A 72,089-nucleotide genomic window follows, 5' to 3' on the forward strand; every position below is an offset into this window, starting at 1 on the left:
TGGATGTCCAGAAATAAAACTCCTATGTCACCCCTTTTTTCTCCTCGGAAGGATCTACTATAAGACTTTGATTTATATAACTCATTTGTACAAACCCAATTTGATTTAGGACTTACCCACTACCTAAACAAGAACTCCTAGCCACTCGATTGTAGACCTCAACCTCACAATACACATAATGCTTAACGTCTCTTATGTCAAGACTACAAATACAATCTTTAATGTTTTTGTGCTAAGACTCACTCAACTAATCTTTGCAGCGCATCTCTCTTGTATATGTGAGTGAATGTGTGTGAGAGAAAATAAATCTTTACAATGTATTTATCTCTCAAATGTATCCTCACACATTGGACTTGCTCTCATTCTAGCTAATTTCTTCAAATAGGCTGCCCATGCTTTGAAGCCCCTTCAAAATCTTGTATTTAATCTTCAAAATGTTGTATTTATAGCCTCCAAGAATGATATGAACGTTATATTCAAGAATATGGCCATTTGTGAAGTTTCTAGACACTTTTTGATGTTGAAACTGTCATATTTGAGTTGGTGGCAATTTTCTGAAGTTGAGCTGATTTTACTGTTCATCGAACTGGTTTGATTGATCTGGTCTGGTTGAACTTTGATCTGGTATAGTCCAACTTTGATTTGGTCTGGTCCAATTGATCTGGTTTGGTCCAACTGATCTAGTCTTGGTCAATTGATCTGGTATAGTCCAATTGATCTGATCTGTTCACTTGATTATAGATATATCCTTATTCACTGATTTTTGGGAAAAGTTTTGAGCATAAAATTTGTAATCCTTTGCCTTGGATTTCCATGAAATCAAGAATCACTCGATTTCGAGTTCGTACAAGAGATATATGCTCGAAATACTTAGCTGTGCCAAAAATTCTGCTCTGCAGAATTGCAGTGCAGAACTAGAGACTTCAATGTAGTTTATCAGCTTCTTAATAACCTATTCATACTTCTACTTGTGAAGATCATTTATAGATATTCTCTTAGCTTTGTAACGCATACTTAATCGTTCTATTTGAATAATTGAGCTGGAAGATATGACCAAAATACCAGAGTTGGTCATGTTTGATCTGGTTATTGTATCAATTGCATCCAGCTTGTTATTGTGACCACCATTTTGTCTAGATAACATTCGAACTAACTGATCTTGTCTGAAATATGACTGTAGATATTTGAGTAGGCTTTCCAACTGTTTTGGCCTCTAGTCATTTGGATCCCCGAGCTATGAGATATGTTTTAATCAATCAACTGCGCCAGAATTCTAACTTAAGTAAATTTGAATTCCAACTTCACAAAACTTCCGACTTTGATCTACCAACTACACACTTGATTAATGTAGTATTTGAGAAAGCTTCTAGGAAGCACTTTTCAGTTTTTTCTTAACAAAATTTTGAAATTTTGTTGACGAAAAGCTGAGAAGCGCTTCCTAAAAGCTCTCTCAAACACTACCTAAATATGTTAAAAACACAATAACAAGTTTTGTTGCCATCAAAATCAAAATTGATAGTGTTTCACAACCCAACACAGGACTAAAACTATTGTTCTCCCAAAAAGTAAGATCATGTCTCATTCATCTATGTAGATTGAAAGACACTTAAGAAATCATGAGTAAAATTTAAAAATCACAAAGAGATGTAAGTAAAATAAATTTTAGATTTTTTTATTCCATTTAAAATTTAATAACTTAAATTAATTTAACAATCAATCTCATCTATTTAACTACTATTAGTTAAATTTTATCAAGCTGATCATTTAACAACGATAACTTCCAAGTTTTATTAGTACATACAATTACTTGTACCATGATGCTATATATAGTTTAGAATTATATTTTTATCTTCAAAAGTTTAAATTTTTATTATATCTAATTGATGTCTATGTGCATCATACATACTTTATGCTAGTATATATATATATTTAAAATTTTTACCCGAGCCGGTATTTTGTTTATCTGATTTTTTTATATTTTTATAGATAAAAGGATAAATTAGTTTAAACTAGAATTGTATGTTTTTGGATATATTTTAGTTGATGATGTTGGTATATTATATATATATATATATATATATATATAATATACCAACATCATCAACTAAAATATATCCAAAAACATACAATTCTAGTTTAAACTAATTTATCCTTTTATCTATAAAAATATAAAAAAATCAGATAAACAAAATACCGGCTCGGGTAAAAATTTTAAACAAAGCTTGATCACACTCACTAGTTTTTTTTTTCAAATCTTGATCATATAGGTGTACTCAAGATTTAAAATACTAGTATTTCGTTGCACGCGTTGCGTGCTCGTACATTTCGTTTTTTTAACGAAAAAATAAATAATAAATAGTAAAATTAAAAAATAATAAAAATATAACATTTTTCTAAACAAATATTCACAAAAATATATATATCTTATAAAGTGAGTGTCATTTTTGTAAATAAAATAATATCAAAGGGCACAAAGTGAGTTTTTAATTGTTAGAAAAGAGAAAACCGCATAAAATGACTATTTTGCACAAAAATTTTGGTTTTATTGAAAATTATGTTAGGAGATAATGATAATTTCAAATTAAATTTTACCAATTAATTGAAAGTTTGTTAATTAGAGGGTCTGTACTTTAATAATATAGTAAGTATAGTAAGCTAAAGTTAATGATCACAAAAAAAAAAAAAAATTCAACAAATTTTAATACATTTGCATGCATGACATGGCAAAGATTATTATTAGGAGTTGGTGGGTAAATATTAAATATCATATTTATATTTTAAATTATTTTAATAATTAAAAATGAGAAATTTAATTTGACCCCTGAAATATTAGTCACACTAGTCAACGTAAAATTCGTTCGCTTACCTTTAAAAAAACCTAACTGCTACGCAACTCCGATCCTTTATGCTATCGTACGTAGTAAACGTTGGAAATTTTACAGAAACATTTACTCTTTTTTATTTTCCCAATATACTTGAAAGATTCTTGTCTTTATTCAATGAAACAAAATAATTATTTTATACCAAAGTAAATTGCTTTTTTTTTTTTTGAGGGAGTAAATTGCTTCTTTTAAAATCATTAATTTGGTTTTCTCTTCTAAAAGAATTTTGTATATATCTATTTGTTCACGGTTTCAAGAAATACTCGTAAAAACCTATTTAGATATATATTTTTTAATACTTGTTTCGTCGCAGGTACTTAGATTATTTTTTTTTCGTTTGTCCAAAAAATATAGTCAAATCTGTTTATTTAGTAGCATTTTTTTTTTTCCGTTTGTCCAAAAAATATAGTCAAATTTATTTATTTAGTAGCATTTTTCTAGTTATTTTTTTATTAATATATTTCTATAAATTAAGTATTGGAAAAGAGCTACAATCTTTTGAATGAAAAAGTAAGAGTAAAAAATAAGAAGTTTGTTTGTAAGTTTTTACCTTTCTAGTGATTTTTTCCTACACCGTAAAAAAATCAAACAAGTCTATATATTTGATAATAGGGGTGTAAACGAGTTAAGCCGAGTATCATACTATTCGAGCTCGAGCTCAACTTATATTTATCTACTCGAGCTCGAACTCGAGCTCGATTGAATGACTAATTTAATACTCGAACTCGATTCGTGTATATTTCGAGTTATTCGAGCTCGAGCTCGAAAAAATAAATATATATTTAAATAAATAAATATGAATAAATAAATAAATAAATAAATAATATATATAATATTATATGCATTATATTATATATATTTATATTATATTATATATATTATCGAGTAGCTCGCGAGCTACTAAAACACACATATTTGATGCTTGAGCTCGAGTCGAGTTTTGACCGAGCTGCTCACGAGTAACTTGACTTATTTGCATCCCTGTTTGAAAATGAAACGAGCCGATATATTTGGACATGTGGGAATATAAAATCCCAAAAATAGCTAGCCTCCAATTGAAAAGCTACAAGGACATGTACATTATACATGCATGCTACTTATTTTGCTGAAATAATGTCTTTTAGCACCACATATTACATGTTGAAGTTTGTTTATCATGGCTAATTTATTGTGAAATAAGGACTCACTTTTTCCGCAAACGGGGCCGATAAGTTTAACTAAATAATGAAATTTTAATTAATCTATACTAATAAGTATATATGGTGAATATCCATCCTTTCATTAATTTCATTCTCTATTATTAAACTAGATTATATATATTTCTTTAACTTTACAAAACAAGGAGAGTTAATGAAAACTTTAAACACTTAACTTGATATTATTTTGAGAGGAAAAACAAATTACATGGGAAACCTATGCCCTCTCTTCCACTTAAACCAATCACCTAAATGGGGAATACAACAACACATACTTGTTTTGTATGAATGCTTATATAACCTACTCACATGCTTGGATTGCAACACTAGGCAAGTGAACAAACACAATGGAGTAAGGAGCAACAGTTACCATCTCTGATGAATTGAAGAATGCAGGTTGCATGGCAGGTATAGCACCCGATGAATCAACGGTTAACGCCTTCCCATTCAGCAAAACGGTCTGGCTTTGTATATTTCCGTCCATTGGGGTTAGATGGTATTCTTCTCTAGTTGCTACAGATACTTGTTTATCATGAGGCAATAGTATAACCTTGGATCTGTGCTTGTGATGCCCGTGTCTTCTGTGCACTTGCATTGACGTTCCACTGAAGTCGAGTGCTGCCTGGACGGTTGTGTTCCCGTCTAGATTTATCAGTAGTAAAGTGATACCTCTCTGAACAGAAGATACATGACACCGTTAGGTCGATTTCATGCAAGATATGTGGAAAAGGGTCGTTTTCGGGTAGAGGAGGCTGTACTTGGATAAGTGATCAAACTTACCGATTGTTTTGAACAATGAGCATATGTGCGAATCATGTTGGTCCCCGTAAAGTTTGTTGACAAAACGTATCTTCCCATGAGACGGTGCCAAAGAAGTGCGCTGAGAGTAGGCCGACAGGTTGTTAGCAATCAAGAAAGCATGAACAATTGATTAAGTTCAGAAGTTTGACAGGAAATTTAAAACTAAGAGTACAGTGAATGCAGGAATACTTTCATTTCACCTGTAATAATCTGGATTTGGATTAAAGGTGGTGGTGTTAAGTAAACCATAGTTACCACCAATCAATGACTGCCTACAATACGTCTTTGTATCGTGAACAGATGCCATTCCCAGTTGATTCAGGTACCTATTATGTAACCGCGAGACCAAAAAAATACATTTATCAGCTATAAGCAGCTAAATGGTGAGAATTTTTCGGTTGCAAACAACTATGGGATTACCAGAAACTGAACACGAATGCATTGGTTACTTTATCACGTCCACTATTATACGCTCCTCCAGACTCACCGACCCAAGCAACGGCTGATGTCCCAGAGCTGTTCACGATTCTCTGGAGTCTTGGGAAATCGTCTCCACCAGAATCAAGAATAGATGGATTGAGAATCCTATCTATAAGGTGCTCGTCGCTACCTACAAATACAGTGAGTGATTAAATCTTTTTTTTTTTTAATCATCACTTTTTTATGTTCTTAAGCAAGATTTAGTACCTGGGCCTAGATTGTATATGTGATGCGTGATTGCATTCAGCGATCCATTTGTTTTAGCTAGGTATTGTTGGAACCATCCGGCATCAAAGAATCCTCCAGGACCAATGGTTAGTGGCTTGAGACTAGTCTCCTTGTAAATATCTTGGATTAAATCGTGTAGAATGACTGTATCAGCAGCGTATTGATCCACAGAAATTCCAACCCCAATCCCACTCCCACTTAGCTCGTTCCCTGACAAGAAACGAGACGTATTAACAAATTCTTCAGATTATTAAATGCTTCTGATAAAATATCTCATTAATTTAACCATAGATTGCGAGGATTCTTACCGAGTTCCCAACCGTAAATGTCATAACCTTTCTTGACGGTGTAACGAATGAGAGAGGCAGCATTAGTAGGATCCCAAGGACCAAATGCAGTATTATCTCGCTGTATGGATTTCCCATTAAGTGCATTTAATCCAAAAATTATAAGAGCCCTGAATTGAACTCATAAAAAGTAGCAGCAACTTTTAATACTAGCATGATTTTCTGAATTATTTAAAACTCAAACCAAAGTTATGTTCTTACCCAGATTGATTAAAGAAGGAATTTAGCTCATCCCATCTAGCCAATGGAAGGCACCCCTGGGTGAAACCGAACAAAACAGATGGATTCTTGGTGAATGAATTGCAGGGCTTCGGATTATCTTCCGTTTGATATATTACTTTGTCTTGCAATGTGCCACCCAACCTGATCTTTAATGGTGAAAAAGCTACATGGTCATGTAAAAGAATAGAGTTAGTATCCCATCATTTTTATTGAAAATTGCAGGAAAACGTGTGATTACTTATTTCATGTAATCGAATCTATACCTCTTACAGCATTTAAGAGAACAATATTCTTGAGATCCTGCACTCAGAAACATGAAACCAGTTGCATAAGGCATGTTTGTTAATAATCTTCACATCAAAATGCTCTAGGTATATAAACATTAAGCTTGGCAATGGAGAGATTTCGGATGGCGAAGTTTATTTCTTTCACAGAATTGTTAGAACTCTATGTCCTTATTCTTTATGAAACAAATTAAATTAACTTGCGACAACAGAGTAATTTACTGGTTCAATATCATCTCACATCCCTTAATCACCAGACAAACTCAATGTGGAGAGGGGTAATTTCCCTAGAATAAAAAACAAGTTGCATATTTCATGATGAGGTCCTGGTCAAAATACATTTGTCACATGCCATAGCTATCTTGTATCCTTGTTTGCCCCGCCGTTGCGTAGTTTTGAATAATTAGACGTTATCTGTCACCAAACTGAACCAAATTTTCACCAAACAAAGATCTTATTCAAACGAATATTGACTAACCAAGATCTATATAACTACTTTTTGATTCAAGAAATGGTGGAGCCACATTTGAAGCAAGGTTGGAAATTATGAATTACACCTAATTTTTATTCTTTTTGCCCCCTTGAAAGCACCTCTGAATCTTAGCTTGATATTGTATATTTGTACCCCAAAGGGTCAAGTAAAATCTTTAATGTCTGGTCCGGCTCCACCCTTGGCCACCAGAGCATGACAGAAACAGAGAAGAGCACTGGAATAATGAACTTGAAAGCCTCAAGAACATATGATAGTGATTTCTTCCAATCATAAATAAAGCAGTGATAGCCATCACATTACTCCCCATCAAATTCAATCATGTCAAATGACATACACACACACACAGACAAAAATATAACAAGTCTGCAGATGCATGCGGACCAAGGATTCGGATACAGGAGGGAAAATCTAAACTTTGGGATTGAAACTTGAATTCCAAAACTTAGCTTGCCAAAATCGAGATTTTTCTCGATCGGCCCTCAGTTAACTTGGGACAATGATGAAGAAAACGTACGAGAAAACATACCAAATTCAGCAAAGAATCGTGACCCCAACTGCAAGTCCCATAATCACATTTCTCAGGAGGCCACCAGTCCAAAGTAGCACATATAAAATCCTTATCCGTCTTAGCTATGGGGTTCCTCCCATCCACGAAAACTGTTCCCTCCACAGTTACATCACCATTCACATCACAAATCAAGCTAAAACACAACAAACCCACTACAATACACCAACCCTTTTGCAGAAAAGAGTAGCCCATGTCTGAGGCATCAACAGAAACCATCAAGAACTCTGCTTAAACACCCAGTCACATGGGCCTCGTTAAAAACAAGAAAGATTGCAAATTTAAGTGTTTAAAATGTGCAAAAGATGATTTTTGGCCATTAAAGGCTGCTCAAAAACTTCCATATATATATATATATATATATATAGCAAGAAGTCAAGAATCTGGATGAAATGTCTCACTCCTACATCCTATATATGTACACAAATTATTAAAACCAAATGAAACATTGAATGAGATGATACAGCACACTCCTATCCAAGAAAACGTTTCCACAAAACTTCCAGGTGGATGTGGTGGTGAAATGAATCTCAAGATTTAGGTGAAGCTCTTGGGTGTATCTGATACATTTCAAAAAAGGTGATGTTAATATCTATATATCTATATCTGTATCTATATCTATATACACGATAATTGTGGTTGGTTCGTTGAAGTGGGACCATTTCATATGTTCTTTGCCTCTGGTAAGCAATAAAGCATTTGCTGAAGAGTAGGGAGAGGGGAAAGATAATGATAAAAAGGATATCGAAATTCGAGAGTCGTTAAGTTTTTTTGTCTGTTTAATTAATTGTTTTTTTAAGGAAAGTGTTACCTAATTTGACCGATGAGACTGGCCTAGCTTCAGCTAATATTATCATAGAGCCATAAATTATTTTTCGTAGGATCAAATCAAAAAAATTATGGTAAATAAATGATACTGACTGATGATTCAAATAATATCATCACACGCCATTATTACTTAATTTTTAAGACAAATGTGTACCCCATCGTCCAAATATTATTTATTTTTCGTTCTGTTTCAAATACATACACATGTATCTACACTGGGAGAGTTTCTACGGTTCAATGACTTCAATCCCGGATTGGTAATTTTGATGGCATCACATCTTGGTTCCCCACAAGTATTTTCTTGATGCATGCCAAATAAATTGTGAATATTATGTCGGGTATGATTTCTCTTCTATATTTAGAGGTATTTCACTTTTTCTTTTATTAATTTAATAATATGCCTCTGCTTTATTTGTATTTTGTAATTAATTAATTTACAGTTAATTAATTATTTTCATATTATTTTAGTCAAAGAAAAATTCAATGTAATATAATATGTACAATATTTATTATAAAATAAGTGAAAACAATCTTTGTTCAAAAAATTTATGTATTACAAATCTATTTGAATCTATAGTTGTTGAAAACCATAATTTTAATAAATATCATAATTTTGTATGAATTAGACATTGAAAAAAAATATAGAATTTGATGTTATGACATATTTAATAAAATAAAATTTGATAAAAAAAATATAATAATACATAGTGTTGAAAACTTATTTTATCACTATTGATTCGTGAAAAAACATAATGTAGATAATGCATTATAAACCTTAAATTAAATTATTGTTTTAAAAATTTTCTTCCTTTATATTTTGGAATTTACTTCATTTCCTCATTTTTTTCGTTTCCCACCCGTTTTTTTTAATTCTTTGTAAAAAAACAATTTTCTCATTGTCTTTAATAACAATTTTTGTGATGACGTCTTCATCAATTATTTGCATTTTTATATTTTTTATTTTATGGTTATTTTGTTGATACAATGTTTGATGTAGTTTTACACATGCACAATTTTCTCCATTGTTTTTTTATTCATCTTGAGCAATTATTACATGTTTTTGTATCATGAATTCGTCTTATTTTCTATATGTATTTCTTAAAACAATATAATTTGTTTAGTATTTGTTAAGTGATATATTTATGAAAAAAAATTATAATATAAATAATGCATTCTAAACCTTAATTTAAATTATTGTGTCAAATATTTTTTTTATATTTTGAAATTTTATCTTTTTCATGATTTTTTTTATTCACCATCCGTTTTTCTTCTCTATGAAATAATCAATATTCTCGTAATCTTTAATAATAATTTTTGTGGTACTATCTCAATCAATTATTTGCATTTGTCAATATTTATTATTATTATTTTTGTTGGAAGACCTCTTTTTATGCTAAAAATATTTTCTTGCAAGAATATCAATAATTTCATCATTCTCAATCTATATTTTGGTATGTTATCGTCAACGTCGTTAACAATCAATGCCTTTGTTGGACTTCTTCTTCTTTTGTATTTCCTGTTTTTTTAAATATACTGATCTCTTTTTGCTTGTAATGTTTGCGTTACTGAAATTTTTGATTGTATTTTGAACGTATTTAATTACAAATTCTAACATTCTATCTTTTATTTTGTAATATATATATATATATATATATATTTATAAACTCATGATTTAATTATTTAGCTCAATAGGTCCTTACTCAAATTAAAATATTTTTTGTGGAAAAAATCTGTTCATTTATCTACAAACAAATAAAAGCCAAAGTATATGATATTTTAATCTTTTAGAAAACTTGATTCTTATCTAATATGCATATAGTTTGTCGTCATAATAATTGTTTTATAAAAACATCCTGTAGATGTAGAAAGATTTAGTGTAAGAGATTCGATTTTGTTGGAAGATCACATCGAGCTCGAATGCGAGTTTTGCGCGCTCGAGCGGAGTCACAATTTTGGAACAGAAGACATCACGCTTGAGCGTATGTTTGCGCGCTCGACCATGAGTCGTGATCTTGGAAAGGGCTGGACATAATACAGGGCGCTCGAGCGCGATACACGCTGTTTGAAATTATTTGGAACGTTTATTTTATAAGTGTTGCACTCTTTCACATCCTCCTACGAGTGAAAGGAAATATGTGTATCCATTTGATCGAATAACTTCCTCTAAACAAACCAGTCTCTTATATAATGGTTGTATTGTTTCGGATGCAACTTTCCAGATATATGTTCCGCTGATTTATAAATATAAGTAATGCAACTCAATATTATAGCTTGATATTGTGTTGAAGGTTTGTTGTATCTTAGGGGTAATTTTTCGCTAAAACTCATAAGCAAACTTTGAGAAGTGAGGGCAAATAAAACCTTAAAGAAAAGTATTTTATATACGCCTCAAAGCAGATCAATTTTCAGATTTTTCTTCGTTCGCACAATTTTTATTTCTATCAATCTTTAAGGTTTTCAGCTTCTATTTCAATGGAGACAACCGAAAATAATATGGCATCTTTTCTCAATCCAAATGTTCAACTCGATCGATTTGACGACACCAATTTTACCCGCTGGAAAGGAAAATTATTCTTCTTATTTACCGTTCTTAAGGTTGCATATAGAGTCGTCAATTAGGGTTAGGTCCGTCGGGTCGGCCCGCCCCGCCACACAAATTAAATGGGTTGGGTTGAAATTTTTTCCAATCCAACTAAAGGTGGTCCTAGGTGGGCCAACCCGCCTAGGCCCTCGACCCGCGCGGGTTGGCCTGCCGCGGGCCTGAATTATTTTATTTTTATTGTGATATATGTATTTTTTAATGAAAGTTGTGAATTTTTTTTGTATTAATTACTTTATATGAAATTTACATGTATGAAATCAATAAATAAAATTTTTATTAATTTATTTTCTATTAATATTTATTTATGAAATGAAATTTATAATTAATTATAATAATTTTTATTTATTTTTATTTTTAGTGCGCCAACCCACGGGCCGGCCCTCCTAACCCGCAACCCACCTTGGGTTGGTTTGGGTTGAGGATTTTCAACCCGCTGGGATGGTGGGTCGGCCCGCCCTCAACCCACCAAAAGATGGGTTTTTGGTGGGCCGGCCCGCCCCTCCATGGTTTGGCCCGTCTGACAGCTCTAGTTGCATATGTACTTGATCCAAAGTTGGAACCACTTCCTGAACCAAAGAGAGAAGACTCTGAAACAGTCAAAACTGCGTGAAAGAAGCGTGAAAAATACATGGTGATATGTCGTGGTCACATTCTCAATACACTCTCCGACAGACTCTATGATCTTTACAACTCAATTGAATCTCCGGTAGAGATATGGAATGCTCTTGAATACAAATACAAAACCGAAAAAGAAGGTACGGACAAATTCTTTATCTTGAAGTATCTCGAATTCGTCATGACTGATACCAAGTTCGTTCTTGATCAAATACATGAATTACAACTCATTATTACCAAGCTTCGTGAATTAAAAGTTGAAATTTCTGAATCATTTCAAATGGGGACTATTATTGCTAAATTACCCCAAAGTTGGAATGGTTATAGAAAGAAACTTTTACACAGCCGAGATGATATAACCTTGGAAGAGTTGTAAAAATATTTGAGGATTGAAGAGGAGACTATGTCTCGTAATCCCAAGGGCAATGTCAATGACTCATCTAAGGTTAATATTGTCGTAGCAAGCAAGTTTAAAAAGAACTTCAAGGTAAATAATGACAGGAAGTTCAAGAAGCCTGAAAATGGCCGAAAAAAGTTCTTTGGAAAATGTTTCAATTGTGGCAAGAAAGGTCATCGTAAAAATGATTGCAGGTACAAGAAAGAAGTCAATGTCAATAATGCCAATGTTGTTGAAAATCAACATGAAGAAATCTGTGCAATGGTTTCAAAAATGGAGATTGGTATGATTATCGAAACCAACATGACTGAAACAAAGACTAATGATTGGTGGCTTGATTCCGGTGCTCCTATTCATATCTGCAACAACAAGAATTTATTCTCCTCATACCATGTTGAGAAACAAGAACAAACTGTTCTCATGGGGAATTATATTCATATCTGCAACAACAAGAATTTATTCTCCTCATACCATGTTGAGAAACAAGAACAAACTGTTCTCATGGGGAATTATAATGCAGCGGTAGTTGTCGGAAAAGGAATAGTCCATATTGAATTTTCCTCCGGGAAAAAGATGGCTTTAAGCAATGTCTACCATGTTCCTGACATTAGAAAAAATCTTGTATTTGCAAGTCTTATGTGTAAGAATGGGCTCAAAGTTGTACTTGAGGGTAATACATGTATTGTATCGAAAAATGGGTCCTTTGTAGGAAAAAGTTATTTAAGTGAAGGCATGTATAAGCTAAGTATTAATGATAATAATAAGAATGCTACGAATTTTGTTCATCTTTTTTACTCTTTTAATATTTGGCATGCTCGTTTAGCACATTTAAATTTTAGATCTTTAAAATATATGTCTAAACATGGCTTAATTAATTTCAAAGATACAAAACATGACAAATGTGAAATTTGCATACAAGCAAAAATGACTAAGAAGCCATTTCCAAAGGCCGAACGAAACACACAAATATTAGATATCATACATACTCATATTTGTGAGTATAATGGTGTTTTAACTAGAGGAGAAAAAAGATATTTTATCACTTTTATTGATGATTGTTCTAGATATACCTGTGTGTATTTGATTAGAACAAAAGATGAAGCTTTTGATAAGTTTAAACTTTTCAAGGCTGAAGTTGAGAATCAAAAGGATAAAAAAATCAAACTTATTCGAAGTGATAGAGGTGGTGAATATTTTTCAAATGAGTTTGATGCCTTCTGTGAAGAGCATGGTATTATTCACCAAAAGTCAGCACCATTTACCCCTTAACAAAATGGTTTGGCTGAAAGAAAAAATAGAATTTATACAGATATGATTAATTCAGCACTTCTTAATTCTAAATTGCCAAATAATTTGTGGGGAAAAGCATTACTTACTGCATGTCATGTTCATAATAGAATTACTTCTATAAAAACACATGTTTTTCCTTATGAAATATGGAAAGGAAGAAAACCAAACTTAATGTACTTAAGGGTATGGGGTTGTTTAGCTTTTTATAGAGTTCATGATCCTAAATTGTCAAAGTTAGATGCAAGGGAAATTAAAAGTGTATTTGTTGGTTATGCTGAACATTTCAAAGCATATAGACTGTTGAATATAGATTCTAATATAATTGTGGAATCAAGAGATGTTGAATTTATTGAAAATGAATTAAGTATTGATTCAACTGACAATTTGAAATCTAGCAATGATCAACAATGTGAACCAACTCTTGGTGCTTATGCTCAAAACAAAAGAAAAGAGTCTGTGACATCCTTTGAACCAAGGAGAAGTCAACGTGAAAGGAAAAAAAAGAAATTGGCACCAGAATTTATTTCATCACAAGTTTTAACCTTTTTGGTTGAAGGAGATAGAAATGGTGTACTTAATAAATTATCTTTATTGCTTAATATAGAGAATGATCCAAAAACATTTAATGAAGCAATGTTATCAAGGGATGCCTCCTTTTGGAGAGAGGCCGTGAATGATGAAATGAATTCAATCATTTCTAACCAAACTTGGATTTTGGTTGACCTCCCTTTGGGATCTAAACCTATAAGCAATAAATGGGTGTTTAGAAAAAAGTACAATTGTGATAGGTCCATACAAACTTTCAAAGCTAAATTGGTAACAAAAGGTTTTAAACAAGTACATGGTATATACTATTTCGATACATATTCTTTGGTAGCTAGATTAACATCCATAAGGGTGTTGTTTGATATTGCTTCAATGCATAACTTGCATGTACATCAAATGGATGTAAAAACAGCCTTCTTAAATGGTGATTTAAATGAAGAAATTTATATGGAACAACCTGAAAGGTTTTGTATTACCTGGAAATGAAAAAAAGGTTTTCAAGTTGATCAAGTCCCTTTATGGATTAAAGCAAGCTCCAAAACAGTGGCATGAGAAATTTGATTATGTTATATTATCTCATGGTTTAAACATAATAATGCTGACAAATGCATATATTCAAAATTCACAAATGATTTTGGAGTTATTTTATGTTTATATGTTGATGGCTTGCTTATATTTGGAATAAATATGCAAGGTATAAATGACACTAAAAAGTATTTAACTTCACAGTTTAAGATGAAAAATATTGGTAAAGTAAATACTATTTTAGGTATAAAAGTCATAAAAAATAGTGAGGGTTACTTGTTGTGCCAATCTCATTATATTGAGAAGATGCTTCTTAAATATAATCACTTGAAATTTAAAGAAGCTAATACGCCATATGACACTAGTATTAAATTACTAGCAAATTCTGGTAGAGCAGTAGCACAACTTGAATACACTGGTGTGATTGGTAGCCTCATGTATGCCACACATTGCACAAGACCGGACATAGCATTCGCAGTATGCAAGATTCTAGATTCACAAGTAACCCAAGTGTCGAGCATTGGAATGTAATTGGGAGAATACTTGGTTATCTTAAAAGAACCATAAATCTGGGTTTACAATATAATAATTTTCCCGCAGTATTAGAAGGATACTCAGATGCTAGTTGGATAACCAATATTCATGAAAATAAATCTACAACTGGTTGGATTTTCACAATAGCTGGAGGCGCTGTTTCTTGGGATTCTAATAAACAAACATTCATAACTCATTCGACAATGGAAAGTGAGTTTTTAGCATTAGCTGCTACGGGCAAAGAAGCAAAATGGCTAAGAAATTTATTATATGATATTAAGTTGTGGCCACAACCAATGCCATCTATTTTTTTATATTGCGATAGCGAAGCTACGTTGTCTAGAGCTTATAACAAAGTATATAATGGAAAATCTAGACATATTAGTTTGAGACGTGAATATGTGAAACAATTGATAACAGATGGTGTTGTCAATGTGGTTTATGTTAGAACCAATAAGAATCTAGCTGCAGATCCATTGACAAAAGGTCTTTCGAGAGACTTAGTCGATCAAGGAAACATCTAGTGGAATGTAATTGTAACCTTACTCAAAAAGAATCACCAGTGATGGTAACCCAACTATGCAAGAGTTATACCACTATTCCATAGTTAAATGGGTAAAAACAAGTCATTGTCATGTGATTGGTTTGACATCGAATTAATTATTAATCCCTTCTAGGATGTTCGATGTAAATAGCTATATGTTGAAGGTTTAGTATTTACTCTTAATGAAGTTCAAGTCTCAAATAGCTAGAGATATATTTGAATCTCCACCTATTTAACATAAGAATGGTGCCGTTTCTAACAAGATCATGGTTTAATCTTGTAAATGTTCATGAATCCAAGATTGAGAACAATGCCGTAATAGTGCTGAATATTTTGAACATATATTTTGAAATCTGGGATAAGTTCATATGTGTTGTATTTCCGGTGTTTGCTTAAGAGATGAATTTCAATGCCAATGCACACTATCATCTTCCAAGTACTTTGAAATATATCACTAATAGAAGATTAAAATCGAAAGATACAACTCAAAAAAAAAATCGAAAGATATATATCTTCTTGTATGTATGAGTGACTGAGTCTATCATAACAAATCTGGAAGGGATGTTATAATCTAGTGGGGGATTGTAAGAGATTGTACGATTTTGTTGGAAGATCACATCGCGCTCGAACGCGAGTTTTGCGCGCTCGAGCGGAGTCACAATTTTGGAACAGAAGACATCACGGTCGAGCACATGTTTGCGCGCTCGAGCGCGAGTCGTGATCTTGGAAAGGGCTGGACATAATACAGGGCGCTCGAGCGCGATACACGCTGCTTGAAATTATTTGGAACATTTATTTTCTAAGTGTTGCACTATTTCACATCCTCTTACGAGTGAAAGAAAATATGTGTATCCATTTAATCGAATAACTTTCTCTAAACAAACCAGTCTCTTATTTAATGGTTGTATTGTTTCGGATGCAACCTTTTAGATATATGTTCTGCAGATTTATAATTATAAGTAATGCAACTCAATATTATTGCTTGATATATATTGTGTTGAATTGAAGGTTTGTTGTATTTTGGGAGTACTTTGCCGCTAAAACTCATAAGCAAGTTTTGAGAAGTGAAGAAAATAAAATCTTAAAGAAAAGTATTTTATAGACGCCTCAAACCAAATCAATTTTCATATTCTTCTTCGTTCGCACAATTTTTATTTCTATCATTTAGTTATCACGAACCTTGCTAAATAAGAATAGAATAAAATATTATTTATATATATAGTTGTTTTTCTACATTCTTAAATCTGCACCAAAAACAAACTAACGAATACATTTGGGACATTTTGCAGCAGCGAACTTGAATTATGTTTAATATATTGTGTTTACTCTCAAAACCATAAAATACAAGAAGATGTATAATCATGACATCATGTGATTATTATAACGTGTTTCAAATTAAATATATTTAGTTGACAAAAACTCGAATTAGACGGTTTTAATTAAATGTCAATTTTTTGAGACGGGTCTCTTATATGGGTTATCCATTAAAAAGTATTATATTTTATGCCAAAATTATTACTTATTATTATAAATATGGGTAGGGTTGTGTTATGATATCCCACATTAAAATATTAAACTAATAAAGAGTTAGTTATAAACTCATGAGGCAACCCTACCCAATAGGCAAGCCTTTTGGGATGGACACCTCATGAGTTTATAACTTAACATTTGGTGCTCTCGTTGAGAGCCGACGTAGCGGAAGGAGCGACCTAAAAAAGGGCTACCATCGGATCGATGTCGATAATTGAAAAAATTATAGGCCGGATTAAGGTGCATGGATGCATGCACTGGATACTGAAAGGTGAGTGAAAGCCGCCTAGAGTAGGTCGCCGTGGACGTCGGCTTCTCATGGGGTCGGCAATGTTATGATATCCCACATTGAAATATTAAACTAATAAAGAGTTTGTTATAAACTCATGAGACAACCCCACCCAATAGGCAAGCCTTTTGGGATGAACACCTCATGGGTTTATAACCTAACAGGTTGACCAGTCTCATGGATGATACCGTCTCACAAGAGTGTTACTCTATTTAGTTATACCTTCAAAGAATAATTATTTTTCTTCAATTTTTAAGTGATCAATCATTGCATGATATTACTTCATTATGAATAAATGGATTTCATAGTTACCAAAAGTGGAAAAAAATTGCAAGTATAGTATAGAGAAAAAATATAAGTTACACAACTAAAAGTGTAAATTCATTGTTAACAGTATCAAAAGTGAAAAACTTAAAAATCATAAAACTAACTAACTAAGAACGTAACTTTCTCGTATGGTAATATTATGAATTTCAAAATTAATATTTCAAATAATGATGATTTAGCACTCTAAAGGCAAGCTAATATTATAAATTGTCAACTTATACTCTTTTAAAAAAAAAATTATTGAATCTATGGTAAAACCAAGTTGGAGTGTCAACGTGAACAGACTTTATTTTTATGACGTGGAAACCTACAGCTGTTATTTTTCGGTGCGCATTGGGTAAACCCCTGGACTAACGCAATAGTCTGCAAACTACGTTAGTTAGGTAAACCATACTAGAAAAACAAAAACTTTATTTGGAAACATAAAACAACAATAAAAGCAAGATCGCCTTATTTGTCCATTTATTGAGAAATGTGTATTTGATCATATAGGAATAAGAATTCCATTCTTGGCCAGATACCCTTTTAAAAAATATATATATTTTTTAGCCATAGCTCAAAAGTGAGGAAAGGCATTTATATTTTGCATGTTTTGTGTTTGGTATCCGATCCGACCAGATCGGATGGTCTTAATATTATTATATTAAAGTACTATTTTTACAAAAATAAAATATAGTTTTCATTACTCGAAGAAACATTGGGGCATCTAGACAGTATATATAAACGAGAGTGGTTCACACCGAGTAAAAGAGCCAGTTGTTATTGCTTCGAGTGGATGTTTAAGTTAGTGAAGTATATAATTATTTGATCAATAATCAGATATTTGGTTCTTCCTAGCAATATTTTTTTGGACTAGCATGTTTCATAGAATTTATCCAATGTAGTTTATCTGACTAATTAATTTGCAACTATTGACTTAATTAGTTCGAGAATTAACACAGTGTGTATCGAAAGATAGTGATTGTCGATTTTCACATAAGAAAAAGAAAAAGAAAAAGAAAAGGAAAAAGAAAAAGAGCTAGTTGTTATCATTCAAATAAATTTGTTTCAATTGCGCAATGGACCTTCATTAGTAGTCAGGTAAGAATGCACAAGTTACAGAATTTCATTCATTTTGTCAAAGTGGAATGAAGTTTTTTAATAGATGGTTAGATACGTAAAGGGTGTTTGGCTGAGCTTATAAATTGTTTTGAAGCTTATAAGCTCTAAAATTTTGTTTGGTAAAAAAATTTCCAAACAACTTATAATTGTTTTTAAAAAAGTAAAGCAGACCTTATTTTTTTGAAAAAGATTTTATTTTAACATTATATCTCTTCAAAATATCCTTGAGTATTTTTATAAATTCACATCATATCCTCCACCCATTAAATATTATTTTAAAAAAATTCCAAAGCACATAAAATTTTCTAAATTAAAATATTAAAATAGTTTTATTTTTTAATATAGGTTTATTCTAAAACTATTTTCGTATATATATAACTCGAAACATTATTTTCATAGCATTATGTCATTTTTGATAATTTTGACAATAAAAAGATCTTGTAATAAAAAGATCTTATAATACCAAACATATAAATATCTTTTAAGTTGTTTAAAATAAGTTTACCCAAACACTTTAATAAATTATTATTAAAATAAGACCTAACAGCTTATCAGCTCTTATTCGGAGTTTAATATTTAATTATTTGAATTTTTATTCTTATACGTGTATACGTTCTTGAACATTCTCATTCAATCAAATAATAAAAATATCAGAATAAGTCAACCTCATCGAATTGATCCAACTCGCCCACAATAAAAATGGAGTGGGTTTACGTTTTTGCAACGAGACAACATGAAGGTTTATTGGTTGCTGTGGATTAAATCAGGTTGGTCCGTCATTTAATAATTTTTTTTTAAAAAAAATCTCTCTTTTATGCCAATTATTTTGGATGAAATTGGACCAAATTTATTAAAAATCCTTCTCAAAGTAAATTTTTTTTTTTGGGGTTTTGTTCTTCGTTAACTTGTTATACAAATACACCCTGGAGCTTAATCAAACCGCTACCATTTCTGTAGAATCACCACCTGCTACAGTTCAGGAAAAGGAAAAGAATAAAAGGAGAATAGATGAATGAAAACAGATCATTCTATTCAAACCTATTTCTGCTTTTCAAAAATTTCAAAATGACAAATGTGTATGATGTTCCAATAGAGATGTGCACCTAACAAGAACAATTAGCACGGGCTTGCTGAAAAATATTCACCCACCAAATGTTGGTCTAGGTTCAGGTGAGGTCCTCTTCATACAGAAGAAGAGTCCTTTCGCTCGGTCGCTCGATAGTAAAGCATTTTTTGCACGTAAAACATCATGTAACCTTGAGCAGATCTTACAATGTTGTCATTGACTTGAGTTATCCAAGAATCATCACACTTGTACCACTGATTACTTAATCTAAGATACGTCACGTAGTGACCGGCATCAAGTTTACCCGAGTGAGTGATGACAGCAAACAACTCAAACTCCGATGAAAATTCGCTAGAAGGATCCTGCTCGTCTCCGTCGAATGGGAAGATTCGGTTCCCATACCTACTTCTTAGGATGGATGATGATAGGTAAGGAGCCATGTCCATGGAGAAAGGGAATTGTAGATAGCGGTCAATTTTTTTTGACATTTTACGGATTGATGAATGCTCAAACCTTTTGATGTGAAAGCAGGAGACCAAGGGAAGCTTTCTTATAGACATCTGCTTAAGAGATTCCTGCCTCACTTGACATTGCTGGCAGAAAAATTTTTGGTCGGACCCCAACCGCTCTGGTCTTGTGAAACGATCTAGACACCCCATTAACGTAGAAATGCTGAAGTTTTGGCTGGTGTTCATGGAATCTGTTTCAACATTGACAGAATTATTGGATTTTGTGGGTGTCGTTTTTGCGGAGCCCGCCAAATTTGATTCCAAGTCCAAGGAGAGATCCACGCATGGATCGTATGTCGTAGATGTGAAGCCACAGGATGTGCACATGACATCAGATCTCAGGATCCCAGAAAACACACGGTGAGCAATACAGCAATCTCCACTTCCTGCACAACAGAAACGAGTGGTTACATAAAAAGTGAAACTGGACATGGACTGCATGAAGCTCGTGATTCAGGAAATGAGAGTATGCTTATTCTGCTACTGATTCACAAGATAAATTTTATTTGTCGTTAAATTTTACTACCCAAACACCCAGCTTAGCAACACTTGCAACCGGGTGCAGTAGGAAGGAAAGAAGCAGCAGGTCAAGATGGCATTCGAATCACATAAAATTAGAACTAAGAGTATGAGTGTTTTTGAAAAAACATGGTAAAAAAACTACAAAGGAATGGTCCAAAGAGATTCATGGCTAACACCAAAATCTTCAGATATCTGAGGCAATGGGATCTAAAATGACAGCCTTCTGACAACTAACACGTTAACAAAGCTATAGATCAGCTGTTTCAGAAGTGAAGATCCTAGTAGCAACACGCCTGCTGAAGTCAACACATGAAAAATTCATGACACAAGTTTTCTATGAAGAAACCAAGCACACCAAGGAAAGTGTAACTTACAGGAGTGAAGCAGAAGGCAAGCTTGCAATTCATATATTGACCCTAAATCTGATAGCACTGGTCAATTTCAATGCCTAAAGCGAAGTGAAAATCTAGATCAAGATCCTGCATTTAGAAATTGATGGTTACTCCATCTATTAAAGTATTTTGGCTCTAATAGATTAGAAGAGATTCTATGTTAGAGAAGAGGTGGTTGGTTGGGCAAGAAGATGTCAAGAATTTTGGAGTAAAGCTCTAAAACAAAAAAGTAATGGAATATGACAACTCTAGGTTTTATTACTATATTCAACCATATCTAACGTCTTTCCAAAGAGGAAAAAGGAAACAAATGTCAATGGATCCTAAATTAAACAGGTGAAAGCATTCAACATCTCAAAGGTTTTAGTTTCTTCATTAATTTAATTTGGAATAAAAAATAATAACAAAATTATGAATCTTTAAGATCGGACAGCAGATACTAGGTCAGAAGAATTTTACAGCGCAGGGTTATTTTGACCTATTACTTCCAACACTTTATTGCACAAGACTCCAAAATAGGGGCAAAGCAGTGTTAGAATGATGATTACTTGCCTAAGCGATGGCCAATAGAACATTATGCCATTTGGTTCTTCTGAGAAACTTGCATGATGTAGAGAGCTTTAACTTGACATTTTCATTACAAGAATATAATATTTAATTAGTGAACTTTTCAGCATGAGGCTACAAAAGACCATCCTAACATAAGAGGTCCATGATAAAGTTGAGCCATTTTCATTAAAAATCGTACAGAATCTGTAGAACCTCAATTATAAGAAATGCAAAACTGAGTTAGGCATGCAAGGAGAAAAGAAAATGATTTGCAGCAACAGTGACTCATCCAGCTAGTTTTAGCCTCTAACCTCTAGAGATCAAACAGGAGGAGAAATTTACATTGAATTTTGGTCTTACCTTGGGTGTGGTGCTTGCGTTTATCCTTCTGCATCTTTTCATGAATACCATCAAGCATGGATATGAAAAATTCATGCGCATCCTGTTGTTCATAGCTTGCAAGGTTTGATGCGTGCTGCCACCAACTGCAACAAAAAATACAGCCCAATGAGAGTTTAATTCAAAACTGTGAAAGGAATTCAAAACACATATTTCAGGCATGTAAAGGACAAATGTATACAAATTGCAGCAATAATAACAAATACAGGCATAAGTTCTGATCTTCTGACAAAGCCATCTACCAAATATCTTTAGTCAAAAAAATATCAAGGGCCAACCTGTAGGTAAAGTAAATTTTTTTTTTTACTCGAATATATAATATAAGAGAAATAGTGAAGCCACAAATATTGTCCGAATTTGGAAAAATCAAAATCAAACGTGTGCAAACTAATACACACTATTCCAGAGAATAATCCAAACTTTACTAAATGATTAACAAACCGATCAGGAGTAGGTACACCAAATCTACGAGGTCCAGGTTTCATGTCTTTTTTCCCGGTTTAACGCATCTTAATGACTAATAGTGTCTAAATTTTCTGCCAAAAAAATGCAGCTGTCTGTCTGACTCATGACAGCCACCTTTTGGGGACGGTAATTGGTTTTCTACAACCATGAACCATCATATAACAACTAAACAAGAAAACAAAGCAAAGAAGTATTTAACACCCAAAGTGAAATCTAATTCGTAGAGCAGTATACTGCAAACCATAATATTTAACTTGAATCCAGACCTGTATAAAAACTTGGCAGGGCTGTATGGATTGCGATCACCCGAAAATGCAGCAGAGAAGATGGCATCCAAATCACAAGCCAAACACAACTGTACATTCTTGTTTTTGCTTTTACTGCTCTCGCTCTTTCGAGTTGCAATAGTTCTGTTCTCTCTCTCACAATAAAAACGATTGTGCTTATCGCTCAGGAAATAATTCCGTAACGGTGGGGTATGCAGCAACGCTTGCAAAACAGAATTCATAAAGCAAGTGTTCCCAAGATTGCTCAGCCCCCTCAAACCCCCTGGGAGTTGACTAGCGGGCAAAGGGCTTGAATTCTCCTCAATCAAAGCCTGCTCCCTGAGATCCGGCGTCCATGGTTTGTAATCAACGCGCCGCCGCTTCCGCAGATTCTCTGGCTTCGGAATGGGAACCAACCCCACAGAAGCGGCAACAACGGCGGCATCGAAATCTTGATCGTAGACCTGATCTCTGCACGAGCAGCAGAAGAGCTCGGCCCGATCGACATCCACCACCACCTGGTGTGACGTCTCCGCCGCGTGGTTCGCGGCATGTTCGCGGCAAACGAGAGCGGCGCACGACACGCAGGCGTAGAGGCATGGCGGCGCACGGGAGCAGTCTCCACACCGGATTATTGTCTCTCCCACCCGGATAGAGGCGCGGCCGAGGGGGCGGACGCGGAGGCAGTCGTGCAGGTTGCGAAACGGATTCTGTCCGAGCTGCAATCGAAGCTCCGACAAATGCTGACAAAAATAAGCAGGCTTGTCAGCAACCGGCGCCGGATCCCCGGAATTGGGAATTGGTTTCTGCAATTCCGACAATTCGGTCTGGTGTGCATTGATCTTCCAAGAACTCCGATGGTCCGATGATGAGGAAGACATTGTTCACAGAATTAACCAAACAACGAGCAAATCGAAAGGGATTGGAATCTTGATCTTGGGTGAAAATGGGGACGAACACGGGAAGGAGTATCTTTGCCTATTCACTCTGCATTTTTCATACTAGTAGTTTACACTTCTTTTCCCTCAAGTACAACAATACCCTCACATATTGACTTAATTACAAAGAAAAATAAACAACTCTTTACAATGGTCATAAAATAAAATATAATCAATAAATAAATGAAAAAACAAAAGTTAAAGTCAGTATATTTGTGTTCGATTTTAATAATTTGTTTTTATCAAATTTTGGTTTTAGTTAGATATTACATGATCGTAGTCACGTCAACGTCACTTTCTGAAAAACATAAAAATTACAAAAATAAATAAATATAATTGATTAAAAATAAAATTTGATAACATAAATAATCAAAATACAAACAGACGAAAATACAAAATTAGTAATCACATAAAATTTCAAGATTTAAATATATATCTTGATTAAACTCAATCAATTATGAATGTTTATGAACCCCAAGTATTGGTTTTGTAATCAATTTAAATTGATTTTTGTTACTTTTGGAATGCAAATATTTTGTAAAATTGTATCGAATGAAAGGGGAGATAATTTTGTATGTGGACATTTTTCTACTTAAATACTATGATTAATTAATTATCACTCTCTAGTCTCTAGAATATGGTGATTATGCTCAAAATATAGGCGGAAATTTGAATAAGGTAGAGAATTAAATTGAACCCTTAAAACATATATAGGATTTGCACTGAAATTTTTTAGATTCATAGTTTTAATTAGCACAAAAGTTAAAATCAAAAATTAAATATTTTAATTTATAGTCGAATTTAGTCTAAATATTATAGAACTTGTAAATATTCTTCTAACTATTCCTCGGAAATAAAAATAAAAATATATAAATGGCTGAGAATTTGTTGTGCCCTCGTAGCGTCTTATCTTTCTTTGGAAAAATGGTAATCAAAGAAGCCCCTTGAATCTTGATAATCCTTCGTTATCTTCGCCTGGCCAAAGATTCATTCTTCACAAGCTGAAGAATCAGTCGTTTGCTCTGTGTTGGATTCAATTCAGAAGTAGACAGCTGGCGGCTGAGGTATGGAAATTGTGAAAGTTTCTTCTTTTTTTTTTTTCCTGCGAACGTATTGGATTGAATATATCAGTCGTCTTTTTTTCTAATTTGGCATACATATGGGTGCGTGAATCGATACGATTTGCTCGTATTTTTCTTATTATTTCACCGGGGGCTTAAATTTAAGGATTGCTTGCGTTAATACCAGTTCCATTTGTTTGCTTTATGTTTTATTATCGGTTGTTCAATGCCTTTCGAATTGTACGAGTTAATGGTTCTACGCTTTTACTTATTGTAATGTTTTCTGATGCTTTTAGTGACCGGGGTCGTGTTTCTTTTGCTGATTGGAGTATCGGAAGTTGTTAATTGGTGGTGTTTTGCTGAACTTGAGCACAAATTGTGAGTTACTAAAGCTTCATATTTGTGGAGTTGAAATGAGTGATATGAAGATTGAGACTTGTTTTATGTATGTGGCATCTTGCCTGTTTCTTTGTGGTGTAAGTTTGGGGAAATTTTCTGTAAGTTTGAAGTTCTTCACACGCTCTGCAAGAAAGGTGTATAAATTCTCAGGATATGAAAGAAAAATCAGCTACCAAATAGTCGGATTGTCTGCATTGAAGTATCATCAAGATTTTCCTTTTCTTTGTTTCACTAGTTGACTCAGTTGAACTGTTCCGAAACCTTTCACTACTAAAGACTTGGTCTTTGTCTTACTTATTCATACGATGGACACCATGAACTTCTTTAGGTTGTGCAATGAGGAAAATCTGCACTTGAATGATGAAAATGCCATGGTTTGAATTTTTTTTAGACAACAGACTACCCAACAACACCTGGTTAGCAACGATGAAACAGAATAAAATTCATTTAGATACAAATGAGGATGTAGTAGGGGATAGAGCACGATTGCTTAGCATAGTAGGATCTATATAGCCCACCGTACTTAGTGGGACAAAGGCCTAATGTTGTTGTCGTAGTAATAAGCTGCCCAAGAAATTATTTACTTTTTTGACAGATGGGTTCTTTTTTTTTAGTTGCATGCTTTTTCACAAGGATTTCACTGACATGGCTCTATTCTTTTGCTTGATATTGGATGATGCTCATCTTGTTTGTTAGCTTTAACTATACCTGGGAAAATATTATTCTTTGATTTGCTATGGCCCATAAAGTTCACCAACAAGATTTATTTTCCTTGTACCGATCACAGTTCGCATGGCAAGCATTAAGGATTGGGTTCTATCTCAGATGGTATCAAAGTCTATAGGTTCTACAAGACCACTCTCAGCATCAGAAAGCTGTCTAGACGAGTCTCTTAATGAAGAGCTAGGGAATCAAGGTAACACCCTCTGCTTTACGGTGGTGCTATTGGTTGTTTTTTAGCTGGTGTTTATTTTGCGTAGAGTTTTGTTATGAAAGCATACAATTACTATTGGTTGGATGATGTCTGAAGAGTTCCTTTGGAATGAAGTGTTACATATACTTTATTTCATGGAAAAGGTATTTCTCATTGAACTTGAGTTGTAAGTTTAGGAACTTGCAATGGTGGACACCCACAATTTCCTTTTGAGAAATATTCAGAAAATTTTTGAAATTTTTTTCTCGCTAGTTTTGGAATTTTTCCGTAGAATCTTTAAAAGTAAAAGAAATTACTAGTTCTGCTTGCCTATCTATTGCAGTGTAAAAATAAGGTGTTTGGGTATTTATGTACATTATGAATTTTCTGACAGCAGCTGCCTGCTGAAATTTTTATGCTTCAGGGTTCACCAACACTAATTTGATTGTGCAACCAGTTTCTGCTGAGACACCATGCTCATCTGGTGATAATCGGATGGCTTCGCATCCCATATCCTTGGGAATGGAAAGTTCTTCTGGCTCTAGTTTTAGCAGTGAGGAGACGGATTTGGATCCTCTTGTCATGGTTGAAGCTCTACAAATCAATTTTTTGCGTATTCTTCAACGACTTGGCTTGTCACGGGATAATCTTTTGGTGGCAAAGGTCTTATATCGGATCCAACTGGCAACTTTGATTCGAGCTGGTGAATCAGATTTAAAAAGGGCTAATTTTAAACTAGACATAGCTCGAGTCACAGCAGCAGAGCAAGAAGCTATCGATATACCAAAACTGAACTTCTCTCTTAGGATACTTGTTTTGGGTAGGACTGGTGTTGGCAAGAGTTCAACAATAAATTCCATATTTGGTGAGTCAAAGGTAATAACTGATGCATTTCATCCTGCCACTCGTCAAGTCCAAGAGATTGTTGGGCTCGTGAATGGCATCAGAGTATCTTTTATCGATACACCTGGCCTGTTGCCCTCGTCGACAAATTCTGTGAGTAAAAATAGGAAAATTTTGCATTCCGTGAAGCGGTTTGTTAGAAAATCACCACCGGATGTTGTTTTGTATTTTGAACGCCTAGACTTGATTGACATGGGGTATCATGACTTTTCATTACTGAAGCTTATAACTGACATCCTCGGCCCTGCTATTTGGTTCAACACCAACATTGTTATGACGCATGCCTCTGCAGCCCTTCCTGAAGGTCCAAGTGGGTATCCTGTGAGCTATGATTCTTATGTTAGTCACTGCACCAATTTGGTGCAACACCAAATTCACCTGGCTATTTTGGATACAAAACTTGAAAACCCTGTCATTTTGGTGGAGAATCATCCCCACTGTATGATGGATAACAGTGGGAGGAAGATACTTCCAAATGGACAGCTGTGGACATCCCAGTTCATGTTATTATGTGTATGCACCAAAATTCTTGGTGATGTTAACACCATTTTGGATTATGGGGACAAAATACGGTTGGGGCGTTTGAGCAATGTCCGACACCCTTCTTTGCCTCATCTACTCTCGTCTTTCCTCAAGCAGAGTGCCCATTTGAGTCCTAGTGGAGCTGATAGTGAAACTGACGAATTATTTTTTTCTGATATGGAAGAGGATGATGAATATGAGCAACTACCTCCCATCCGTATTCTGACTAGAGCTCAGTTCCAGAAATTGACGTCATCTGAGAAAAAGGATTATCTTGATGAATTAGATTACAGGGAGACACTTTATTTGAAGAAGCTACTGAAACTAGAGTATATTAGAAGAAAGGAAAACGATAATTACGGTTTGGGATCTGATGAGAATACCGAAAATCAAGAAGGGCCACCTGAGGCAATTATGCTGCCAGACATGGCTGTCCCTCCAAGTTTTGATTCAAGTTCCCCGGTCCACAGATTTCGCTGCCTTGTTACAGGTGACCAATTGGTAGCAAGACCAGTTCTCGATCCACATGGATGGGATCACGATGTAGGTTTTGATGGAATCAACCTTGAGATAACCAAGGAAGTAACAAAGAACACAATTATGCATGTCGCAGGACAAATGAGCAAAGACAAACAAGATTTCAATATACAGTCCGAGTCAACGGCAGCTTTCATATTTCCAAGGGGACCTGCATACAGCATTGGCCTCGATGTCCAATCTGCCGGCAAAGAATTGATCTGTTCCATCCGTGGCAACACAAAGCTGAAGAACTTCAAACACAATGTTACTGAATGCGGCGTTCTTGTGACATGTCATGGAAACAGATATATTTTTGGTTCCAAGATTGAAGATAGCATCTCTGTTCGGAGGAGGCTGAACTTAAAAATGAATGCTGGTCATGTGACAGGTGCTGGGCAAGTTGCCTACGGCGGAAGTTTTGAAGCAACTTTGCGAGGGAAAGACTATCCTGTGAGAGATGAAAAGGTCAGTGTGTCGATGACAGTCCTTTCTTTTAACAATGAGCCAGTTTTGGGTGGAAACTTGATGTCTGACTTTAGATTGAACCGGAGCACGTCCATGTCGGTGAACGCAAGTATCAATAGCCAGAAAATGGGTCAGTTAAGGTTAAAGATAAACAGCTCTGAGCATATGGAAATAGCTCTTGTTGCAGTTGTCTCCATATTCAGATGCCTGTTTAGGAGAAAGTCCAAAAATAATCTTAGCAGTAGAGAAACTCTTGAAACAGGATAGTTTTTTCTTTGGAGATTAACTCTGGATCCATCTTTAGATAAAACCATATTTGAGAATTTGTATTGAAACGGGATTTGTAAAGGAAAAAGGGGCCAATTCTATCCTACTCGGGGGAGATTTACTCCCTGTTGCTAAATAATTGACACGTGTAATTTTTTTTTAATTCTCAATTTTATTGTGGTTAAAGAACCATGGTAGCTAGTTCCCGCCACTAGTATTTTTTTCCTCCAATATTTTTTTCTTAAAATATATCAATAATTACAATAAATTAAAAAGGTAACAATAAAATATAAAATTACTCTAACGCTAACATTACCAGACTTTCATAAAAACTTCTTATGCAACTTTTTCCTCCAGGTACAATTTTTATCATGCCGTTTTAACTTTTTTTTATAATCAAAATTTTAGATTTAATAGATTTGATTAAAAAAAAATTATAGTTTGAGTGTGAACACTATCTATATCTTTTGGCATGATCAACTGGGTGCTCTGGAATGAAAATCAAGGGAATTTCATTTATTTTGTAAAAGTAACGATACTTTATATATTTAATACACCATTAATCAATTTGTTTATTATATGTCGTTTCTTCCATACATGTCTGAATTCTGATATTATATAAAGATTATTTTCACTATGTAATGATCATAATTAATATGCAAAATAAATATTTTTTGAGTGCTGGAAAATTTATATTTATTTTAATTTATTTGATTCTAATTTATCTGAAATGCTAACATTTGTAAGTTTTATCTTGATGGTTGGTTTTAGATTCGATGGTGCACAATCGAGAAGAATGTGATGTGCCGAATGTTGATCAGAAACAGTGTATGTCCACGATTGAAAAATTTGAACAGAGGTTAGCAGTTGGTCAAACCATTAAAAATATTGATGATGTGTATCTATTATATTGTGAGTATGCACACAGTAAAGGTTTTAGTGTTCGAAGAGGAAAAGAAGCATATTTTAGTGGTTCTAAAGATCTTTATATGAAAGAGTTTGAGTGCTCATCTCACGAAGTAAAGGATGGAAAGCAGAGTGAAAATAATAATAGACCGTTGTATCAAAAATTAGAAACAAGAACTAAATGTCAGGCGATATTACGAATTCGAAAGGAAAAAAATGAAATTTGGAGAGTGGCGATTTTTGAAATTGAACATAATCATGAAATGGTTGATGGAAGTCAAAGATATTTGCTAAGATCAGCTCGTAAAGTTTCATATGCTCAAGGTGAAACTTTAAGAGCAATGTCAGAGGCGGGGATAAAACATTTTAGTGTGTTGTCATATATAGAAATAGATTCACATGGTGTGAAAAATCTAGGCTTTATTCGAAAAGATTCTAATAATTATTTGAATTGTGTCACAAAGGGACATTCAAGAGTTGAAAATGGTGATGCTTTCGAGTTGATGCAGTCTTTCAAAACCAAATCAAATGATGAAGATTTATTTTACTGGGATATTCAAATGGATGAAAATGGTTGTTTCTCTAATTTTTTCTACAGAGATGGTCGAGCTAGAGTTGATTATGAGTACTTTGGTGACGTGATTTCTTATGAAACGACTTATAGGACTAATAAATATAATTTGATATGTGCTCCATTTGTTGGCATAAATCATCATAGAGATAATGTGATGTTTGGGTTAGATTTTATGTCTGATGAGACAGAGACTTCGTTTCAATGGTTATTCAAAACATTTCTTGAATCTATGGGAGGAAAACAACCAGAAACAATTTTTACTGATCAATGTCAAGCAATGATGAATGCTATTGAATCAGTGTTTCCCTGTTCACAACATCGACTTTGCCAATGACACATTTCAAAAAATGCTCCATCGCATTTAGGTAGTCTGAATGTCAATCCTGCTTTTAAAGGCATGTTTACTAAATGTATGCAATTTTGTGATTCTGAAGAAGAATTTAATATAGTGTGGGCAAAAATGATTGATGAGTTTGGTCTTCATGACCATTCATGGCTCAAGGGAATGCACAAATATAGGCACAAATGGTCAACGACATTCAGTACTGACAAATTTTGTGCGAGGCTTAAAGCTACTTCTAGAAGTGAGTCTACTAATTTTGTTTTGAAAGATGGAGGAAATAAAACTTTTACGTTATTTGAGTTTGTGAAAAAGTTTGAAACAATTCAGAAACGGTGGCGGACGAATAAAAATGAAGAAGACTATAGATGCCGACATACAATGCCTTCGATTGTGGTGAAAAATCAGCCATTGTTGCAACACGCTGCATCTGTTTACACAATTGAAATTTACAAAATATTTGAAAATGAGTTGGTGAATTCCTTGAACATTGAGTTTGATTCTTTGCCTTCATTATCTGGCTCCGTTGAAGTTTGATTTAAGATCTCTTGGGAAATCAAAACGAATTCGAAATATTAAGTTTGATGTGGAAAATAATGAGATCGAATGCACTTGTCATTATTTTGAAATGGAGGGAGTCTTGTGTAGATACATACTTTTTGTTTTAAAATTTATGAATGTGCATGAGATACCAGAAAAATACATAAAAATGAGATGGGAAAAAGTGATAAGAAATAGGATACAATATAGTGAAAAATCTGATCATATGGAATACGAGCAAGAGTCTTGTAATGCCCCGATTTTATCTTAAATGAGTTTATTTGAGTTAATCGGAGATTGCAGAGTTCAAAAGCCGACTTGATTTTTTTCAGGGTCTATTTTGCAAAATTTAGATTTTTCAGGGACTAAAGTGCAAAATTGGAGTTTAATATATTATCTACTCATGGTTTGACTTGTCCAAACACTCCGTCTCCTTCCCTTAGCCGATTCCTCTCCATTGAAGCGCCTCAATCGTTTCTCAAGCTTTCAGATTTCTCTCCGAGCTCGATCCGGCCGTTGGAATTTATTTCTGAAGGCAGTTTAGCGATCACTGCAGCGAGAGCTCCGTTATATCGTAAGTTTTTCTACGATCAGATACATTATGATTTTTGGATGTTGTTAGAATCGATTGAGTTTCGAGTATGTTGTACTTGACAGAGTTCTGATCGTTTATTCTCAGTCGGTTTTGAATTAGAGCGTCATTCGGATTTGTTATGATTTTTGGAAGCTATTTTCGGAAATCTAGTTTTGAGATTTGTTGGGTTTGAGCCTTTTTGGTTGTCTTAGCATTGATATGAGTTGATATTGATATTGTACTGCTGTCTGCGTTTCCGGTTTGATCAGTTTATAACCGTTATGCCGCCGGTTTGAGTTTTAGAGATTTTGAACCGTTTTTGAGTTGTAGAACTTTGGCTATTGAGTTTGATCGTCGTTGTTGATCTTCTTTGCCTCCGTACAGATTCGTTGGAGTTTGTCGAGCCCTGTGTTAGCAACATTTTATCGTCGAGAGTTGGACGAAGAACGGTAAAGAGATTACTTTGAACAGTTGTTGTTGTTAGGTTGTTTAGTTATGATATAACCTTTTTATTGTAGCTTATCCAGAGTTGAAACTACTTGCATAGAAAGGTAAAAGCAGTCATCGTTAGCGGGATAGCATACTCGGAACAGTTGGTTCTCGAGTTTTCCTTAAAATCACATACTTGCATCAATACTTGTTCTAGCATGTGGAACTCGTATTTTGTTGATTGATTGAGCTTTTGTTATGTGGCTTATGTTTTATGTTTTCTTATGCATTCATCTTGAGCCAAACCTTTGATTTCAGCGGGCAGAACAACCCTTTTTGTTTAGACGTTTTGGAGGCTATACTATGAGTGGCCTGGGTGTAGATGTTCACCTGGTGTCAGCATATTCCTTATAGTCGCACCAAAGTCTAGGGGAGTGGGATATGTGGCACCACCTCGATTGGGAGAGTCGGTGAGTCGTTACGTGATCTCATCCTCGAGATCCCAAAAGCACATCAGCAATCCCTTGTTTATCAGAATTGATATCCCTATTTTAAAGGCATGCATATCTTTCGTTTTGATTTGATTATGTTGTCTTGAAAGCATGTTGTTGATATATTACTTGTTATGTTGCTTTTACTGGAAATATCTTTCTCACCGGAGTTATCCGGCTGTTGCTTTGTTTTGTATGTGTACTTGGCAACAGGTGGGGCAGGATCAAGTCAGCGAATACCTGGTTAACATCAAGAGGGAGAGTTAGTAGTGGGACTCGGTTTAGAAGTCGAATCAGCATGTTTACCTAGTTTTATGTTTTGAGGCATGTTATAACTCGAACTTCTTATGTTTTGTATTCGGATTGTAATAGCTAGAACCGATGCATGTTCTATCTTTATGAGTGGTTGATCAACTCTATAACTTCATGTATTATTTGGAGGAACTGTGTTTGTAATGCATGATTATGATTTGAATATGTTAGAATGTTTTGGAATTGAATTTCTGAGGTTTCTGCCCGTTTCTGGCTTTGCAGCAGGGGGCGCACGGTCTGCTGTTTTTAGCAGACCGAGCACACCCCCTTCCGAGCAAGGCAGTAAGTTCGTTGTTTTGGCCGCACTCGGTCTGCTGTTTTTAGCAGACCGAGCGCAACCCCTGTTGAGTAGAACAGTGGGTTGAATTGTTGGAGGCGCACGGTCTGCTGTTTTTAGCAGACCGAGCGCACCCCCTTTTTTTAAAAAAAAATCTTGCCTTGCTTTTAGTCTTAGATCTTGTATGCTTAATTGTTGTTTAATCCGAGATTAGTTGTTTAGAACCGATGTCTCAAAAGTCTGATGTTGTGTACAAGAATCAAATGATGAGGCTTTGTTACGATCTTGTAAAAAAAAGTGTGGTTGATGGTGATGTGAAAAAATTGATAAGAAAGAAGTCTTCAAAGACTTTCTACAGAGGTAAATGAAATGCTTGAGAACTTGGACTTAAATGACAAGGTTTTTGTTGGTGAAGATGGTCGTGACATGGATCGAATAATTGTGTGTGATCCTTTTTTTGTTAAATCAGAGAGAGTTAAAAACTCTATGACAAGTCATTGGGATTGAAGGGGGAAGAAAATAAAAGGTAACACTTTATCTCAATTTTATATTTTATTATGTTGTGGATTATTTGATTTTAAATTATTTTGAAAGATAACACTTTAACCTTCATATTGTTTGAAAAAATTGTTGGATCATAAATCCAACGTTGGGCTTATATGTAAATAATTATGTATTGTGGACTGTCAAATAAAGTTAGCCCATAAAAGTGATCTAAATAAGGTTTCAGTTTAATTGGGCTTTAATGTATCTAATATGATGTGACCTTTAATGTGTAGATACTAGTGGACTTTTCTATTTGATTGATGGGCTTAAATAGAATCCCAAAATATAAATATAGGGTTATGGTCCCCAGATCACACGACGTCTAAATCGACACAGTCATTCTATTCTATTCCCATCGATAGATAGAGAGCGTGAGAGAACTGAAGGAACTCTCAAGGCAAATCGTGTTGATCTGGAAGGCCAAACCACGCAGATCTACATCAATCAATTGTAAAAATTAAGGTACGCTTCCGCTTAAGTTTACAGTATTTAATCTTAATGATTTAGCATGATGATTCTGTGTTTAAGTTTACTGGAAATTTTTTCCTTACAAGTGGTATCAGACACTCATGTTTAAATCATTGAGATACGGTTTATATTCGATTTGGTCTAATCGAAAATAGAAAATCGAATTCGAATTTTTTCAGTCCAGATTATTATTATTATTTTTTTAATTTTCGGATTAATTTTCGAAATTTAAAAAAAAAATCGAATTCCCGATTAGGGTTTCAGGGCCGCCGGATTTGGCTTAAATCGGCCGACTTACAGGCCGATTACGGCGGCATATGATGGGGCGTTTTTTTTGCTCATGTCAAGGAGCCTCACATGGTACTGTTTATTGGCCGGAAAACGCCGCGAAGTGGTCGAATTTGTATGCCGAAGTTGCGCCTGGAATTTGTGCGCGAAACAGAGCAATCGGGGCCGAAATTCCGGTCGTTCTCTGGGCAATCGGGGCCGGTGTTGGTTCAGTTGTGGTCGCCGCCCTGTGTGCTGTCACTGGCCGGTCGGAATTTGTCCGGGAAGGGGCGGCGGCGGTGGCGGCGTGGATGAAGATGATGATGGGTCAGGGTTTTTCATTTTTTGGGCCATTTTTTGAATTTTCGAAAAAAAAAAAAATTTAATTAAGGAAACGAAAATATTACAAATTTTAGGAAAATTTTCTAACCCATCACATATTTTTTGATAAAGTTTAATTTGGTTTGGGTTTAAGGATTTAAATTTTCAATTATTCAAATAATGATAATGTTATTTTTTATATATTTTAAAATGAGTTGATTAAAATCAATTTATTTTGAAATATAAAAAGTTTTGTATATGTAATTTTTATTAGTATTAATCGGCCCAAAGGAAGATTAATATTTAATATGATTACATATGTGTTTAAATAAGGGTAAAATTGTGATAGTTATTCAGTTTTTATGTGAATAATAATCGGCCCAAAGGAAGATTATTATTTGACATTTAGTTACTATTAATTTTCGGTATCCCTTATGAGGTTTGCATTATTTGAATTAATTGATTATTTTCTATGGATTAAGTTTATCGGGTCAATATACATGGGTCAGTTAATTTTTTAATATACGGGAATTCAACCCGAAAAGATCACCCATGACCAGTAAATTGCCTGATTTGCCCACCAGTCGGCATTGATCGTACGATCAATGTTTAAATAATTGAATTTGACCAAAATACTTAAAATTTATTTTTTAAGAAAATGGTCAATTTTTTTTGATATTAAATTTGAATAAAGAAAAATTTAAGGTATATATATTTTGGGATAAATTGATTGAAGCAATATGTCGCCAAAGTGACCTCTATTGTGGAAATTAGTTTGTTTTGAAATATAAAACGTTTTGTACATGTAACTTATGTAAATAATTAATCGGCTCAAAGGAAGGTAATTATTTAACATAATTACATGTGCAGTTGTGGTAATAAATATGTGATTATTATTTGGTTTTACATATGAATAATAAATCGGCCCAAAGGAAGGTTTATTATTTGATATGTTCTTATGATCAGTATTTGATTACTACACCAAGATATCATTTACAAGTTAATATTTTGTCCAAAGATGAAATATTAATGGAGTGTCCGGTATCTTGAGATGGGGATTGCCTTTATTTGAATTTAATACTAATTATTTGGGGAATTTTTGTGAGCATATTTAATTTACTGATAATTTTCTGTTCAGTTATTATTTGAATATTTCTGCTAGTTTTATTGTCCACATCAACATTATTCTGACTTTCAAAGATTATCGTTACTTCCAGTTATGAAAAAGTAAACATCTTGATAGTTTTTGAAATAATGATCAAAGATATTGCAATAAATATTTATTTAAGCATACCTTTTTTGAATCAGAGTACCTCTTTTAAAAGGAGAGAGATAGAAAGATAAGAGAAATTAAATTGCATGTTTGATGATCATTAAGGAAGTCATTTAGGAATCATTAAGGCAATATGTCGAAGAGATATAACTACAGTTAAGAATCACCTTAAGAATATTGAAAATTAGGGTTGTCAAGAATGAAAGGGTGAATTTTGTACGTTCTTGACAACTTCACTTTCAATGAGGTATAAAGATAAATGATTAAGGATAAAGTAAGCTGCAGATATAGCACTTCAAAAGAAACAACAAAAGAAACCGAGTTAATCGAAAAATAATATTGTTTCTTTTGTAGAGCTAAAAGGCTCATGAAAATAAAGTTTCTAAATTTGGTTTGTTTTAAGGTTAATTTATCTTTGATGTCACATATGATGGATAGATTTTGGTGCTATCATCAGTGTGTCTATGCGGGGTTATTATTATTATTGCTAAAGTTCAAATGATGATGAAAGATTCATCGGTGTACAATGGCAAAACAGTTAAAGTTGAAATAATTTAAAATTTTAGATTATTGTTAAAACCTGAGTTTTATTTGAATCTGAATGAAACATTTATTGTACCGACTTTCAGGCGAAATAATTTTTATTTCTATTTTGGGCAAATTCGGTTTATCTTGCTCATTTAGAAATGAAAATTTAGGTTGTTTCATGATTCAAAATTGGTTGGCTCTGGTTTTTCATCTCGTTACAATAATCTTTTTTTCGGTTGATACAATTGTTTCATTTAATGAGTCCCTGCAATTAAATTTAAAGTCTCAAAGATAAAATTTCAGTAAATGAGAATTCAGTTACGTCGTAACATGAGATATTATGTCATCTCCAGATGGAGAATAGAGAAACTTATGTATGACGAAATTCTCAATCCTTTAAATTTAACATATTTTGATATTTGTGTTAAATGTATAAAGGAAAAACAAACAAATTAAAGGAGATCTGAAGTCAACAAGAATTTGGATGTCTATGAACTTATAAATATGGATATTAGTGGGTCTTCCATATGACTTTTTGGAATGACCCAATAATTTATAACGTTCATAGATAATTATTTTAGATATGACTTTTATATCTCATTTATGGACAAACACTAATGACTGCAGCATATATCCTTAACAAAGTTGATTAAAGTGATTCTTAAAGATCTAAGGGGTAAAAGTTTTATGTTCCCACAATTAATTTGATTTTCAGTTAGAAAAATGCTTGTTTTTTGAGGATGTCGAGTTTGTGGGGGGAGATAAAGTTTAAAAATTGTCTTTAAGAAAGAATATTTTAATATTTTTACAAGTGTTATTGACATTGATCAAAATTAGTTTTTTGACTTTGTTCAACAACATAATACGGTAAGACAATTTAGGTAAATCTCTCATTCAAAAAATATTCTAAAAGAACAAACTCTTACATCTCAATAACCTTGTCATTATGGAGTTCCACTCGAGAGAGAAGAAATACAGTCTTAGGTAATTTGATTGTATGTCTCCAAGAGAATAAGGTCAACATTGACATGATAGAAAATGATTTTATCAATTTCTATCAAGTCATAAAAATTCTAACTCTCGAAATGGATTGATGTCAATATAAAGAGATAAAATCTATGAAAGACAATGACATTTGATATCTTGTCTCATTGCCTAAAGTGTGAAGTTCATTGGTTCTAAATGGATATTTAAAACCATGAGTACTCAAAAGGTAGTGTGAAAAGATATAAGGTTCGTCTTGTCATTAATGAGGTTTTACACAGTAAGATGATATAATTGTACAGATCTTTCTCTTTGGTTTCTTTGAAAGACTCTTCAGGAATATATTGACATAGTACTGGATTTCAATTAATAAATGATATTTTTACATTTCATCATGTGATCATCTCGTTCGGTTTTGAGATGAATTTGGTCGATGATTGTATATATCATAAGGTCTGTGGGAGTAAATATTTTTTTGGTTTTGTATGTGATGATAGTCTACTCGTTAACAATGATATAGATATGTTGCATGACACCAAGAGATTTCTAGCTAAGAGTTTTGATACGAAAGATCTTGGTGATGCATCTTTTGTACTGGGTATCCAGATACATTGGGATCGCTCTCGATGTATTTTTGGATTATCACAGAAAAGCTATATCGAGAAAGTTGTAAAGCGATATGGATGCAAGATTGTAAACCAGTTGATACCCTAAGTTGAGGGAGACAATTTAGTCTCAATCATTGCCTTAATAATGATTTAAAGAAAATAAATGCAAAAGATTCTTTATGACTTAGCAGTAGATAATCTAATGTATTACTAAGGTATATACACGTAAAGCTTTTATATACGTGAATGGGATGTTGGACAAATATTCAAATAATTTAGGAGTAGACTATTGAAAAATAGTCAATTACGTATTATGAAATTTACAGAAAATAGAAGGAATTATATGCTCACATATCAGAGGTCAGATCGGTTTTGAGATCATTTGGTATACTGACTCTGATTTAAGGGATGTCTAGATAGTGTGAAAACTATGTTGGACTATTTAAACTACTGCCAAAAGGTGTTATCTCACAAAAGAGTACTAAAAAGTCACTTGTTATAGTCTCTTTTGTAATGACAGTAGATTTTATAGTGTGTTATAAAGCATCCAATCAAGTTTATGATTATTGAAGAAAGAGTCCAGGGTGAATAGTTGTCTATAAAGCACTTCAGTACAAACTCCATGTTTGTGGATCCATTTGCTAAGGGACTATCACCCAAAAGGTTTTGTGTGCACATTATTTATATGGGTGTTAAGTCAATTAAAGATATTCAGTTTTGTGGGAGTTTGTAATTTTAAATGCTTTTATAGACATATTTCAGTGATTCGGTTTTTGGTTTATGGATACATAAGGAAAAATTATTTCTGCAGAAATAAAGGTTTTGGTTTATTCACACTCTGACTCTGTTTTGGTTGATCTCACTAAAGTTAAGGGTGTACCAGTTGGAAATAGGCATGTTAAGATCACGTTACATGAAATTTCCATGCTACACATCCACATCATAATCCATGTCGTTCAGTTATCTGACATATGTGACCATTGATGGGTCGAGTTACGATGAATGTGACAAAAGCCTCTTTGATCCTATGTTAGTATGATTGATGGACCGGATTAGCAGTAGATACATTTCGGTAATGACAGCGAAGTTGAGCTCATTTGGTTATTTTGCAAAACATAATTATAAAGTTTCACATATAGCCCAGTGGGAGATTGTTGGATCATAAATCCAACGTTGGGCTTATATGTAAATAATTATGTATTGTGGACTGTCAAATAAAGTTAGCCCATAAAAGTGATCTAAATAAGGTTTCAGTTTAATTGGACTTTAATGTATCTAATATGATGTGGTCTTTAATGTGTAGATACTAGTGGGCTTTTCTATTTGATTGATGGGTTTAAATAGAATCCCAAAATATAAATATAGGGTTATGGTCCCCAGATCACACGACGTCTAAATCGACACAGTCATTCTATTCTATTCCCATCGATAGATAGAGAGCGTGAGAGAACTGAAGGAACTCTCAAGGCAAATCGTGTTGATCTGGAAGGCCAAATCACGCAGATCTACATCAGTCAATTGTAAAAATTAAGGTACGCTTCCGCTTAAGTTTACAGTATTTAATCTTAATGATTTAGCATGATGATTCTGTGTTTAAGTTTACTGAGAATTTTTCCCTTACAAAAATATGCTTTTATATTTGTAGAAAGGAGGGTGAAAAGTACGACATGTGTGGTAAAAAACTCCCAACATGCAAGAGCTCAACCTTCGATTGGAGAAAAAAACAACAATTTATTTCATGTCAATCAAACTGAAACTCAAGAAATGTCACCTACTCCTACGCTTTGGTCATTTCAAGTACCATATCCAACTCAATTAGCGAGCTCTCTAATGCACACTGTAAGTTAAAAATGTTATTGCAAGTCTACATAGATAAATTCGTTGATATTATACTCACAAACTTATCATTAAGGAACATGGATTGCATAACAACTTTAATGGATTCAGTCAAAATCTGATGAAAAATTCAAGCCATAACTTTTCCAGGTTTGTGTTGTATATATTTAGATTACATGAATACTTTTATTACGTGGATTAATAATTAATTGTCGTAAATCGAATGTATTTTCTATAGGATGCTTGGAAACATCGATGATGTGGGAACAACTTTTGGAGATTTCGGACCACTATGCTAGAACATGTCTTTTGTTCATTTGGAATGAAAATGTTTTGTACTTTCAATTATTTGTTGAGAGAGCTATTATCATGTCTTTGGAATTTCAATTACGATTTATGGTATTATGTTTTTAAGTGATTTTGATTCATATTAAAAGTAGATATATAGGATTTATATGATTATATTTTGTTGAAAAAACGTGATATATTTTTGTGGATATGCTTAAAATTTTTATAGTGTTAAAAGGAGCAAAAGAGAAATTGTTTCTCTTATACAGTAGCATTTACATTGGCTAGAGTACGTACGTTTTATTAGCATTTATAAATGGGTAGAATATATATTTTTAGAGTTATTTGCACCAAACACTCTTGTAAAATATTGAAAATGCACATTTCTCCCCTGTGAAATTTTAATAGGCATCTTCAACCCTAACCTTTTAAAAAATTAGCACACTCGCCCCTTCAGATGAGTGATTGTTGCGCACGCGCCCCTCATGCGACTGGACAAAGATTTTGATATTTTTTTTGCACCAAATACCCCTGTAAAATATTAAAAATGCATATTTGACCCCTGTGAAAATAATTTTTAAATATATTCAACCCATAATACACAATTTTTATTAAAATCTAATTATAAAATATTTAGCAAACACTTTTTGTTTTATTAATTTTATTTTTATTTTTAAATGATTATATAATTATTTTCTAAAAAATATTATTGTTTTATCTTGTTATCATTATTTTATTAAACTTTCTTCTTGTTTTCAACTTTTTCATTAAACCTGCATTCATAAACAAGTATTTAAATAATTTCAAGTGCCAAAATATTGAACTAAACCGATAAGTTCAAACATATTGCTTTTTCAATTTAGGACTATATATTATTGAACCAAAATTTAAATTTTTCGAGAATATGCATTGCACAATCTGTAATAAATAATAAAAAAATAACATGCTTATATAATTCTAAATCAAAAAAGTAACATTCATGAAATTATCATTTGGTTCAATATTTTGGTATTTTTAGATATTTAAATCCTTATTTATGAATCATGTTTAATGAAAAAGTTGAAAACACGGAGCGATTTGATAAAATAATGATAACGAGATAAAATAATAATTTTTTAAAAATAAATTAATTAAAAATTTATATTAAAAAATAAAAATAAATAAAATTAAAAATGTTTGAAAAATATTTTATAATTAGATCTTAATAAATATTGTGTATTATTATTTAATGCAAATTTTGCAATTCATTTTAAAAAAATTAGATTTTGGTTCAAAAATATATAATACTAAATTGAAAAGTAATATGCATGAAATTATCATTTTGATTTAATATTTTTGTACATTTAGATATTTAAATCTCGTTTATGAATCCATTTTTAATCGAGAAGTTGGAAACAAGAAGAAAGTTTAATAAAATAATGATAACAAGATAAAATAATAATATTTTTAGACATAAATATATAATCATAATAAATTTAAAATTCAAAATAAAATTAATAAAACGAAAAGTGTTTGATAAATAATTTATAATAAGATTTTAATAAAAATTGTGTATTATGAGTTGAATAAATTTAAAAATTATTTTCACATGGGTCAAATATGCATTTTTAATATTTCACAGGGATATTTGGTGCAAAAAAAATATCAAAATCTTTGCCCAGTCGCATGAGGGCGTGTGCTGCAACAATCACTCATCTGAAGGGCGAGTGTGCTAATTTTTTAAAAGGTAGGGTTGAAGATGTCTATTAAAATTTCACAGGGAAGAAGTGTGCATTTTCAATATTTCATAGGGGTGTTTGGTGCAAATAACTCTATATTTTTATATAAATTTATTGTAATAATTAAATTTAAAATATTAATTTTTTACGTTCTATATGATTTTACCAAAAAAAATAAGAATAATAGAAGTGTTAGATCTCAATGTAAAAGTTTTACCATGAAATATAAATTTCATATAATTTTTAAATATCAAATATTGAGTTTTAAACTTTGAGAATAACAACAGAGTGAATAGTAATAATAGTAATAATAATAATAATAAAAAGAAACGAAGGATTTTGTTTGTGTGATTATGGCAGGTTAAAGTACAATAATATTATAACAAAAAAATGGGCACGTGCAAAAAAAAAAATAACAACAGTAAAATTGAGAATTACAAAAAAAATTAGCTAACCATGACCATGGTTCTTTAATCACAATAAAATTGACAATTTGCCCACAGGGGCATAGGCGAGTTGGTAAGGTCTGAGGTGACGTGGAAAGAAATTCCCCAGCGTTGCGGGTTCGATCCTCGTGTGGAGCATATTCCTCATTGAAATATTTGGGGGTATGGTATGGGGGTTGGACCATGTTGTTCTCTCCCTCAGGTCCCTGCCTACTCGTGCACATCCTTCGATTCAATCCCCGCATGAGCCAATGAGCCTCTGATTCATGTGGGATGAGGTCCATTTTGAGGTCAACCATTTTTTAATAAAATTGACAATTAAAAAAATTGACGCGTGTCAATTATTTAGTAACAGGGAGTAAATCTCCGGGAGTAGGATAGAATTGGCCGGAAGAAGGCATCCAATAAAAATTCGCAAAATTAGGTGATGAAAATAATTCATGAATTTAAATTTGAAAATTGTCGTTGACAGTCCAAAAATTTATTCTTGTATTTAACCTTTATAATTGTTCGTGTGATGTTACAGAATTAACCTCACTTGATTGTCTCACATTTTTTCGATTTTCACAGAAACTTTCCAAATGAGGTTGTTTGTAATTTTTATTTTTTATTACGTATCTTTGAGTATCTGTCATTTTTTTGTCAAATATTTATTCAAACACAATTTTTTTTTTTAAATCGGGAAAATACATTGTGCAAGATCGATAATTATCTTCGAAATGCCATATGTTACCAGTTATATGACTTTTTTGGAAATTAATTTACAGCAATAACATCGATAAATTATCATTTGGAATAACTATACATAAGCAAAAAGTGTGTCATTTGAAGAGAGGGAGGGGGAAAAAAGGTCTACCATATGCATTTTATTTAATAAGTGTGAGAATGTTTCTTAAACTAAAAGGCCTATTAATTCCGTCGTACCTTTCTAGCTTGGGCTCAATATTGAACTGACCATCTTGTATCTTGGGCTTAAGCTAAAGGGGCCCAATATTTATTGAATTTAACGGCGAGGAGTTAATCAATTAATAGGGGATAGAATAAAAGTGGAAGTCAGAGTCACATTCAAAGATTAATTTCCCATCTCAAATATTGAAGTCGATTGCATCAGAAATCAGAGGAAGCAGAAGAATCAAGAAGTATAGGAAACAAGTGATGTTATTAAGAAGTATCTTGGATTATACTTTGTTTTGGGAGATTATACTCTGTAATCTGTATTTTCTGATTCAAGATCAATAAAGAAGTGGGTGTTCGTCCGTGGATGTAGATCATTTATGATCGAACCACATAATCTGTGTTGTCTTGATTTCTTGTGCCTTATGGTTTATTTGATTTCCTTAGCATGTTCTGTGTAGAGTGGTTAAGCTGATTCAGTGTTATATGTTAGAGCATATGTGCTTGGTTTCTTGATTCGATCTGTGTTGAATTCGTGTGTGCTGAGGGTTGAGTTCTCTGATTTGGATTGATTAGGTGATTACATTAGTTGACAAGTGGCGCCGTCTGTGGGAATCGCTTCAGAGAAAATGGGATCACTTAAGTTCGATTTAGAGAAATTCACTGGGAAGAATGATTTTTCTTTATGGAGAATCAAAATGAGAGCAATACTGATTCAACAAGGTTTGATTGATGCCCTTGGAGTGAAAGAAGAAAGGTCGGGGGATGAAAAATCTGTCAAAGATAGAGAGATTCTGATGAATAAGGCACACAACACTATTATATTGTGTCTTGGAGATAAACCACTTCGTGAAGTGGCCAAGGAGACATCACCAGCTGCTGTTTGGAACAAGTTGGAGTCCCTCTATATGACTAAATCCCCGGCTAACAGGTTATATATGAAACAGAGACTCTATTCCTTCAAGATACATCAAAAAAAGGAGTTGGATGATCAGATAGATGAGTTCATCAAGATTCTTGATGATCTGAAAAATCTCGACATAAAACTTGATGATGAAGACCGAGCCCTGATATTATTGAATGCTCTCCCGAAGTCATTTGAAAATTTCAGAGACGCAATGTTGTATGGAAGGGAACAATCAATAACATTGGAAGAGGTACAATCGGCCATTCAATCTAAGGAATTACAGAAAAAGCTAAAGAATGACATCGAGCCAAAAGGAGAGAGTCTTGTAACTCGAGGTAGACCTGAGAAGAGAACAAGGAAAACTAAGGATTTTAGACCAAGATTAAAAAGTCAGATAAGATATAAATGTTTCCATTGCCATAAGGAATGACACTTTAAAAGGGATTGTCTTGACAGAAAATTTAAAGCCAAAAGTGAAGGAGAAGTTGTTGTGGCAAAAAAGGGATATGAATCAGTTGAGGCCCTTAATATAACTGGGAAGGATCCTAATAATGAGTGGATCTTAGACTCAGGGTGTTCATTCCATATGTGTCCAAATAAGTCATGGTTTGAGAACATTGAAGAATCCGAAGAAGGGGTAGTGTTACTGGGAAATAACAAGACTTGCAGGATCAAAGGCATTAGAAGTGTAAGACTGATATTACATGATGGAACAGATAAAATCCTGCATGATGTTAGACTAGTACCTGAACTAAAGAGGAATTTGATATCCCTTGGCACTTTGTATTCACTTGGTTATGTCTTCAAATCAGAAAATGGAACACTCAAAGTATTGAAAGGCTCCCTTGTGGTAATGAAAGCTGTGAAGAAGAATTCTTTGTATATACTGCTGGGAAGTACTGTAATAGGGGGTGCATCAGTAGTACAAGATAAAGTGGACAATACAAGGTTGTGGCATCTAAGGATGGGACACCTAATTGAAAGTGGCTACACGAATTAGCCAAGAAAAATCTACTCTGTGGGGATAAGATGACTGATCTGGATCTGTGTGAGCACTGTGTGTTAGGCAAAGCAAAAAAAGGCAAAGTTCCAGCAAACTGTTCATACATCAGCAAAACCACTTCAGTATGTACATTCTGATCTTTGGGGTCCATCAAAGACAAAAACAAATGGAGGAGGTAGATATTTCATGTCCATCATTGATGACTTTACAAGGAGACTTTGGATTTATGTACTTAAAACAAAGGATGAAGCTCTTGGGAAGTTCAAAGACTGGGTACAAATAACAGAGACTAAGATAGACATGAAAGTGAAGAACTTAAGGACTAATAATGGCCTGGAATACTGCTCTGAGGAATCTGCACAATACTGTAGGTCTAAAGGAATCACAAGGCACAGAACAAATCCAAGAACTCCACAGCAAAACGGTTTGGCAGAGAGAATGAATCGGACATTGCTTGAAAGAGTAAGATGTATGCTATTATATGCAAGCCTGCCAAAGTCTTTCTGGGGTGAGGCACTTTCTATAGCATGTTACTTGATAAACAGAAGCCCCTCAAGTGCAATAGGCTTCAAGACTCCTATGGAATTATGGAGTGGGACTCCCTCTGATTACTCAAAGCTCAATATATTTGGTTGCTTGGCATATGCACATGTCAAGCAAGACAAGTTAGAACCAAGGGCACTGAGGTGTGTATTCATAGGTTACCCTGAAGGAGTCAAAGGTTATAAAGTATGGAATATGGAACCTACTGCTACAAGGTATTTTAATACCAGAGATGTCACCTTTGATGAAACAAGATTAGGATACTTAGTAAACAAGGAAGAAAGCATCCAGAAAGATGGTACACATAAGAAATCTCAGGCTGAGGTGGAGCTTATAAAGGAAAATTCATTGAAAGAAACTAAGGAATTCTCTGAAACAGTACAGCAGACAGAAGATTTGCCAAGTGAAAGAGATCTAAGTACCTACGAACTAGCCATAGACAAAACAAGGAGAGAAACAAGACCTCCACAAAGATTTGGGTATAAACAAGGAGAGAAACAAGACCTCCACAAAGATTTGGGTATGCTGACCTAACTTGGTATGCACTAACAATAGCAGAGCAGGTGGAGAAAGATGAGCCATCAAGTTATAAGGAGGCAGTGTCTGGAAAATTCAGAAGACAGTGGCTGGATGCAATGGATGATGAAGTCAGTTCACTTCTGAAGAATAAGACATGGAAACTTGTACCCAGACCCCATAAACAGAGAGTTTTGGGATTTAAGTGGTTATACAAGTTAAAGGGAGCCCTACCAAATGACAACAAAGTAAAATACAAGGCAAGACTTGTGCCAAGGGCTATGCTCAAATAGAAGGGATTGATTATAATGAAATATACTCACCTGTTGTCAAACACTGCTCCATTAGATTGGTACTTGCCTTAATCACTCAGTTGGATTGGGAGCTAGAACAGCTTGATGTCAAGACTGCATTTTTGCATGGTGAGTTAGAGGAGACAATCTATATGGAGCAGCCGGAAGGATATATAAAGACAGGAGATGAAAATCTAGTATGTTTGTTAGAAAAATCTCTTTATGGCTTGAAACAAAGCCCTCGACAATGGAATAGAAGATTTGATGAATTTATGATGAAGCTAAAGTTGGAGAGAAGCAGTTATGACATTTGTGTTTATGTCATGAAACAAGGTACTCAAGTGAAGGTTATATTGTTGCTTTATGTGGATGATATTCTAATAGCTAGCAAAGATATATCTGAAATCCAACGGTTGAAGGACAAACTAAGTTCTGAATTCAAGATGAAAGATCTAGGGAAAGCCAAGAAAATCTTAGGCATGGATATCAAGAGAGAAATACAGTCAAGGACACTTAACTTGACTCAATCAGCATATCTGGAAAAGGTATTGCTGAGATTTAACATGAATTCTTCTAAGATGGTTGGCACACCTCTAGCACAACATATAAAACTATCATCTGAACAGTCACCTAAAACCGAAGAAGAGAAGAAGGAGATGGAGCACATACCTTATGCAAGCGTTGTTGGTAACATAATGTATGCTATGGTTTGTAGTAGACCAGATCTGGCTTATGCTATAAGCATGATTTCCAGGTTCATGTTAAACCCTGGACTTGAACACTGGAAGGCACTAAAGTGGGTATTCAGGTATTTAAACGGGTTCATCAAGTCTGGGATTAGTTTTCAAAGGACAAAGAATTGAGTCAAATCCTATAGTGGGATATGTAGACTCGGACTTTGCTGGAAATTTGGATACCAGAAAGTCCTTAACTAGTTTTGTATTCACTGCATTTGGGACAACAGTTACATGGAAAGCCACCTTGCAACCAGTAGTTGCACGTTTCACCACAGAAGCTGAGTTTATTGCTGCAACAGAGGCTATCAAGAAAGCTATATGGTTAAGGGGATTAGCTTCAGAACTTGGATATGATCAAGGACCAATTGAAGTTTTCTGTGACAATCAGAGTGCTATACATCTAGCCAAACATCAAGTGTTTCATGAACGGTCCAAGCATGTGGATATCAAACTTCATTTTGTCGGAGATATTGTATCTAAGGGTAATGTGGTGTTAAGGAAGATTGCAACAGAGGAGAATCCAGCAGATGCCTTAACAAAGTCACTACCACTTCTCAAGTTCAAGAAATTTCTTAACTTGATAAGTATGAGTGAGGATCAATAAGAATAAGATCAGGAAAGACGAACACCTAGCCTAGTTGAAGACAAGGTGGAGATTGTGAGAATGTGTCTTAAACTAAAAGGCCTATTAATTCTGTCGTACCTTTCTAGCTTGGGCTTAATATTGAATTGGCCATCTTGTATCTTGGGCTTAAGCTAAAGGGGCCCAATATTAATTGAACTTAACGGCAAGGAGTTAATCAGTTAATAAGGGATAGAATAAAAGGGGAAGTCAGAGTCACATTCAAAGATTAATTTCCCAGCTCAAATATTGAAGTCGATTGCATCAGAAATCAGAGGAAGCAGAAGAATCAAGAAGTATAGGAAACAAGTGATGTTATTAAGAAGTAGCTTGGATTATACTTTGTTTTGGGAGATTAAACTTTGTAATCTGTATTTTCTGATTCAAGATCAATAAAGAAGTGGGTGTTCGTCCGTGGATGTAGATCATTTATGATCGAACCACATAATCTGTGTTGTCTTGATTTCTTGTGCCTTATGGTTTATTTGATTTCCTTAACATGTTCTGTGTAGAGTGGTTGAGCTGATTCAGTGTTATATGTTAGAGCATATGTGCTTGGTTTCTTGATTCGATCTGTGTTGAATTCGTGTGTGCTGAGGGTTGAGTTCTCTGATTTGGATTGATTAGGTGATTACATTAGTTGACAATAAGGGTGTTAAAACTCAACTCAATACGTCAACCCGACACGAGTCGATCCAAAAAATATCGGGTTAGGGTTTGAGGTTTTTTGGTTCGGGTCGAATTGGATTGATCCAAAAAATAACCCGAAAAAATTAATCGGGTTCGAGTTGGGTTCGGGTCAACCCGGGTTAACCCGAGATGACCTGAAATTTTTATTATTATTATTTTTATATAAAATTTTGAAAGATTTGCTATATTTTTATACACTGTGTGTTTGAAAAAAGATTATTTTATATTAATATAATATATTTTTGTTATTTAATGTTTATTTTGTATAATTTTTATTTTTAAAAATAATTTTTTTGTAGTAAGTATATTTTAAATTTTTTACAACTAGGCTTTCAAATTTTAATTATATATAAGTTTAGATTTTGTTATTATGTGATTAAATTAAATATTACTATTATTATTGTGTGTTTTGATTTTTTATTCATTATTTTGTTAAAAAAAACGGGTTGGTTCGGGTTAATTGGATTAGCTGAGTTCGGATTGGTTCGGGTCGGGCTCGGGTTGAGAATTTTTTTAAAAATATTTTCTCCGACCCACCCGACCCATCCAAATTGACACCTCTTACTTCTTTTCTTTTTTTTTTTTAACTAAAGGGTGGGGTTAGTTGGCATAGAACCCAAGACATTTCCCAATTTTGGGAGAGGTGATTCCATTTGACCAAGAGGTCATTGACCTTACTTTTCTTATTTGATAGCCACATTGCATCAAGTTGACAATAAGGTAGGGCCGATGTGTCTATCCTCATCGTATTTTAATGATGTGAGAATCCGTTGTCGCTAATTTTCGGTGAGCATTGGGTAAATTTTCGAACTAACGCAATAACTTGCAAACTACGCTAGTCAGGTAAACCGCATTGGGCAAGCCCTGTACGACAGGCTAGTCTAAGAAAGTGTTGACAGGAGAAATCGAACTCCTAACTTTTGGCCAAGAGCTCACCTACTCCACCAACTTGGACTTCTCACCGTTATTTTTGTTTTCCGTTGTCGCTAATTTTCGGTGAGCATTGGGTAAATTTTCGAACTAACGCAATAACTTGCAAACTACGCTAGTCAGATAAACCGCATTGGGCAAGCCCTGTACGACAGGCTAGTCTAAGAAAGTGTTGACAGGAGAAATCGAACTCCTAACTTTTGGCCAAGAGCTCACCTACTCCACCAACTTGGACTTCTCACCGTTATTTTTGTTTTATTAATCGGAGGTTATCCATCTTCGTTACTAAGTTTTTATTCTCATCTCCATTGGTACCTATACACATCCCCGCTTTAATAGTATATAAGATTCGAATTCAGTTCGAATTAAGTATATTTGAGTTCGAGATCGATTCGAAACTCAAAAATCTTACCTTTTTGGTTCGAGTCCGGCTCGAAATGTTCGAACGTATTCGCGAGCTCTTCGAACATTAAGGTTCGAGAATGAAGGTTGTAAGGTCAAAATACCTAAAGGCTCGAAATGTATGTATATTTAATATATAATTATATTATATTAATAAAATCTTAAAGCTCAAGAGCAGCCCGCGAACAATCGAACAAAGAAACTTTGCTCAAGTTCGGCTCAAAAAAATTCAAACATATTTGAGTTCGATAACTTCGAATTCGATCAAATATTTATCAAGTCAGCTCAAAAAACTCATGAACCGCCTCGATTCATTTGCAGTCCCGTCAATAACACTCTTCCTTGAATTTTTTTTTTTTTTTACGGGCACTCTTCTTTGAATTTTTGTCGTCATTTCAAAACTCTCCTCTTTGAATTTTTACCATATCTTAAAACAGGAAAATATTCGTTGATATTCATCAATTATTTAGTAAAAATAACTTGAAACCGAGTGTCTTCGTATAATCGTATCAAGCCTATTGAAGTATAAACTATTTTAAATGCCTTATTTGATATACTAAATCAAATTAAATTAAAAGGTTGATTTTTCCCGTAAGCTCGATATTTGTTACACCAAAGTTCTTTTTTTTTTTTTTTTAAGCAACACCTAACATAATATTTGAAGAGATTTTAGAAAGTACTTTTCAGTTTTTTCTTAACAAAATTTTTAAAATTTTGAAATTTTTGTTAAACAAAAGCGAATAAATGCTTCCAAGAAGCTCTCTCAAACACTACCTAAAGTTATGTGTTAGCTTACACAAGGAAATAGGACATTGACAACAAGTGATCATTCGATTGTCTGCAACCCCGATGCCAAGTAGCAATTCTTAGGGATGACAACGGGACGGATTTGGGCAAACCCGAGACCCGGGACCCGCCCCGTCAAATTAAATATAATTTAAATTTTATTAAATAAAAAATTTAAATAAGTTAAAAAATTAACAAATCATAATTAAATTTATTTTTTAAATTTATATTAATAATATTTAGGACAAAAAAATGTTCTTACAAGTTAAAATATATCATTTTTTATTTAATTAATAACAAAAAAAATCATAATAATATATTTTCATATTAAAAATATCATAATATATTAAAATTATTTAAATCCAAAAATATTATAAACTCAAATTAAGAATAAAATATTAATTATGTAATATAAATAATATAATTATATATTATTAATACATATACATATATATTTTATATTTATATTGAATATATATATTTTTGGCGGGACGGGTCCGGGGCGCCCGCTTGGCCGGGTCTGAACCCGTCCTACCGGGCCGGGTTCAATGTGAAACCCGACCCATTGCCATCCCACCCAATTCCAGCCTTTCTGTTTCTTAAACTGTGATCCAATTATGCACTTAAACCCAGACAAGTGTGTTGATTCAAAAAATTTCTAATTTCTTCAAGGTCGAATCTTGTGTATAAATGAATAAAACAACAAAAAACCGTATCGAAAATCGAACAGAAGATTGCTATACAGCCGTAAACATACAGGAGAAGGATTAGGAGTCCCTGTAAATAGGTTGTGGAGTCCATTTGAGATGCAAGTTGAGGATCCCTGATTTAGCACCATCCAAAGGAATGGCATCCGAATATTCGCCTTCCATTAGAACCCGAGTCAATGTCAAGATGCATCCTCCCATATAATCCTGCATGCAAATGATACACAGAAATTATGACAAGAAAATAAAGAAATCTGTCACTGGAGATATTCTCATGACTCACTGCAGGGACCCTTGTTACGAATTATTTTTCCATTTTAAGTTAAGCAAGCTTTATAAATTGTGAGCATAATCTGAGAAATTTGTCAAACGGGAGTCTTTCAAATATATGATGTTGGCATGAATAACTGTAATGATTTCATGCTGAGCATCCGTGAGTATATCCCTGTGGACAATTTTATGGATGAGATCCCTACATGAATTGACTTACATCGTTGATCCCAAAATCATGTCAAAAGTTTCGAATTTATCATCAAAATGAACCAAAAAAAAAAAACACGCAGAACATTCTCAAGTGAGCACTAACGAGGTAATGCCAACCTTTAGATCCCTTTTAGTATACCCTTCACTTATGGACATGACAGCTAAATCAGATTCACACGCTAACACGTCAAGCTCAACCACCAGATAGTTCAGGTTTAAATAGAGTATGGGATTTACCTCACCCCCTTGATAGTTTAAGATTCTCTCGAGGAGAACATCTACATTATCTCGCACCGTGGACATTAATTCATGCTAAACATAAATGGACAAAAAAATCAGTTCTCGTCATCCAATTTTGAAAACCACTCAATTTTTCATAGCTATCAGCTTTTTGTTTCCTTAAATTTCACGAGCTAGTAACTAGTAATGTCAGGATGTATCCTCAGAACCAATTGTTAATATTGAGGCTGCAGTTCAGGAGGATTCCTTTCCATGTTACATAAATTTGATGTAGTCTACCAAAAGTTTGAATAACTGTAACACTTCAGCATCAGATTTTTTTTAACATCGGCACTGAGGGGACCACAACGGTGCTTCATACAGGAACAAAGCTCCTCCAATGAGAGCTTTCGAAGTCCATCAGAGAATTTAGAAAGTCAAGATTTTCTTACAATTCAACTACAAAGTTAAATATCCATTTCGTTGCTTTTAACATCTTTAGGAGGATCATTTTTCGTGTTAACCTGACCCGTCTGAATTCTGGACTAGTGTAGACCAAATCATATCGATTTCTCGAAGCCATTGCAAAATCTAGCACATACTTTCTTATGTTCAGCTAATTAATAATGTCCATGCGTGGAGTTCGATAGTTATATAAATATAATCGATTCTGATTTCTGTCCAAGCCTTTTAGAAGTAACCGCAAGAATATAGCATTAGAATACAATCTATTATTAACAAGCAGTTAGCACATGAATGAGCGTTGTATCAGTGAATATGTCAATGGCATGGCACCAACATAGTACATCCAAAATTTTCAAGTTGGTATACAAATGAATATTCCTAGCTGCACATATATTAATTCGCTGTGTCAATGCAACTCATGTGAGATGGAACTAATAGATATTAAATATTTAAATCCAACCTTGTGTGTACTGGTTGCTAATTGCTTTGTGTACCACCTGAACCAATTAAATCTAACTCAAGAACAAGAAAGCCGTCTCATACCAAATTATTCTATCACCCTTATCAATGAGGTGGAATTTTCCCTGTTAAGTGAAACCACTTTCTTCCACTGTTTTCGCTCAAACAAATTGCGACGTCTTACCTAGTAATCCTTTTGTAGTGACTTGTTTGTTAGAGACCTAGAATATTTCTGGACCATGTAAGATGTTTAATGTACCAGGAATTACTGTCAGAAGAAAGAGAGGTACCTTTCCGAATGTGTCATGGTCCCACACTTCCAGAATTAGCATATCATGTAATCCATCTTCAACAACAAAATCAAAAGTCTGGTTCCAGACTGGATTTAGATTCTCGTTCACAACCTAGAAAATAAAATGTAAAAAAAAAAAAGGAGAAATTGATCACATGACCATTTCAGAATCAATTCAATCTAAGAATAACAGGAGAATAATGAAGTCATAAAAAAGATCCAATATAAATTCCCTGGAGTTCAGAAAGAAGAAAACAGAAAAGTGTTCTCGAAATGCCTTTAAATGAAATCCTCAGAACATAATTTAAGAGAAACACACCCTCGTTTTGTTTCTCGCTTGAGTTTTTTTCAAAGAGAGAACCACATAGGGGTCTGCCTTCCCCATTAGATCTGCTGGTGGCAGGTCTTCAGCGGATACCACAGTAACAGAAAGTACACCTCTCACGTAGACCTCCTTCCTTCTGTTGACTTCACCACCGTTTTCAACTGCGTCTTTCCCTTCCGCTCCACTTTTTAGGACCTTCTCCAAGGAAGTCAACGAAAACTTCTGGGCAAAGGGATTGGTAAAACCATTTTTCATGCCATGAGGGCAATAAAGAAGCTCCAAGTGGACCTAGAAAATAAAAGTTATAGATAAACAATACACAGACAGAGAAGTTTCAAATTTAATTTCAATAAAATGACGTATACATCTGCATTTCACTATAATATTACTACAAAGCAGATTTATGTCCTAATTCTGTTGATTGGCAATAACTATGGGTAGATGACAGGAACTAAATTCCTGTCAAGCAATTTTGTGCTTGTTAACTCCAAAAATTAAAAAAAAAAGAGGGAGGGAAAAGAGAGAAATGGAGCATAGAACTGAGGAAAGTTTATGAGGCAACTTAAGTCAACCCATCTGTTATTCATGCAATTTATAGTTGTGGAAAGGGTCGTACCAAATGTACAGCAGTAGTGCCAGCTTTACAAATGTACAACAGCAGTGCCAGCGTTACAAATGTATTGTGTCAGCTGTACATAGGAGTCCAATTATCTCTATGCAACATTAGCATACAAAGAGAGTGCGTAGTGATTACTTGACAGTAAACCACTTGTATGCCCCCACCATACAAGGACCAAAGACAAGTCAAAAGATTCCACAAAACAAAAGATGCTCATGCTGGAGGTTACATATGCACAACGAAGTAGGTCACAGTGACATCACCTTTATGCCATGGCTTGACGGTCTTTAGTTGAAAAATAAGAAATTCAGCATCATTCAGTAAAAAAGAGTTCTGAATGGCAAATGTCTAAGAAAAAACTTAACCAGGAAATGGCGTGAAGGTCGTTTCTTCATATTCCCAACTGTTAATAATTGTTTCAATTACAATATTGTAAAGAAAGTGTACCCGGTTATTTCAATTTGGTTTCCCGATCAACATTACAATACCGATTCATAGACGATTTCAAAGGGTAAATCTCTTACTATCCTAAATATGAAAGACAACGTGAACAATCACATGGCAAGTAATGGAATAATAAGTCATGCTAATATGAAAATTTTGAAGATGCTACTTCACACCAGGTAACAGAGGAAATTTCTAATTTCCGGGTGTGCATTTTCTTCCGTCACCCATTTATCTGAACATGTTTACTAAGTTCCCAATCTATGAAACATGAGCATTTAGTCAGAAAACAATACCATAAGAAAGTAAGAGAAAATACATATCTCACCTGCCCCCTATTCTTATTGTCTCTCTGAATGTCCAAGTCTTTTACCAATTTCAACCACACATCCTTCACCTTGCCTGGCTGAAGCTCAGTTAGCTGGATTTGAGCACAACCAATTAGCTCAGCTGACTGAAGCCCTTCTTCATCATAGATTTTTACAGTCAAATGTTGAGTAGATGCATCTTCAATTACAAACTCAAAATGTTCATTCCAGACTGGATTCAACTGATTGTTCTGGAAGAGAGGAGAAGAAATGAAAGGCCATACAAATCTCTGCTTTCAACTGATGAAAGGGCCACGGGGAACATTGATAAGACAAAGATACATATATCTTACAATTGTCCGGCTTTTCTTTGTCCTATCACGCAAAGGTCGCACATATAACACCGCAAAAGGATCAGATTTTCCTATAATATCTTTATTTGTTAAATCCTTCGCTTGTACAAGTTTCACCTCCAAAATTCCGACAGGCTTCAGTTCAAGGTCACTGCAAGTAAAAGATGAATACAAAAATTACCATTCTCATGCTTGCAAACCCTTTCTTGTGGAAACAGCCTCATCAGAATGTTTCGCACCACGGACTCACGTTAAGAATGAATTATGTACAGTTCATAGGCAACAAAAAGATGTTTACTTTGTTCGTACCTTGGACAATTGTTACAAGTATGAGAATATCAGACAAACAAAGAAAAACACATAGCTTTTGCATTGGCATACCTATAATCTCCAGGTATTATTGGGATAACTTTCCGAACAGGCCATGTAATAGAATCTTCAACAGCATCCTTTATGGTGCTCTGAACACAAATGCCACTTATTATTGCGAGAACGAATAATGGTAAGATCATCTTAGTTTTGTTTGTCCCCAAGTGAATGAGTGGCCATATCTCTAATCTGGATGCAAAAGCTAGTAGATATATTTAAAATCTCGAAGCTGTAAAATTAGAAGTAAAATTTTATGCATTTAACCAATGGATGAATAATTTCTATAGGTTTTGGTTTGATTACAAAGCATATTTAATTGCATTGTTAGGCAGAACAAACATTCACTGCTACAGTAGCAGAGCCAGGGGTAGCCAGTAGGGAGGTTTTCCCCATTACTTATAAATTTTCTATAATCCAATTTGCTTTTTTACATGCATATTGATTAAAATTCGCTTCTCCATCTTCATAAGATTGGAAATATTTTTTAGATTATCATTTCCCCCTTAAAATGAATTCATGGTCAACTATGATCGGTTCCGTCAAGAAAATTCCAAGTTGGAGACATCCAACAAGAAGATTTCAACAACATCCGTATATACAACGAATCAAAGACACAATGCGTAGAGGATTTTTGCCTAAGCTAGAATGGAAATTAACTTTATCAGAAGAGACGCCATCTCTGTAAATCCCTATATTCATTACAGTTAAATATTAGTCGTTTTATTTTACTAGTAAAAGTGCAAAAATAACTTATTTTATGATCCAGTAATTATATAATTGAATTAAAAAAATAATACTAATAATAAAATATATTGTATATATGTTATATATATATATATATATATATATATAGACTAATGTCTATCTACTTCACTATCTAATTCAATGAAAAAAATATTAATTCAGAAGTCTATGTATATAACTTAGAAACTTGAATATATGACAAGTGAAAGCACATTAGATACAAAATGATATATAGATGAAAATATAAAGTGATGAAAAAATATACTCTAAAACATTAACTCAAAATATTACATGGCCAAAAAAATGAGAGATCAAAACATATTACATCATTGTAATAATTAGCATTTACATAAAAGAATATACGATATTAGTGTTCATAATTAACAAACAACATAATAACTAAAATTATTACATGCTAAGTTATTTGTCATGATAATTTATTACCTTATCTTTCATTTAATGTTTTCAAACTTTATTTACTATATATAATATTTTTGTAATTATTTATTAAATTATAATACGATTCATTTAACACAGAAATATAACGATTAAAATAAAATTTTATTAAAAAAATTTAAAGTACTATGATTTTTTAACTTAAAGTATCGTGATTATCACTTCATCGTTTTCTATAAGAATTAGTTTAAGTTTTAAACACTTAAAATAATATTTAATATGTTGATTATTAATTTTTCACTCCATTTATTTGCACTAAAACTTTCAAAATTATATCAAATTAAAATTTCATAAATGTTACATTTTATAAATAATAAATGTTATATTTTTGTTATAGTTAAATTTTTTAAAAAATAATTATCAATTAATCCACTATATTAATAATATGATACCTATGATAATAAAAAAATCTTCTTCTTCAAAAACTTTTCATGACAAAATAATTACATATTAACAAATATAATTAACTCCCTACCACCATCATCATCATTATTATTATTATTATTATTATTATTAAAACAAATAAATGTTTTTCATGATAAAATAATGAATTAATAACAAAAATACTAAATTCACTAACATGTATTTTGATTATTATTATTTATGATTATGATTAATTTAAATTATTCTTTATTATTTAATTTAATATTTATATTAATTAATAGTTTATATCATCATATAATCATTTAAACAAAATTCTTTATCATCATTATTATATATAAAAGGATACTTTCACTAATTATTATTTTATATTAATTAACAATTTTAATTATTATTTTAATTATCATCTTAAATTTATTATATTTAATTAAATTTTTTTTTTTTTTCCCACCAACTGAAGTATAGTGAAATATAATTTATAACACTTTTTAATTAAAAATATTTCATTAATTATTAACAAAATAGTTTTTTATTCAAAAACATACGAAATATAAATATATCAGAATAAATTAATCTCATTACCAAATATTTTTGAATGAATAATAGCAATGTTACGTGGTAAAAAATTATTTTAGTATACATAATTATTTATATATATCAAAGTATTCTAATTTTCAATGTTTTTATTAATCTTTGATCTTTGTGCCAATTCATATATAATATTATTTTGTCAAAGTGATCACCCAAATGCATTAGATTTTATTTATTTTAGAGTGTATCTTTGTAAAGAATTATTAATAATTATTGATTAATAAGCAACGTACATAATAATAAGTTTACATATCAATGTTTTTTGTTGAAAAGATGTTACCGCGGCCATTTTTTTAAAATCAAACAAATTAATACCATAATCTTGAACAAAATAGTGTTAAGTATAAAATTACTAAAAGCATTAACTTTTGAAATAAATCATCAATAAATAATTGAAATAAATCTTGGATATTTGAATTTCTGTCTATTAACTTTAAATATTTTAAAATTTTTTAAAACACTATGTAATTTTTAATATAATCATTCATTTATTTTTGAAAAGTTTTTATTAACATACTATTTAAATTGTCCTCATAATAGATCTTTGAAATAAATCATTATAATAAATAATTGAAACAAATTTTGGATTTTTGAATTTGTCTATTTATTTCAAATATTTTATGAAAAATGTTAAAATGCTATATATATATATATATTACTATCAGCATTTATTATTATTTTAAAAATTTGAATTACTCTCTATTTACTTTTAAATTTGTTTTTAGAATTTGTCAAAATACTATTTAATTTTACTATATGCATTTTTTTTATTTTGCAAAACTTTTTCATATATTATTTATCGGTGACAATAATCTATTCCTTGATTGAATTGTATTAAATATTATTACAAAATTCACATTGAAATATTGCAAATACATGGACGAAGTGAGTATGTATCAAAATTTGACACTATTAATAGTAGGAGAGAAATAACGTAGAAAAACATATAAGTTTTATGTATGGCAGATATTTGACACAATTAATAGTAGGATATAATTAAAGTGAAAATTATAGAATTAAATAGAGTCCATTTTTTTATTTAATTTAAACATTTTTTGAAAAACTTTACTGTTACAATCCCTATTATTTATTGGTGACTATAATCTATTATTCGATTGATATTAATATATTATTACAAAATTTATATTGGAATATTGCAAATACATAGACGAAATGATGTATAATTACATATAAAATGCATGTATCAAAACACGACACTATTAATAGTAGGAGAGAAATAAAGTAGAAAAACATATAAATTTCATGTGTGACAGATATTTGACACCATTAATAGTAGAATATATCTAAATTGAAAGTTATAGAATTAAATAGAGTCCATTAATTTTTGTTTATTTACTTTAAATATTTTTTGAGAAAATTTGCTGTTACAATCACTATTATTTATTGGTGACAATAATCTATTCTTTGATTGGTATAAATATATTATTACAAAATTAATATTAGAATATTGAAAATACATGGACGAAATGATGTATAATAACATATAAAATGCATGTATCAAAACTTGACACTATTAATAGTAGGAGAGAAATAAAGTAGAAAAAACATATAAATTTTACGTATGACAAATATTTGACAAAATTAACAATAGGATATATTTAAAGTGAAAGTTACAAAATTAAATATAATCCATTAATTTTTGTTTATTTATTTTAAATATTTTTTTTAGAAACTTCACTGTTACAATCATACTATTTATTGGTGACAATAACCTATTTTTTGATTGATATTAATATATTATTACAAAATTTATCTTAGAATATTGCAAATTCATGGACAAAATGAAAAAAATAAAATAACATATAAAATTAATGTATAAAAATTCAACACAATTAATAGTAGGAAGGAAGTAAAGTGGAAGAACATATAAATTTTATGTACGACAGATATTTGACACAATTAATAGTAAGATACATTTAAAGTGAAAGTTGTAGAATTAAATAGAGTATATTTACTTTAAATATTTTTTGAGAATTTGTCAAAATGTATATAAATTTAGTGTATGCATTTGTTTGCAATGTGACAATATTCTATTATTTATCCCTACATTCATACTTTTATAGTAGAAATATAAATAAAATAACATATAAAATTAATGTATGAAAATTCAACACAATTAATAGTATGAAGGAAGTAAAGTGGACAAAATGTATATAAATTTAGTGTATACATTTGTTTGCAAGGTGAAAATATTCTATTATTTGATCGAATAATATTAATATATTATAAAAAAATTATATTGGAATATTACAAATAATAGATGAAATGAAAAAAAAAACATATAAAATGTATGTATGAAAATTTGTTCCAATTAATAATAGGAAGAAATTGAAATGAAAGAAATAGAATTAAATAGAGTTCATTAAAATGGAAGTTATGTGTGAAATTAATACATTAATTGTCATGTGCATTTTCCAACTTTCTCCCTTCCTTTTTTGTACTTTTATTTGTTTAGCCCTCATTATTATCTCATTTATATAGAATGAAAGGGTAAAGATGTATATCACAATAAAAACTTTACCCCTACATTCATCATTTTAGATTAAAAGATTAGATTAGATTAGCCCTCATTATTATCTCATTTATATAAAATGAAATGGTAAATATGTATATACACAATAAAAACTTTACCCCTACATTCATCCTTTTATATTAGATTAGAAATAGATTTAATATGTGTTTGAGTTAAATTTCCAATTGCAAATTTGTTCATCGGTCTTTAGAATTTTAAATTGGAAATTCTGCATCTTTCTATGCAGATTCAGAAAGAGACTTGATGTCAGATCCATCAAAATCAAGAACTGACTAAACATAGTTCTTTTGCACTTCTGAATCAGAGACAATACTTCTTCAATTGGTTAAAACCTTTACAAGGTGAAAATAATCCATTCACCTACTCCTAGACTAAAATAGTTCTTTCGCACTTCTGAACCAGAGACAATATTTGTTAATTGATTAAAATTTTTCATGGTGAAAATAAACCATTCCTGCTGATACATAGTTTTCTTCTTATCACAGAACCAACCACCATGATTTGAAGCTTCACTAGAGCTAATGAAATTATTAATTCAGAAAATTCCACGCGATAAAGAAAACCCTTTTTTGCTACAACTTAAATTAATTTAAATACCCAAAATTGTACGTTACAGTAACTCAATTATCTGGCGCGGTCTGGGAAAACAGAACAATCTGTTCAGATCCAAATTATGAGAGTTTCAAAGAAATAGGAAATCAAGGAAGACGTTATTCTTTACAGTACCATATACACATAAAACTACTGCAGATAAGCCACACAATTTACACAATCAACTCATGCAAGCCTCTGACATGCTACCTCTGATGTTTCATGCAAAAAACAGACTTAAGCATGAGAGCTCATGAAAAATGTCATTAAGACTCCAGCTCATAAAAAGCATCCTTAGCTCAAGTAATATTGAAAGCAAAGATGAACAAATATGACAGAAAAATGGAAAACACGATGAACAGACCTCAATAGCATCAGATAAGCCAGGTATTGTTGATATGTCTCCTCCAATAACTTTGAGTGTGAAATCCAGCTTTTTCTGAGTAAAATTAAAAAAACTTGAAAACAATTGATGTGACAATAAGGGATATCAATAGGCATACTGCAAATTAAATTGCTACTTCATCATTTTAGTGAATATACATTTGCCTCCATTTTCCATATTATATTTTGCTTAAAGAATCCCATAAACCAATAAAGAAAATACCCCACCTTTTTCCGTAAAGAAAAACAAACTGCTCCAAAGCAAGGAAACTCGTCCACCAGCGGTCTGAAAATCAGTCTAAAGATGCCAGTAAATCCAATATTCTTCACCTATATCAGAAAAAAAAGCTTGGCACATAACAATAGCTTTCATCAAGAAATTAACACAGTTGGCACTTATAAAATAAATGAATGTGCAAAGGAATTTCGGCACATTCCATGAATTTCCTGTTTCCAAAGGAAAAAGCTGAACGACTTCTAAAGGAAGGTAACTGGACCCGTGCTTTATGTCTTCAATTTTTCCAGAGGGAAGCAACAGGTTGCATGAAGTTTTAAACCAAAAAAATATATTTGAATTATTGGCCAAATGACATCTGAGACGATATTGTCTAAAAGGAAAAGGATAAATATGCACCCAAAGTTAAACTAACGACATTTGTCATATAAGATGTCACGACTTATTTTAAAAATAAGCTGTTAAAGTGTTTGGATGAACTTATTTTAAACGAATTAAAAATGTTGATGTATTTGGCATTATAAGATCTTTTTATTGTCAAAATTATCAAAAATGATATAATACTATAAATGTTATTTAAAAATAGTTTTAAAAATTTTATCATAAATATTAAACCCATATTACAAAAAAATAAAAATATTTCATATTTTATAGAAAAATTGATATTCTTTGGAAATTTTATTTTTTAAAAAATATTTAATATTTAATAAGTGGAGGACATGGCGGGGATATATGGAAATATAAAATGCTATTTTGGATAAGTAAAATTTTAAAATAAAATCTTTTTTAAAAAAGTAAGGTCACCCCAACTTTTTTGAAAAGAGTTTATAAGCCGTGAAACAGCTTATTTTGACCGCTTATAATTTGTTTGACCAAATTATTGCCAAACAAATTGGAAGAATTTATATGCTCATAAGCTGTTTTCTAGAGTTTATAAGCTCAGTCAAACACCCTCTATATCTGGAATCCTCAAACGCATAGTGCCTTATGAGTGATGCAGTATTTTCTATATGTTGAACCAATCCCTAATAACATCTGCAATCGTATAACATATATAACTGCTATTATGTGATTTTAAACTGTTTTTTTTTTTTTGGCACACAAATATAAGTTCTTTGCCACCCTAGCCAACATCATATGGCATTTCCAAGCACAAAGCGCACAATCAACACAATCGAATGCCAATCATTTTTTACAGCAGAAACTTGATAAATTCAATCAATTGATTTAGATCTCATGAAAACGTCAAGTCCTGTCATATATTTCCCTTTACTTATGCTCTGGTATTCTTTGTCGTGTAATTTACAACTTCCCACAAAAATTGTCCAAGTAACATCTTCGTCATGAACAACATTTATTTAGCCAACTCAATCCCGCCCACCTACTGCCAAAAGGGAACCACACAACAGGAAAAAAATGTCCTAGAGCACCCCTTCATTTATAATTATTCGTACAGTCAAATCAACTTTCTTCGTTTCACACCACACCACATGCATCCGTGTGCATATTTCATAAGCATCATGATGGAACATCTTTAAAACCCATACCGGTAGTATATTGATTTTATTCAACAGCCAATAGGAAAGTTTATTTACTAGGGCTTTTTGAAACTATCCAATTTGGGTTAAAATAACACGGCTCTGATACGATTGAGCAGCGAAAGATCACACAAGTTCATGGCAACAATAAGTACAAAGGCACAAATGAAACAAAAAAATGGCCATGTTGCTAGTTCTTGATTCAGATAAAAGTTGTAGGCATTATGTAGTAGCAGATAGGCGCAGACAACGAATCGAGAGAGCTTTACTAAAAAAATCGATTATATGATGGAAAAGAGCTCTTTAAAAGACGTACACTACGGTAACTATTAGGTTACCTGTACAGGTAGAGCGACACCGACGTAAGTCTTAATATCAAGTATAATACTTGGGTTCCCATCCCACTGCATCTCCAACTCCATGGTGATGCCTTCACTCCCTTCTTCAACAATTGTAACTCCTGAAGCACTATAAAGCTAATAAGCACATCACCATCCATCAAACAGTGTCTCCTTGCATCTCAATAAATTAAACTTATCACTGTAGAAACTATTGAGGCCATCATAAAAGAATACAGAGAAATATTTGGCAAAATGCGTTTCATTTACAAGACTGAAGCAACTGTAAATCACAAGAGAGCAATTTCATGAATTAGCTCAACAGCCAGAGATTACTCAGCACTCCCTTTTTTGGCTTGAGTAGGAAAAAAAAATAGCATGAACATTTTCTTATCGTGGCTACTCTGGTCAACTGCAGTGATAACGAGTCAACCACCCAATGCCCTTAATCGAAGTTGCAGCTCGCATCAACAATAGTATCATTAATAGGCACCAAACAATGACTCAACTGATTTAGAATTTTCAATGGATAACCATATCTCCATAATAACTATTCTTATTGTCTGTAGAGATATCAAGAATTTGGCAACCCATCAACAACATCAGCCCAAAATCATTGAGGTAGAAAATCAATTGACAAAGAATTTCTCATCAAGATGACTATTTCATAATCAAACCTGTGAATTGTGGTGCTACTGTTCCAAGAGTGAACCTAGAGAATGTTAAGGATGCCAATATCGTTGGCCGATATTGCTCTAGAATTGGCTCCACGTTTGCCTTTATAAGCTCAGAGGCAGCCTTGAAAATCAAACATCAAATAAGTTAATAAATGAACCAAAAACAGAACTCCAATTCGAGGAAGACATGTTGCACAAAATTATACCTCATCAACATAGGGCCAAATCTTCTCCAGCTGATGATTAAGCCAGGTTAACTAAAAGTCCAAAAATGAATCGTATTAGCATCGATAACTACTTCACAAGATACCCTGGACAAGCAAAACAGTATAAAACATTTAAATAAAAAAAACCTTTTGCCGCTGTGAGAACACAACCCAAGAAGGATAGTGCTCAGGAGACAGTATCTTTCTCGAATCTTCCACAGTCATTCTAGCAAACGCCGCAATCGTAGTAGCCTTTTCAATCGCCAAATAAAATAATACATCACCCGCTACCCGAAATCAATCAATCAAGAAAGTCTTCAAAAAAATCAACAACAAACAGAACGTCAACTTACAAGATCAGAGCGCCGTTTGGATCGTGCATTTTCAGAACGAACAAAAGCAACGATCAAAGCAAGACCGAAGATTAATCCAATCACTAAACCTGCTACAAATGACATCGCTACAACCGATTCAACTCAATTTCGCAGCTCAACTTCAGCTCCCCGAATTCGTCTCTAATTTCAACTTAAATTGAAATTGATAATTATTATTTTTTTGGGAAAGCAACTTAAAACTGAATTAAAGGAAGTGAAATGGCCAACCTAGTGGATTAATAGCGATTTGAATTGTTTAGTAGCCAGTTTAATATTAATTTTTTGTGATTATCGAAGCAATAGTACGGCGATATCCCTGCGGTTAGTCTGCTCGAATTCTTGCAGTTGGCAGGTTTAACGGAATGAACAGGTGTCATATGGGAGTGAAAACATACGAGGAAAATTTAAAAGCGTGGTTGATTTAAAAACAACGAAAGGGTTACACGAGTACACGTTTAACTGCACAACTGTAAAGTCAGCTACCGTAGGAATTTTGACAGGTTTCTTGAGAGGTCCACCTTTTTGTAGTGTCCGAAAAGATTTTATTTATTTCGTTGCCGACATATTAGGTGACTATATTATATGGAGGAACAAATTTTTTTTTTTATGCTTTTTGTTTGAATGTACTTAAATTTTGGAAATTTAAGACATTTTTTATATATTTAGTTTTTTGAAAGAATAAGATCGTTTTCTTCAGAAAATTTCGAGCTAGAATTTTTTTTTAAAAAAAAATATTACATTGCCTAATTTACACGAGGGGGGAATTTATGGGCGAAAACAAATATTATTACTATGAACTATTTTTACTATTTAAACATTTTATGGGCGAAAAAAAATATTATTACTATGAACTGTTTTTACTATTTAAACATTTTACGAAAAAAAAATATATTTGTAATAGTTGCTTCAATCTCATAAAGTATTTTACAAAATTGTCAAAAGCTTTCACAAAATTCTCCTTCCTATTTTGAAACATAACTTGACATTTATCCATCGTTCTTAGAAGAGCATTATAAATTTATAATGGTTAAATCAAATCAACCTATTCAACTGAAGAATTAAAATTTCGATTTGATTAACTTGAAAATTCAGTTTTAATTTTAAAAATATCAATTAAATAGAGTTGGTTTTTGGTTTTGGGTTTTTGAATATGATGAAGAACACTTCATTATTTTGGGGTTTTTTATATTTAATTTTTAAAAAAATTAATTACAAAATTAAGTTGAGTAGGCGCGTCCGCTACTCTGAGCAGCGGCTGCTCTCACGCCATGTGCAATCTTTTTTTTTTGGTTTGTTTTTTTTAATTAATTATATAATTAATAATATTTTGTAAAATTATTATTTATTTAGTATTAGTATGGTAATTTTTTCTCAAAAAACTAAATTTTAATTTTAATTTTCGAATTTGAAGACTGGGTTAAAAAAAATTAAAAATTAGATTGATTAAATAAATTTATTTTGATCAGATATATTTATAAAAAAATATTAGTTAACCTAAATAACATATTTTCATTAAATTTATTTTATATTATATTTTTAACTTAAATTTTAGTTAGAGTAGTCATACATTTATTTTAATTCGTTTGGATTTGTGTAGGTCCCTCGGTTCTGTGGATAAACCAAGAAGAGTTAATTCAGATCTATTTGGGCCGAATTGATGCGAAAATGCTATTAGAAAATTTCTCAACCGAACTCGAGTCGAAACGAATTTATTTAATAACCGAATTAAAATATATTACTCGTTATAAAATAATGGTTTCAATTTATAATGTATTCTTTATTTTCTTCGAAAAAATTACCAAGTTTAATGTCTAAGTTTCGATTAACATGAGAAGTCAAATAAGAACCCTTGTGTTATCCATGACTAGTGTTATCAATTCGAATATATCACTGAAACAAGTACATCGCTACCACTTGATCTTTATAGCACAAGGGTTCTTATTTGACTTAATCTATTCGGATATATTCGGGTCGGTTAGAATTCACAATTTTCGAGATAATTTCGTTTCGGCTCGAGTTCGGTTGAGAAATTTTCTAATAGCATTTTTGCATCAATTCGGTCCGAATAAATCTGAATTAACTCTTCTAAGTTTATCCACAGAACCGAGAACTTAAAAATAAAATTTATATTTAAAAAATATAATATAAAATAAATTTAATGAAAATATGTTATTTAGGTTAACTAATGTTTTTATAAATATATCTGATCAAAATAAATTTATTTAATCAAACTAATTCTTAAAAAAAAAAAATTTAACCCAGTCATCAAATTCGAAAATTAGAATTAAAATTTAGATTTTTGAGAAAAAATTATCATACTAATACTAAATAAATAATAATTTTACAAAATATTATTAATTATATAATTAATTAAAACAAAAAAACAAACAAAAAAAAAGATTGCACATGGGGACCTGCAAATTGCAAGTCCCCAAGTGTGTGAGAGCGTCCGCTGCTCATAGGAGCGGACACTGGAATTTTAAATTTCAGCGTTCGCTCTTGGCAGGGGCAATTGCATTTTTGCAGTATATTTGCAATTGCCCTTGACTCAACTTATTTTTGCAATTAATTTTTTAAAATATTAAATATTAAAAAACCCTAATTTTGGTGATGACTAAAGTAGATCAAAAGAACAATACAAAACCAAGAACAAAGTAAAATCAGACTGATAACAAATTGATACATTGATCTGGACATATTAAAAAGCTCATGGATTTCTCTTTTAACATACTCGATGATCAGAAAAGATAAGAGATAACAAATCAATACCAGATCGGATCAAATTCACGCAACAAGTCAATATTTTGAATGATAGGACAAAACAAAGCAACAACAGAGTCCCAAACCAGATCAAAGCTACGCAAAAAAGTTGTTAGACTAAAAGACAAGCAAAGTTGTTGGAGATATAGACGTTAGCCTCTGTACCCCACACTGATTCAAATATTCCACTATGTTTGGAAATGTACGAGGACACGTTTCATTTTCTGGTTCAATGTCGGATGAAACAAAGACAAACATTATATCGGCTACTTTTTTGAACAATTAAGAAAAGCGTCTATAAATACAGGATGATATTCAGAGATCTGCAACTTTTTCTCTCACAATTATGAACTTAAAGATTATCAAGATTTTATTTGTGAACTTCATGCAGTCAGACAAGTTGCAAATCAAAGTTTAATACACAAAGTTCATGTAATGTCCAAAAAATCTACTAGCTTAATCACGATAAATTAATTAAATTATACGATTTAATGCATGCTATTTTATAAAATTTAATTGTTATGTTTAATTATGTGATTTATTTTAATGTCTAAAATTTTATGTGATGTGATGTGTTTTTAAGGTTTTAAGGTTTGGAATTTAATTCTGGATCATAGAGACGAGGCTAGTCTTCAATTCGAGTTAAGGAAAATGTTTTATTTATTTAAATATTAAATTGATGCAGTGTATTTTAATAGTTGGGAAAATAAAGTTTTTAAAAAATTTATTTGTAACTAATGAGCCATTTTGGAGCCCATTAGTCACAAAAATATTGGCGTTCAATCTTTCAAGATTTCTCAAAAGAACGCTGCATACTTTCACGTGAGCACTGCATCAAGGAATCAAGGTTTCTTTCTTCTCGAGGCTAGATCATTCCGCAGTCCAGGTTAAATCCAAGCAAACGATTCAGGCAAGTCTTTTTTTTTTTTTTACTGTTTTGAAACACATTCAAGAGTATATGTAATTTTGATATGAAAGTTAAGATTTTTACAGGTTTATGCATGTTCTTTTTGTATGATATGTCGATGGCTCGTGAATCATGATGAGTTACGTATGTCATGGATGTCTGCATTCATGTTTTGTTTGGATTTGAAGATGTTGACGCTGTATTTTTTTGGAGTAGGTTTAATGGGTGAGAATTGAGGTTGAGTTTGAGGCATGAAAATGGAAGTTTTGATCAAATCGTTGGATGTTAAACTTGTGTTTTGAAGTTAATTTTGCAACCAAATGATATTTTCATGTATTTTGAAGCACTAAGAAGTGAAGAAATAGAGGTTGGTCTCGAGTGGCCCGAATTCACGTTTCTGAAATTTTTCTACAGAACGGTTACGCGCCTGAGCGTCATAAATTTACCGCTCGAGCGCATGCCCTTTTGAAATGTCCGCCCGAGCGGTAACTTCCTATCGCTCGAGCGCGGTAGTGGTCTGTCCAAAAAAATTTAGGTTTTCGAGTCCTAAATTTAATTTTATGATTTTATAAGCTCTTTTAAGTGTTCTTAAGATGTTCTATTGGAAAGGTTTCAAAATTTGAATGTCCGGGACGTAAGTAACGACTCATGTGGATCGGTTATGCTATGTTTGCATGTATATGTCTAAGTTGCAATCATGAAACCTATGTTCAATACGCAAGTATGATTTTTAATGACACGACATGAAATTTTATGAAAAAAGTTATGATAATACGATACATGAAAAGTAATTTTGATGATATATGCATTTTGTGGTGATTATACGGGGTATGCACTATGCACTTCAAGATGAGCTCCGGAGCGGTTATCCAAACATGGCACACGGGATGGTTATACGAGGTATGCATTTTAGGATGAGCTCCGGAGCGGCTATCCAAAAGAATGAAAGTTAAGGGCGTAATTCCATATGCTTGTTGTATAACAGGAATCTATGAATGACTCATTATAACGGTTACCACAATACACATACATCATCACCCCCAAATATTTTACGTTATGGTTACATCAAGATGCATTCATGTTAAGTTTTGCATGAAAGTCTATGTTAATTCTTTTCTCACTTAAAGTTTTAAAAAAATCATTTCTATGCATTATTCTTGTTGGGTCTTTAAATTTACTATACTTGAATGGTGCAGGTAACGAGGATATCGATACCTTCATCGATGATTATGTTGATGGATATGAAGAGGAGGCAGAGGTCGGTCTAGCGGGCGATTCATGAGTGTGAGGCTTATGAATGAGAGTTGATCAAACAAAATTTTATGTTGATGGAGGAAAAACAAGTTTTGATTTTTAAGTTGATGGTCATGTTTGGAAAAGTCTTTTTGAATGTTTATTTCATTATTTTGTGCACTTTTTATGCTCTTATTTAATAAAGAAGATAATGCTTCCACAAGATTTTAAATTCTCCAAATTTTTAAGTATGAATGTTTTGAGTAACATCTCGATACATAGATTGGGACGTTATAGCTTGGTATCAGAGCAATTCGCTCTGGGATTCATCGCACGCATGCATACTCGTCACGACCTCATGCTTCGTTTTCATGTTTGTAAGTTTTTATGTTATGGATTGTTTAAGATGCATGATAGTATCTACTATTTATGAGTTATGCACGTTTCAAGTATGATGTTTATGTTTAAAACGTAATTGAGTATTTGGACTATGTTGGGCATCAGGAACATGACTACCCATAGGAATCCGAATAATGAGAGCGATCAGAACAACCAATTTCTGGCCGAGTTGGCAAATATGTTGCAAGAAAATAGTAGAGCCCAAGGGACAAAAATTCTGCAGCTAATCCAAGCGCAGGCAGGTGGCAGGAATAACAATCATCCTGGAATAACCAATCCGATATTCTAACAGTTTAAGGATCTAGGGCTACTGGAGTTCAAAGGAGGGGCTGAACCTATTGTAGCCGAGGAGTGGGCGCAGTCGCTGGAGACCATTTTCGATTACATGCAGCTCAACGATGCAGATCGTGTGAGGTGCGCTTTCTTTATGTTCCGGGATGATGCCCGAGTTTGGTGGCAGGGAGCTCGTTCTGTTGTGGATATGGCTACTTTGACTTGGAACGGATTCAGAGATGTGTTCTTTGGGCCCGAATGCTCAATCTTTAAAAAATCAAGGTGTGTCTTCCTCTTCTTCTGGCTCCAATTCAGGTGGAGTTCACCACTTTGGGAAATATAAGGGCCAGGGACAGTGTGCTACTTGTGGAGGCTGTCACCCGACTGAGAAATGCCGCAGGTCAGGAGCTTGTTTTCGATGTGGCGAAATTGGCCACATGAAGAAGGATTTTCCATAGGGTACCGGAGGATCAGCGTCTGGTTCTGGTTCTCATCATTTTGTTCCACAGAGGTCGCATGAACAATCTATTGGGAGCACCAATCAGAGACCTCGTGTTTTTGAACAGGTGTTTGCGTTAAGTCAGGATCATATTCAGCAGGATAACGAGGACGTTATAGTAGGTATATTTTTTTTTATGCGGCATTCCTACATTTGGTCTCATCGACACTGATGCATCGCATTCTTTCATTTCAGCAAGATTCTTTAAGCGCTATAGGTTGCCGTACATACCTCTAGACGTAGTGCTATCTGTGTCTAATCCAACTGGTCATTCGGCTTTGGCCAAGCATTTAGTCTTGGGTTATACATTAGAATTTGAGGGCTCTGAGTTGTTAGTGAACCTTATGGTTCTAGCCATGGAGGATTTGACTGTATTTTGGGTATTGATGTCTTGACCTCTTATAGAGATACAGTGGATTTTTATCAGAAGATTGTTCAGTTTCGTTCGTTTGAGAGCGATAGTTGGTTCTTCTATGGTGAGGAAGCGTGATCCTTTATGCCTCTGGTTTCAGCTTTGAAGGCCGGTCATATTTTAGAGGCGGGTGGGGAAGGCTACCTTATCCATGTGGTTGATACATCCATATGTAGCAGGCCTATAGAGGAGTTACCCATAGTTTGTGAGTATCCAGATATCTTTCCAGACGATATTCCAAGATTTTCTCCTATCCGAGAGGTCGAATTCGGAATTGAACTTGTACCAGGGATGGCACCAATTTATCGAGTGCCTTATCATCTAGCACCATCAGAGATGAGAGAGTTACAACAGCAGTTGCAAGATTTGTTGGATTAGGGATATATCCGACCGAGCGCTTTATCTTGGGAGCACCAGTTTTTTTTGTCAAGAAGAAGGATGGTTCTATGCGTTCTCTGCACGTGGAAATGATACTTGAACGCGTATCTGCATGCAAGAGATCGGAACGTCCGATGTGTAGATCGGAATTTTTGATCGTAGCCATTCCGAACGTGGAATGCATACAGGGATCGGAGCTTCCGATCGTGGTCTATAAATAGGGGGTCCGAGGCTCTTATTTTCTTGTCAATTCCTTAAGTTCTTCTCTCGTCTCTTAGGCTATTTT

At 33.0% G+C, this 72,089-nt stretch overlaps 5 protein-coding genes across 7 annotated transcripts; 2 read left to right on the top strand and 3 right to left on the bottom strand.

Annotated features, from left to right (window-relative positions):
* Positions 1-4,172: 4,172 nt before the first annotated feature.
* Positions 4,173-8,313, bottom strand: LOC140887743 (heparanase-like protein 3). Its single transcript, XM_073295186.1, has 9 exons — positions 7,460-8,313; positions 6,420-6,456; positions 6,136-6,319; positions 5,896-6,044; positions 5,567-5,797; positions 5,300-5,489; positions 5,080-5,205; positions 4,859-4,958; positions 4,173-4,751 (listed from the first exon to the last, which is right to left on the bottom strand). Exons 1-9 carry the CDS (start codon positions 7,715-7,717, stop codon positions 4,380-4,382), a joined length of 1,647 nt encoding a protein of 548 aa, XP_073151287.1. The 5' UTR covers positions 7,718-8,313; the 3' UTR covers positions 4,173-4,379.
* An 11,272-nt stretch (positions 8,314-19,585) lies between these two features.
* Positions 19,586-24,290, bottom strand: LOC140887947 (ubiquitin C-terminal hydrolase 22-like). The gene is made up of 3 exons (XM_073295575.1): positions 22,795-24,290; positions 22,025-22,149; positions 19,586-20,587 (listed from the first exon to the last, which is right to left on the bottom strand). The coding sequence occupies exons 1-3, from the start codon at positions 23,673-23,675 to the stop codon at positions 19,809-19,811; spliced, it is 1,785 nt and encodes a 594-aa protein (XP_073151676.1). The 5' UTR covers positions 23,676-24,290; the 3' UTR covers positions 19,586-19,808.
* Positions 24,291-24,490: 200 nt separating this feature from the next.
* On the top strand, positions 24,491-28,919 carry LOC140887946 (translocase of chloroplast 90, chloroplastic). 2 transcript variants are annotated; one of them, XM_073295573.1, is made up of 4 exons: positions 24,491-24,796; positions 25,090-25,171; positions 25,980-26,108; positions 26,530-28,919. In XM_073295573.1, exons 3-4 carry the CDS (start codon positions 25,985-25,987, stop codon positions 28,779-28,781), a joined length of 2,376 nt encoding a protein of 791 aa, XP_073151674.1. In that variant the 5' UTR covers positions 24,491-24,796; positions 25,090-25,171; positions 25,980-25,984; the 3' UTR covers positions 28,782-28,919. The 2 variants fall into 2 exon arrangements, with proteins under 2 accessions (XP_073151674.1, XP_073151675.1); XM_073295574.1 differs by lacking the exon at positions 25,090-25,171.
* A 1,031-nt stretch (positions 28,920-29,950) lies between these two features.
* LOC140889684 (protein FAR-RED IMPAIRED RESPONSE 1-like) lies at positions 29,951-31,138 on the top strand. Its single transcript, XM_073297407.1, has 2 exons — positions 29,951-30,320; positions 30,627-31,138. Exons 1-2 carry the CDS (start codon positions 29,951-29,953, stop codon positions 31,136-31,138), a joined length of 882 nt encoding a protein of 293 aa, XP_073153508.1.
* Positions 31,139-51,458: 20,320 nt separating this feature from the next.
* LOC140887988 (synaptotagmin-5-like) lies at positions 51,459-65,301 on the bottom strand. Of its 2 annotated transcripts, XM_073295645.1 has the most exons (13): positions 64,922-65,301; positions 64,716-64,820; positions 64,569-64,619; positions 64,363-64,483; positions 63,686-63,807; positions 61,803-61,904; positions 61,555-61,629; positions 55,886-55,965; positions 55,505-55,655; positions 55,172-55,402; positions 53,775-54,068; positions 53,454-53,567; positions 51,459-51,744 (listed from the first exon to the last, which is right to left on the bottom strand). In XM_073295645.1, the coding sequence occupies exons 1-13, from the start codon at positions 65,024-65,026 to the stop codon at positions 51,598-51,600; spliced, it is 1,698 nt and encodes a 565-aa protein (XP_073151746.1). In that variant the 5' UTR covers positions 65,027-65,301; the 3' UTR covers positions 51,459-51,597. The 2 variants fall into 2 exon arrangements, with proteins under 2 accessions (XP_073151746.1, XP_073151747.1); XM_073295646.1 differs by lacking the exons at positions 64,569-64,619; positions 64,716-64,820; positions 64,922-65,301 and having other exon boundaries at positions 63,686-63,815; positions 64,363-64,474.
* Between the last annotated feature and the right edge of the window lie 6,788 nt (positions 65,302-72,089).

Source organism: Henckelia pumila, chromosome 3, assembly GCF_033568475.1.
Source record: "Henckelia pumila isolate YLH828 chromosome 3, ASM3356847v2, whole genome shotgun sequence".
Taxonomy (NCBI): Eukaryota; Viridiplantae; Streptophyta; class Magnoliopsida; order Lamiales; family Gesneriaceae; genus Henckelia; species Henckelia pumila.

Bases quoted from the DNA above. Each gene is read 5' to 3' on its own strand.
- LOC140887743 (XM_073295186.1), bottom strand. From the start codon at position 7,717: ATGGTTTCTGTTGATGCCTCAGACATGGGCTACTCTTTTCTGCAAAAG. The intron at 6,320-6,419 runs GTATAGATTCGA...ATGACCATGTAG, and splicing joins TCTCTTAAATGCTGTAAGAG to CTTTTTCACCATTAAAGATC. The intron at 5,206-5,299 runs GTAATCCCATAG...GTTACATAATAG, and splicing joins GCATTCGTGTTCAGTTTCTG to GTACCTGAATCAACTGGGAA.
- LOC140887947 (XM_073295575.1), bottom strand. From the start codon at position 23,675: ATGTCTTCCTCATCATCGGACCATCGGAGTTCTTGGAAGATCAATGCA. The intron at 22,150-22,794 runs GTCTGGATTCAA...TTTTTGTTGCAG, and splicing joins CCTGCCAAGTTTTTATACAG to TTGGTGGCAGCACGCATCAA. The intron at 20,588-22,024 runs GTAAGACCAAAA...TCTGTTGTGCAG, and splicing joins ACGCAAGCACCACACCCAAG to GAAGTGGAGATTGCTGTATT.
- LOC140887946 (XM_073295573.1), top strand. From the start codon at position 25,985: ATGGCAAGCATTAAGGATTGGGTTCTATCTCAGATGGTATCAAAGTCT. The intron at 26,109-26,529 runs GTAACACCCTCT...TTTATGCTTCAG, and splicing joins TGAAGAGCTAGGGAATCAAG to GGTTCACCAACACTAATTTG.
- LOC140889684 (XM_073297407.1), top strand. From the start codon at position 29,951: ATGGTTGATGGAAGTCAAAGATATTTGCTAAGATCAGCTCGTAAAGTT. The intron at 30,321-30,626 runs GTGACGTGATTT...CATCGCATTTAG, and splicing joins AGTTGATTATGAGTACTTTG to GTAGTCTGAATGTCAATCCT.
- LOC140887988 (XM_073295645.1), bottom strand. From the start codon at position 65,026: ATGTCATTTGTAGCAGGTTTAGTGATTGGATTAATCTTCGGTCTTGCT. The intron at 64,620-64,715 runs GTTTTTTTTATT...TTGGACTTTTAG, and splicing joins TGTTCTCACAGCGGCAAAAG to TTAACCTGGCTTAATCATCA. The intron at 61,905-63,685 runs GTAACCTAATAG...TTTCTGATATAG, and splicing joins GTGTCGCTCTACCTGTACAG to GTGAAGAATATTGGATTTAC.